This window comes from Mobula birostris, chromosome X (genome assembly GCF_030028105.1).
Source record: "Mobula birostris isolate sMobBir1 chromosome X, sMobBir1.hap1, whole genome shotgun sequence".
In the NCBI taxonomy this organism is placed as follows: Eukaryota; Metazoa; Chordata; class Chondrichthyes; order Myliobatiformes; family Myliobatidae; genus Mobula; species Mobula birostris.
This window is the reverse complement of record NC_092402.1, coordinates 72784319-72853137: the sequence shown is the minus strand read 5'-3', so window position 1 is coordinate 72853137 and position 68819 is coordinate 72784319. Positions and strand designations below refer to the sequence as shown.

Genomic DNA, 68819 nt, shown 5'->3' with positions numbered 1-68819 from the left:
ATCCTACCTTTACTATCATATCCACTTGTGTTGCCACTTTCAGGGACCTGGACCCCAAAATCCCTGTAAACATCAATGCTCCGAAGGCCCCTGCCAGTGTGTACCTTCCTCTTGCATTTGACCTCCCAAACTACAACACCTCACACTTGCCCAAACCATAAGACCATAAGTTATAGGAGCAGAAGTAGGCCATTTGGTCTGTCAAATCTGCTCCGCCATTCAATCATGGGCTGATCCAATTCTTCTGGTCATCCCCACTCCCCTGCCTTCTCCCCATACCCTTTGATGCCCTAGCTATTCAAGAACCTATTTTTCTCTACCCTAAATGTACCCAATGACTTGGCCTCCACAGCCGCTCTTAGCAGCAAATACCACAGATTTACCACCCTCTGACTAAAGTAATTTCTCCGCATCCCAGTTCTAAGTGGACGTCCTTCAATCCTGAAGTCGTGCCCTCTTGTTGTGGACTCCCCTACCATGGGAAATAACTGCCATATTTAATTTGTTCAGGCCTTTTAACATTCAGACTGTTGATTCATTCTCCTGAACTCCAGGGAATACAGCCCAAGGGCTGCCAGACATTCCTCATACGGTAACCCTTTCATTCCTTGGATCATTCTTGTGAATCTTCTCTGAACCCTCCAATGTCAGTATATGCTTTTAAAAATAAGGAGCCCAAAACTGCACACAATACTCTTAAATGTGGTCTCAGAAGTGCCTTATAGAGCCTCAACATCACATCCCTGCTCTTATATTCTATACTTCTCGAAATAAATGTCAACATTGTATTCGCCTTCTTCACCACCAACTCAATCTGAAGGTTAACCTTTAGGGCATCCTGCACAAGGACTCCCAAGTCCCTTTGCATCTTTGTATCATCGGCAAATTTAGCCACAAATCCATTAATTCCATAGTCCAAATCATTGACATACATTGTAAAAAGCAACGGTCCCAACACTGACCCCTGTGGAACTCCACTGGTAACCGGCAGCCAGCCAGATAGGATCCCTTTATCCCAACGTGTACCAAGACTTCTGGCTGTTCACCCTCTCCCTTCAGAATACTCTGCACCCCATCCAAGACATCCCATATCCTGGCAGCTGGGAGGCAACACACCATGTGGGCATCTCTATCAGACTGACAGAACCTCCTGTCCATTCCCCTCACTATGGAATCCCCTATGACTACTGCATTCCTCATCATCTTCTCTTCCTTCTGCACCATAGAACCAGGCTCAGTGCCAGAGACCTGATTGCCGTGGTCATCCTCTGTCAGGTCAACCCCATCAACAGCGTCCAAAATGAGATAACGATTACTGAGGGGGATGGCCACAGGGGTGCTCTCTACTATCTGAGCTCTTCCCATCCCTTCCCTGACAGTCACCCACTTGTCTAACTCCTGCAGCTTCAGGGTGATTAACTCCCTGTAGCTCCTATCTATCTTCTGCTCACTTTCCCTTATAAGCTATAGACGAAACTCCGTCTGCCATTTCTCTTCACAACTTTCCACCTGATCTATATCCTGCCTTATCCTTTGACAACCTTCCTCACTATCCACAACTTCACTAATTTTTATGTTATCTGCAAACTTAATCAGACCACCTACATTTTCATCCAGGTCATATCTACATTTTACAAAGATAATGGATCAGTTGTTTCTTTCAGAAATGCCAAATTGTTCATTGTTGGCTGTATCTGGGCATGAAGAGAAACACTTCTATCCTAGGTACAGTATCAGCAACCTGTGTGACTGTAAGAAAATAAAGAAGAATTAGAACACCAGCATTTGTAGTGCAGTGAACATTAGCATCAGCCTGCAGGCAGATAACCTCTTCCTCGAATGTCCAGGCAACTGTGATTGGAACCTCAGTGAAGGTTGCCCCCAATGGCTGTTTCCATTAGTGTTTCTGTGATGGTGTGTAAACTCTGAATTATATGGGTTATACAACATTCATATCTCATCATAATCACCACTGCGTTTCTTTTGCTGCTGTAGAGTAAATGGCTTATGAAATAAACAAAATGTTTACAATCTGAAAGGATGCTTGATTTTAAGACTCTACAGAATAGAACACAAGACAACAGGAGTCACGGATGTATAGAGCTGAGGGTGTAAGAATTTAACTTATTTCAAAAATTAATGGTGACCCAAAGGGTCCAGGGTTAGAGAGGTTTCCTCATCCTTTAACACCACATAGGAACATAGTATGACCAATAGTGTACGTGCCATGTCCATTCTCTCACGATGTTAGTTGCAACCATGGGCAGTTGTGGTCTTTTGCCTGGTCCTTCTAATCCAATCAGGTGTTTAATCGAGGCTGCTATCAAGCATCTATCTCAAGCTCTCTTGTTATCTGCCTGATTTTTACCTTTGTTCTCAAATACTGTTTCAAGGGGTTGGTAAATCGGCTCCGTCGGTCTCCTTCCCAATGGCCTCAGCTCATTATTGAGCCAATCACAATAAATAAATAACCAACTCCTTGATTAGGAAAAATAGTTATCTAGCTACAGTACTACAGCTATTTAAGAACAAATCTTTGGGTTAGGCTGCATTTGGCATATTGTGTGTGATTTTGCAAGGATGTGGAGAGTGCAGAAGAGGTTTCTCAGGATGCTGCTTGATTCGAGAGTATGGGCTGGAAAGACAAACTTGGATTGTTTTCTCTAGAGCATCACAGGCTGAGAGGAGACCGAATAGACATTTATGAGATTATGAGAGACATGGACAGGGTAGTCAGAATCTTTCTCCCCCCGAGATAGACACAATTTTTCCTAGTGTTGGGGAATCAAGAACTAGAGACCATAGGTTAAATGTAAGAGGGAAAAGATTAATAGCAATCTGAGGGACCACTTTTCCCACATAGATCATGGTACGTAAATGTAAAATCTGCCAGAGGAAGTAGTTGAGACTGATCCAATAACACCATTTAAAAGATGGTTGGACAGGTACATAGATAGGAAAGATTTAGAACAGTGGTTTAGAAAAGGGGTTCCCAACCTTTTTATCCCAATGAGCCTTCGGTTGGGAACTCCTGATTTAGAGGGATATAGGTCAAACACAGGCAAATGGGATGAGCTTAGATGGACATGTTGGGCTTAAGGCCCTGTTTCTATACTGTATTACTCCATGACTAGAAAACATGCACTTATCGTGAGAGGGGAAAGTTTGACACATGCATGAGGGAAGTTTCTTTGTTTATACACCAAATGGCAAGTGCCTGGAATGGGCTGCCAGGGGTAGTGGTGGAATAAAATACAATGGTAGCACTTAAGATGTTTTAGGTATGCACATGAATATGCAGGGAACAGAGAGATATGGACCATGTGCAGGCCAAAGAGATTTAGATAAGTTTGTGTTTGGCACAGACATGTGCTATACAGGTCAATGTTCTATGTAATGGACATCCTCATCTCTAGTTTTATTAATGTGGTCTTTGTCCTCTGGACAACCACTGCTGAGCCATGCTGATAATATCACATTAATTCACTTAACTTGCTTTATACCATCCCCTTATCTACCAGAGTGTTTATTTCTCCTGAAATGTATCTTTGGCATTAACTAATGTTTTTTTAAAAAAAAGCTTTATTGAAAAGCATCTGTTAAAGTTTTATTAATTTAAAAATGCTATCTCAACCTCTGGCTCTGCAATGTCATTACTTTTACATTGTATAGTTAAATATTTTTTCTCAATCTTCCTATCTCCTACTAGCTGTGCCTTGATTAATCACCACTGTACTCCATCTGCTCGACCCTTGCCCATTCACTTAACTTTATTAATGTTTCTCTGCAGACCCTCTGCATTATCTGCTCAGTTAGTGTCATCAGCACACTCGATCCCCTTTTTCAAATTGTTAATGTACAGTATATGGTAAATAGTTGTGGGCCAAGCACTCCGAGCTCACCAATCAGAGAAACTCCCATTTATCCCAACTCTCTGCCTTCCTTTGGTAAATCAATCGTCTATCCATGCTAATACATTTTCCCCAACTCCACGCTTCCTTATCTTATGGATAAAGTCTTGTATGCAGCATGTTATCAACTGCCATCTGGAAATCCAAGTATACAACATCTACCGATTCCCCTCTATCCACTGCATTCATTATATCATCAAGCACTCTAGTAAGTCTGTCAGACAGGACCTGCCCTTCCTGAACCCATCCTGTGTCTGCTTAATGGAACCACATCTATCCAGATGTCTCACTATTTCTACCTTAGTGAAGGCTTCAAGCATTTCCCCAAACTGATTGGCATATAATTACCTGCTCTTTTATTAAAAACAGTGGCATGACATTTGAATTATGACATTATTCAAGAGCAGCAGAAATAAATTTGGTAATTACAGGCAAGTGAATCGATAGAAGGGAAGTTGTTGGAAAAAGTTCTGAGTGACAGCATTAGTCTGCACTTGGAAAGACAGATTGATTGAGAACTGTCAGCATGGCTTTGTTGCTGAGAGATGCAGATTAACTAATCTGATTGTTTATTCTGCAAAATATATAGGGTTCAGGGCATAGCAGACTTGATGGACTGAGTGGCTTGAATATGAATGTAGGAGATCTGATTAATAACTGAATATGACTTGCAAATTGGTGGTGGTGTTGATAATGAGGAGGGTAGATTTAGGCTGCTTTATAGTAATGATCAGCTGGTAAGTCAGGCAGAGCGAGAGTCGATGGAATTTAATCCTGAGAGTATAAGGTGATGCATATTGGAAAGTCTAATAGAGCTAAGACATACACATGAAATCAATGTTTTGGGAGGATTGAGGGACACAGAGTGGTGAGCTTATGGACAAGCTACCGAAGGGAAGGAAGTTATAGAGGCAGATACAAGAGTATCACTGGATAGTTATATGCAGGGACAACACATATAAGAGGGATATGGTCTGAACACAGGAAATTGGGAGTGGATGGGTGGGCACCATGCTTGGCATGGACTTGATGGGCTAAAGGACCTAGATCTGTGTTGTATGACTCTATAACAGAGAGGCCTTGGTGTACAAATCCATATCCCTAAAGTTGACAATACAGGGATATAAAATGGTAAAGAAAGCCTTTGGGATCCTTGCCTTTATTAGTTGGGCACTGAATATAAGAAACAGGGAGGACAGCGTATTATTTTATATAACTTAGGTTAGTCCAGAACTAGAATATTGTTGACAGTTCTTGTCACCACACTATGGGAAGGATGTGCTTGTGGAGGAGATTCACCAGGATGTTGTCTGGGATAGAACGTTTCTGTTGTGAGGAGAGATTGGATAGCAACACGTACAACATGCTGGATGAACTCAGCAGGTCAGGCAGTATCTGTGGAAAGGAATGAATCATCAACGGTTTAGACTGAGACCCATTGTGAGTGCAGGAGGCTAGCAGGTGACCTGATAAAGGTATGAACAATTATGAGGGCTTCGGTGAGGTGGATGATAGGAAACATTTCCCATGCAGAAGTGTCTAAAACCAGAAAGCATAGGTTTAGGATAGAGAGGAATAATCTTTTCACCCAGAGGGTGGTTGGAAACTGGAACACCAAAGTGTCTGGACGCCTGCATATTTATTTATTTTTTAGACTGCATAACAGGCTTACCAACCCTTCGAGGCACACTGCCCAGCAACCCCCAAATTAACCCTAGCCTAGTCACGGAACAATTTACAATAGCCAATTAACCTACAAACCAGTATGTATTTGGAGTGTGGGAGGAAACCGGCACACCCAGAGGAAACCCACACATTCCACAAGGAGGACATACAGACTCCTTGCAGATGATTCAGAATTGAACCTGAACTCTGGAACACCCCCAGCTGTAATCGCATTGCACTAACTCCTATGCGACCGTGGCGCCCCGGAAGGGTGCAGACCAAGCGCTGGAAAAGGATTGACGTGGATGGGTACTCGATGGTCAGCAGGGAGATAGTGGGCTGAAGGGATTGCTTCTGTGCTCTCTCACTCTGACAAGGAGGCTTCCAGTGAACTTGAAATCAGCTTAGCCACTTCCTGACCTGCAAAATGACAAAATTTTAACCAAATCAGCCTTTAACTGTCCTTGTTTATAATCTGCACACTAATTTACTTTGAAATTTGATTTGCCTCAAAGACACCAAAAAATTTTAACCCTGTCTTGATTGTTCCAAAATTACTTTCTCGATGATTTAAAGGTCAGTATCTTGCTGATTTAAATAATTGTTTCTCTCTCTCCTGACCTATGTTAACCATTTTAATGTATGCTGTTGTCGGGTAATCATGTATGATTTAGACCGGTCCTTTGAGCAAATTCACCGCAGATTTCCACATGCTTATTCCATCACTAATAACAAATTATACTTGTATGCCGAGAGTACTATCCCAGTTTCATACCACCTTGTCATCCACCCAATAAAACATGACCAGTAATCTCAGGTGGTCCTCAAGAGCATAGTCTAGATTTCTAGGAAGATCTATGGGGGTACCATGCTCACAGGTATGTGCTCAGGTTATCAAAGAGAATTCCCTTTAAATGTTTATAGATAAGGACACAAACTTCCTAGAGGAAGTAATTATTTAACAATTCTTTATTGCAACATTTCTGACTTAATATCAGAATGTTTGTTGGTGAATTATGCTGACCAAAAGGTGACAAGTAATGCTGCTGCCACACAGATCCAGAGACCGGGCACGATTTTTACTTTGTGGAGTTTGCATGTTCTCCTTGTGGCCATATGGGTTTTCACCAGGTGCTCCGGTTTCCTCCCACGTCCCAGGGGATGCGTTTGAGATAACCGAGCTACTGTGTTGCCCCTAATGTCAGTAGGAGGATCGGGGTGGATGGGGGGAAGTTAATAGGAAAGTGAGAGAGGTCACAGAGGAACAAGTGGGGGTAAGCGGTAAAGTACCGTCCTTTTTACCTACCAAGGGAGTTCTCTGGGGTCATTTTGGTAGCAGTTTACATTCCACCTTAGGCCAATGTCAAGCAGGATTTAAATGATTTGAGCAATGGGATCGACATGCACTATAACGCCTTCACCATCATTTTGGGAGATTTTAACAAGGTCAGTCTGAAAAAATCACTAAGCAATTGCCATCAACAGATCACTTGTAATACCGGAGGAAACAACACACTGGACCATTGCTACACCACCATCAAGAATGCCTACCGTGCTATTCCACGCCCTCACTTCAGGAAGTCTGATCACCTGGCTGTACTTCTACTCCCTGCGTATAGGCAGAGACTGAAGACTGCAGCACCAGTAGTGAGGACCGAGAGGGTTTGGACAAGGGAAGCACAGGAGCACCTACAGGACTGCTTTGAATCGGTGGATTGGACTGTATTCAGGGTTTCATCGTTGAATCTGGATGAGTATGCTACAGTTGTTACCGACTTCATTAAAACCTGTGTGGATGAGTGTGTGCCCACAATAACTTACTGTACATTACCAAACCAAAAGCCATGGATGAACCAGGAGGTACGTCGTCTGCTGAAGGCTAGATCTTTGGCATTCAAGTCTGGCAACCCAGACCTGTACCAGAAAACCAGGTATGATTTGCGGAGGGCTATTTCAATTTTGAACGAGGTTGACATCATATGCACGGCAACTCTGGCAGGGTCTGCAAGACATTACTTCTCACAAAGCGAAACCCAATAACACGAATGGCAGCGATGCTTCACTACCAGATGAACTCAATGCCTTCTACGCACGCTTTGAAAAGGAGAACACAACTACATCTGTGAAGATCCCTGCTGCACCTGATGACCCTGTGATCTCTGTCTCAGAGGCCGATGTTAGGCTGTCTTTAAAGAGAGTGAACCCTCACAAGGCAGAAGGTCCCGATGGAGTACTTGGTAAGGCTCTGAAAACCTGTGCCAACCAACCAGCAGGAGTATTCAAGGACATTTTCAACCTCTCACTGCTACGGACGGAAGTTCCCACCTGCTTCAAAAAGGCAACAATTATACCAGTGCCTAAGAAGAATAATGTGGGTGTGATGGAATGCTTTGAGAGGTTGGTCATGACTAGACTGAACTCCTGCCTCAGCAAGGACCTGGACCCATTGCAATTTGTCTATCGCCACAATAGGTCAATGACAGATGCAATCTCAATGGCTGTCCACACGGCTTTAGACCATCTGGACAACACAAACACCTACTTCAGGATGCTGTTCATCGATCATAGCTCAGCATTTAATACCATCATTCCCACAATCCTGATTGAGAAATTGAAGAACCTGGGCCTCTGTATCTCCCTCTGCAATTGGATCCTCGACTTCCTAACCAGAAGACCACAATCTGTGCGGATTAGTGATAACATATCCTCCTCGCTGACAATCAACACTGGTGCACCTCAGGGGTGTGTGCTTAGCCCACTGCTCTACTCTCTATATACACGTGTGTGGCTAGGCATCGCTCAAATACCATCTATAAATTTGCTGACGATACAACCATTGTTGGTAGAATCTCAGGTGGTGACGAGAGGGCGTACAGGAGTGAGATATGTCAACTAGTGGAGTGGTGTCACAGCAACAACCTGGCACTCAACGTCAGTAAGACAAAAGAGCTGATTGTGGAGTTCAGGAAGGGTAAGATGAAGGAATACATACCAATCCTCATAGAGGGATCAGAAGTGGAGAGAGTGAACAGCTTTAAGTTCTTGGGTGTCAAGATCTCTGAGGATCTAACCTGGTCCCAACATATTGATGTAGTTATAAAGAAGGCAAGACAGCGGCTATACTTTATTAGGAGTTTGAAGAGATTTGGCATGTCAACAAATACACTCAAAAACTTCTATGGTTGTACCGTGGAGAGCATTCTGACAGGCTGCATCACTGTCTGGTGTGGAGGGGCTACTGCACAGGAGCAAAAGAAGCTGCAGAATGTCGTAAATCTAGTCAGCTCCATCTTGGGTACTAGCCTACAAATACCCAAGACATATTTAGGGAGCGGTGTCTCAGAAAGGCAGCGTCCATTATTAAGGACCTCCAGCACCCAGGACATGCCCTTTTCTCACTGTTACCATCAGGTAGGAGGTACAGAAGCCTGAAGGCACACACTCAGTGATTCAGGAACAGCTTCTTCTCCTCTGCCATCTGATTCCTAAATGGACATTGAACCCTTGGACACCACCTCACTTTTTTTTAATATACAGTATTTCTGGCTTTTGCACGTTTTTTTAATAATCTATTCAATATGTGTAATTGATTTACTCATTTATTTATTATTATTTTTAAAATTTTATTTATTTTATTTTTTCTCTTCTATATTATGTATTGCATTGAACTGCTGCTGCTAAGTTGACAAATTTCATGTCACATGCTGGTGATAATAAACCTGATTCTGATTCTAATGAGACTGATGTATTGCTTTGAGAGTGAGCATAATGTAAATATGGTGAGTGTAAGAAATTAAGAAGTAATCCAATTCAAAAACAATTTTGAAAAAAAAACTTATTTATGGTGATAGAGGGGAAAAAAACTGTTTCTATTTCAGTTTAATTGGGAGCTCTGGAGCATCAATGCAGACATACTGCCAAGTGGTTTCATGGTAGTCACACCCCCAGACCCAAATTGCCTTGGCACATCTTGTTTAGACAACCTTCTTCACCATCAACACCACCTCTCATTTTTATGTTCTTCACAAACTTACTAATGCCTTGTGTATTTGCATCCAAGTCATTTGGATATGAAACGAATGATAGAGTCCCAACACCGACCACTGCAGCACACCATTAGTCATCAGCCTCCATTAAGAAAAACAACTTTCAACCACTAACTTGGCTTGGTTTATTTTTCATCTGCTTATTTGCCTATCTATCAGGTTTTTTTTCGCACTTCACTTTAAACTTTATTTTCCGAAGAACTTCTATCCTAAAAACACATCTCATATTCATGGTAAATTAATTTAAAAAAACACGCATTCCCATCCCTTTCAGAAATCGATTAATACTTTCTTATGTAACCCTCTGTTTTCTCATCTCTAAGTTCTTCTGAAAAGCATGAATGCCCTCTGTCCAAACCAGGAGTTCGAGTGTGATTATTGAAAATTTCAACCCTTTTTTTAAAAAAAGTATACCCGATGACATCATTTCAAGCCTCAATTTATGATGTCATGACCGGTGATGAATCAGCATACCGGAGGGAGATTGAAAATCTGTGAGTGGTGCCACAACAACAACCTCTTACTCGATGTCGGCAAGACCAAGGAGCTGATTATTGACTTCAGGAGGAGGAAACCGGCAGTCCGTGAGACAGTACTTCGATTCCTCAGTGTTACTATTTCAGAGGACCTGTCCTGGGCCCAACACGTAAGTGCAATTACGAAGAAAGCACAGCAGCGTCTCGACTTCTTTAGGAGCTTGTGGATATTCAGCATGACATCTAAAACTTTGACAAATTTCTATAGATGTATAGTAGAATATTGACGGGCTGCATCATCGCTTGGTATGGAAACTCCAATGCCCTGGAATGGAAAATCCTACAAAAAGTAGTGGATACAGCCCAGTCCGTCTTTGGTAAAGCCCTCCCCACCATTGAGCACATCTACAGGGAGCACTGTCGCAGGAAAGCAGCATCCATCATCAGGGACCCCACCACCCAGGGGATGCTCCCTTCTCGCTGCTGCCATCGGGAAGAAGGACTCACACCATCAGGCTCTTGAACTAGTGGGGGATAACTTCACTCGCCCCATTACTGAACTGTTCCCAGAATCTATGGACTCCCTTTCATCTCATGTTCTCAATATTTATAGCTTATTTGTACACTATTTATTTTTTATTTTGTATGTGCACAGTTTGTTGGCTTTTGCACACTGGCTGCCCACCCCGTTGGGTGTGATCTTCCACTGATTCTATTATAGAAACATAGAAACCTACAGCACAATACAAACCCTTCGGCTCACAAAACTGTGCCAAACATGTACTTACTTTACAAATCACCTAGGGTTACCCATAGCCCTCTATTTTTCTAAGCTCCATGTACCTGTCCAGGAGTCTCTTAAAAGACCCTATCGTATCTGCCTCCACCACTGACACCGGCAGCCCATTCCACGCACTCACCGCTCTCTGCACAAAAAACTTACCCCTGACATCTCCTCTGTACCTACTTCCAAACACCTTAAAACTGCGCTCTCTCATGTTAGCCATTTCAGCCCTGGGGAAAAGCCTCTGACTATCCACACGGTCAATGCCTCTCATCATCTTATACACCTCTATCAGGTCACCTCTCATCCTCCACCGCTCCAAGGCAAAAAGATCGAGTTCACTCAACCTATTCTCATAAGGCATGCTCCCCAATCCAGGCAACATCCTTGTAAATCTCCTCTGCACCCTTTCTATAGTTTCCACATCCTTCCTGTAGTGAGGCGACCAGAACTGAGTGCAGTATTCTAAGTGGGGTCTGACCAGGATCCTATAAAACTGTAACATTACCTCTTGACTCCTAAATTCAATCCCATGATTGATGAAGGCCAATGCACCGTATGCTTTCTTAACCACAGAGTCAACCTGCACAGCAGCTTTGAGTGTCCTATGGACTCAGACCCCAAGATCCCTCTGATCCTCCACATTGCCAACAGTCTTACCATTAATACTATATTCTGCCATCCTATTTGACCTACCAAAATGAACCACCTCACACTTATCTGGGTTGAACTCCATCTGCCACTTCTCAGCCCAGTTTTGCATCCTATCGATGTCCCGCTGTAACCTCTGACAGCCCTCCACACTATCCACAACACCCCCAACCTTTGTGCCATCAGCAAATTTACTAACCCATCCCTCCACTTCCTCATCCAGGTCATTTATAAAAATCATGAAGAGTAGGGGTCCCAGAACAGATCCCTGAGGAACACCACTGGTCACCGACCTCCATGCAGAATATGACCCGTCCACAACCACCTTTGCCTCTGTGAGCAAGCCAGTTCTGGATCCACAAAGCAAGGTCCCCTTGGACCCCATGCCTCCTTACTTTCTCAATAAACCTGGCATGGGGTACCTTATCAAATGCCTTGCTGATATCCATATACACTACATCCACTGCACTACCTTCATCAATGTGTTTAGTCACATCCTCAAAAATATTCAATCAGGCTCATAAGGCATGACCTGCCTTTGAAAAGCCATGCTGACTATTCCCAATCATATTACACCTCTCAGGATCTTCTCTATTAACTTACCAATCATTGAAGTAGGACTCACTGGTCTATAATTTCCTGGGCTGTCTCTACTCCCTTTCTTGAATAAGGGAACAACATCTGCAACCCTCCAATCCTCTGGAACCTCTCCTGTCCCCATTGATGATGCAAAGATCATCGCCAGAGGCTCAGCAATCTCCTCCCTCACCTCCCACTGTAGCCTGGGGTACATCTCCTCCGGTCCCGGTGACTTACCCAACTTGATGCTTTCCAAGGGTTCCAGCACATCCTCCTCCTTAATGTCTACATGCTCAAGCTTTTCAGTCCGCTGTAAGTCATCCCTACAATCACCAAAATCCTTTTCCATCTATAAATTTGCTGACGATACAATTTGCTGGCGTACAGGAGTGAGATATGCCAACTATTGGAATGGTGCCACAGCAACAACCTGGCACTCAATGTCAGTAAGATGAAAGAGCTGATTGTGGACTTCAGGAAGGGTATGATGAAGGAATACATACCAATCCTCATAGAGGGATCAGAAGTGGAAAGAGTGAGCAGTTTCAAGTTCCTGGGTGCCAACATGTCTGAGGATCTAACCTGGTCCCAACATATCAATGTAGTTATAAAGAAGGCAAGACAGCGGCTATATTTTATTAGGAGTTTGAAGAGATTTGGCATGATAACAAATACACTCAAAAACTTCTATAGTTGTACAGTGGAGAGCATTCTGACAGGCTACATCACTGTCTGGTATGGAGGGGCAACTGCACAGGACCGAAAGAAGCTGCAGAAGGTTGTAAATCTAGTCAGCTCCATCTTGGGCACCAGCCTACAAAGTACCCAAGACATCTTCAGGGAGCGGTGTCTCAGAAAGGCAGCGTCCATTATTAAGGACCTCCAGCACCCAGGACATGCCCTTTTCTCACTGTTACCATCAGGAAGGAGGTACAGAAGCCTGAAGGCACACACTCAGCAATTCAGGAACAGCTTCTTCCCCTCTGCCATCCGATTCCTAAATGGACATTGAATCCTTGGACACTACCTCACTTTTTTTTAATATACTGTATTTCTGTCTTTGCATATTTTTAAAAATCTAACAATATAAGTAATTGATTTACTTGTTTATTTATTATTGTGTTTTATTTTATTTATTAGTATTATTTTTTGCCTCACTGCTAGATTATGTATTGCATTGAACTGCTGCTGCTAAGTTAACAAATTTCATGTCACATGCCGTTGATAATAAACCTGATTCTGATTCATTGAGTATGCTTGCAAGAAAACAAATCACAGGGTTGTATATGGTGCATTATATGTACTTAGATAATAAAGTCCCACGTCTCTCCCCACGGATCTCCCACCCGGCACTTATCCCTGTAAGCGTAAGTGCTACACCTGTCCCTACACCTCCTCTCTTGCCACCGTTCAGGGCCCCAAACAGTCCTTCCAGGTGAGGCAACACTTCACTTGTGAGTTTGTTGGGGTCACCTATTGCATCCGGTGCGGCCTCCTCTACATCGGTGAAACCCGACGCAGATCGGGGGACCGCCTCGTCGAGCACCTCCGCTCCATCCGCCACAACAGACAGGATCTCCCGGTAGCCACCCACTTCAACTCTGCTTCCCACTCCCATTCAGATATGTCCATACATGACCTCCTCTACTGCCATGATGAGGCTAAACTCAGGTTGGAGGAGCAACACCTCATAAACCGTCTAGGTAGTCTCCAGCCCCTTGGTATGAACATAGAATTCTCCAACTTCCGGTAATTCCCTCCCCCTCCCTTCCCTTATCCCTATTTCACTCTGCCCCCTCCCCCAACTGCCTATCACCTCCCTCATGGTTCTGCCTCCTTCTAGTACCCATTGTGTTTTCCCCAATTCCTTCTTCACCTTTCCTGCCTATCCCCTCCCTGCCTCCCCTCCCCCACCCCTTTATCTTTCCCCTTACTGGTTTTTCACCTGGAACATAGAAACATAGAAAATAGGTGCAGGAGCAGGCCATTCGGCCCTTCAAACCTGCACCGCCATTCAGTATGATCATGGCTGATCATCCAACTCAGAACTCTGTACCAGCCTTCCCTCCATACCCCCGATCCCTTTAGCCACAAGGGCCATATCTAACTCCCTCTTAAATATAGCCAATGAACTGGCCTCAACTGTTTCCTGTGGCAGAGAATTCCACAGATTCACCACTCTCTGTGTGAAGAAGTTTTTCCTAATCTAGGTCCTAAAAGGCTTCCCCTTTATCCTTAAACTGTGACCCCTCGTTCTGGACTTCCCCAACATCGGGAACAATCTTCCTGCATCTAGCCTGTCCAATCCCTTTAGGATTTTATACATTTCAATCAGATCTCCCCTCAATCTTCTAAATTCCAATGAGTATAAGCCTAGTTCATCCAGTCTTTCATCATATGAAAGTCCTGCCATCCCAGGAATCAATCTGGTGAACCTTCTTTGTACTCCCTCTATGGCAAGGCTGTCTTTCCTCAGATTAGGGGACTGAAACTGCACACAATACTCCAGGTGTGGTCTCACCAAGGCCTTGTACAACTGCAGTAGTACCTCCCTGCTCCTGTACTCAAATCCTCTTGCTATAAATGCCAGCATACCACTTGCCTTTTTCACCGCCTGCTGTACCTGCATGCCCACTTTCAATGACTGGTGTATAATGACATCCAGGACTCGTTGCACCTCCCCTTTTCCTAATCGGCCACCATTCAGATAATAATCTGTTTTCCTGTTTTTGCCACCAAAGTGGATAACTTCACATTTATCCACATTAAATTGCATCTGCCATGAATTTGCCCACTCACCTAACCTATCCAAGTCACCCTGCATCCTCTTAGCATCCTCCTCACAGCTAACACTGCCGCCCAGCTTCGTGTCATCTGCAAACTTGGAGATGCTGCATTTAATTCCCTCGTCTAAGTCATTAATATATATTGTAAACTGGGGTCCCAGCACTGAGCCTTGCAGTACCCCACTAGTCACTGCCTGCCATTCTGAAAAGGTCCCGTTTATTCCCACTCTTTGCTTCCTGTCTGCCAACCAATTCTCTATCCACATCAATACCTTACCCCCGATACCGTGTGCTTTAAGTTTGCACACTAATCTCCTGTGTGGGACCTTGTCAAAAGCCTTTTGAAAATCCAAATATACCACATCCACTGGTTCTCCCCTATCCACTCTACTAGTTACATCCTCAAAAAATTCTATGAGGTTCGTCAGACATGATTTTCCTTTCATAAATCCATGCTGACTTTGTCTGATGATTTCACCACTTTCCAAATGTGCTGTTATCACATCTTTGATAACTGACTCCAGCAGTTTCCCCACCACCGACGTTAGGCTAACCGGTCTATAATTCCCCGGTTTCTCTCTCCCTCCTTTTTTAAAAAGTGGGGTTATATCAGCCACCCTCCAATCCTCAGGAACTAGTCCAGAATCTAAAGAGTTTTGAAAAATTATCACTAATGCATCCACTATTTCTTGGGCTACTTCCTTAGGCACTCTGGGATGCAGATCATCTGGTCCTGGGGATTTATCTGCCTTTAATCCCTTCAATTTACCTAACACCACTTCCCTACTAACATGTATTTCCCTCAGTTCCTCCATCTCACTGGACTCTCTGTCCCATACTATTTCCGGAAGATTATTTATGTCCTCCTTAGTGAAGACAGAACCAAAGTAATTATTCAATTGGTCTGCCATGTCCTTGCTCCCCATAATCAATTCACCTGTTTCTGTCTGTAGGGGACCTACATTTGTCTTAACCAATCTTTTTCTTTTCACATATCTATAAAAGCTTTTACAGTCAGTTTTTATGTTCCCTGCCAGTTTTCTCTCATAATCTTTTTTCCCCTTCCTAATTAAGCCCTTTGTCCTCCTCTGCTGAACTCTGAATTTCTCCCAGTCCTCAGGTGAGCCACTTTTTCTGGCTAATTTGTATGCTTCTTCTTTGGAATTGATACTATCCCTAATTTCCCTTGTCAGCCATGGGTGCACTACCTTCCCTGATTTATTCTTTTGCCAAACCGGGATGAACAATTGTTGTAGTTCATCCATGCGATCTTTAAATGCTTGCCATTGCATATCCACCGTCAACCCTTTAAGTGTCATTTGCCAGTCTATCTTAGCTAATTCACGTCTCATACCTTCAACGTTACCCTTTTTTAAGTTCAGAACCTTGGTTTCTGAATTAATTATGTCACTCTCCATCTTAATGAAGAATTCCACCATATTATGGTCACCCTTACCCAAGGTGCCTCTCACGACAAGATTGCTAATTAACCCTTCCTCATTGCTCAATACCCAGTCTAGAATAGCCAGCTCTCTAGTTGGTTCCTCAACATGTTGGTTCAAAAAACCACCCTGCATACATTCCAAGAAATCCTCTTCCTCAGCATCTTTACCAATTTGGTTCACCCAATCTACATGTAGATTGAAGTCACCCATTATAACTGCTGTTCCTTTATTGCACACATTTCTAATTTCCTGTTTAATGCCATCCTCAACCTCAGTACTACTGTTAGGTGGCCTGTACACAACTCCCACCAGCATTTTCTGCCCCTTAGTGTTACACAGCTCTACCCATATCGATTCCACATCCTCCCGGCTTATGTCCTTCCTTTCTATTGCGTTAATCTCCTCTCTAACCAGCAACGCCACCCCACCTCCTTTTCTTTCATGTCTATCCCTCCTGAATATTGAATATCCCTGAATGTTGAGCTCCCATCCCTGGTCACCCTGGGGCCATGTCTCTGTGATCCCAACTATATCATATTCATTAATAACAATCTGCACTTTTAATTCATCCACCTTGTTACGAATGCTCCTTGCATTGACACACAAAGCCTTCAGGCGCGCTTTTACAACTCTCTTAGCCCTTATACAATGATGTTGAAAAGTGGCCCTTTTTGATGCTTGCCCTGGATTTGTCGGCCTGCCACTTTTACTTTTCGCCTTACTACTTTTTGCTTCTACCCTCATTTTACACCCCTCTGTCTCTCTGCACTGGTTCCCATCCCCCTGTTGTGAACTAACCTCCTCTCGCCTAGCCTCTTTAATTTGATTCCCACCCCCCAACCATTCTAGTTTAAAGTCACCTCAGTAGCCCTCGCTAATCTCCCTGCCAGGATATTGGTCCCCCTAGGATTCAAGTGTAACCCGTCCTTTTTGTACAGGTCACGCCTGCGCCAAAAGAGGTCCCAATGATCCAAAAACTTGAATCCCTGCCTCCTGCTCCAATCCCTCAGCCACGCATTTATCCTCCACCTCATCGCATTCCTACTCTCACTGTCGCGTGGTACAGGCAGTCATCCTGAGATTACTACCTTTGCGGTCCTTTTTCTCAACTCCCTTCCTAGCTCCCTATATTCTCCTTTCAGGACCTTTTCCCTTTTCCTACCTATGTCATTGGTACCTATATGTACCACGACCTCTGGCTCCTCACCCTCCCACTTCAGGATATCTTGGACACGATCAGAAATATCCCAGACCCTGGCACCGGGGAGGCAAACTACCATCCGGGTTTCAGGACTGTGTCCACAGAATCGCCTATCTGACCCCCTTACTATCGAGTCCCCTATCACAACTGCCCTCCTCTTCCTTGCCCTACCCTTCTGAGCTACAGGGCCAGACTCTGTGCCGGAGGCATGGCCACTGTCGCTTCCCCCGGGTAAGCTGTCCCCCCCAACAGTACTCAAACAGGAGTACCTATTGTTAAGGGGCACAGCCACCAGGGTACTCTCTATTACCTGACTCTTCCCCTTCCCCCTCCTAACCGTGACCCACTTGTCTGCCTCCCGTGGCCCCGGTGTGACCACCTGCCTGCAACTCCTCTCTATCAACTCCTCACTCTCCCTGACCAGACGAACCTACCAGCCTTCTCCTTCCCACCCTCCCCCCACCTTCTTTATAGGACCTCTGCCCCTTCCCTCCTCAGTCCTGACGAAGGGTTTCGGCCTGAAATGTTGACTGATCGTTTCCACGGATGCTGCTGAGTTCCTCCAGCATGTTGTGAGTGGTTCTAATCCTTGCCAAATAACAAGGATTAATCTGTCAGGTTATTACAAATGATTGGTGAACTCTCACCCGTTAATAAGCCGATCACCACCAATCAGCACTGTAGCACTAATCGGAGTCTCGCCCCTCCGACAGCAGGAAATATGCATTCAGACTAAGATCGCCTCCACACTCTTGACAGCTCATTGTCAGTCAACGTGTTCTCCTGATTGATGAATCGAACGTGAGATTTTGACAGGATACTTACCTTTCATTAAAACAGGAGCATCTGCAGATGCTGGAAATTCAAGGCAACACACACAAGATGCTGGAGGAACTCAGCAAGTCAGACAGCATCTATGGAGAGAAATAAACAATCAACTTTCGGGCCGAGACACTTCTGCATGACTCCATTTCGTTGCATTTCATTGGTCTAAATGGATATCAATCACTCAACGAGTAACCCCACCCCCCTCCCACCCCACCCCTCTCCTCTTAGCCCGCCCAAAAGTTTAATTTCGAATCTGAATGGCGAGTTTACCTGTCAGTCAGCGCGATCCTCGAACCAGACGTTTTTAATAACATACCACGTGCCAACGGCCATTCCTGCATCTCACTGGTTTGTTCCACTGTCTGTCTTGGGAAATCTATCTCCGCCCACCGATCTGTGGCAGCGATTGGCTGCCACGACTGTTAGTCACAGCGATTTTCGAGACAAATATTAATCTCGCGTAACGTGCCAACGGTAAATCCCGGCCACCAAATTCCTACATGCCATTGGTCCTCTCTGTTGTCAGTCTAGGGAAAAAAAAAAATTGGTCCGCCCACCAATGTGTTGCGGTGATTGGGTATTACGATTGTCAGTTAACATAGGGCTTCCTTTGTGAGTTTGAGCGGTTTATTGTGAGCGGCGGTGGCGGGTGTACCGTGACGAACAGCCCGTTGGAGGTGGGTTGAGGAGCAGAGGCGCAGAGTAGGCCTCTTCTCCCAAGATGAGCATGCACGGCAAGAGGAAGGAGATTTACAAGTACGAGGCACCATGGACCGTCTACGCCATGAACTGGAGCGTGCGGCCCGACAAGCGCTTCCGTCTGGCACTCGGCTCCTTCGTGGAGGAGTACAACAACAAGGTGCAGATCGTGGGGTTGGATGAGGAGAGCTCAGAGTTCATCTCCCGCAACACCTTCGACCACCCCTACCCCACTACCAAGATCATGTGGATCCCGGACACCAAAGGCGTCTACCCCGACCTGCTCGCCACCTCCGGGGACTATCTGCGCGTCTGGAGGGTAAGGCCGGCCTGAGGCCTGGCTGTGAGTGGGGGGGGGATAGACAGCGGGAGAAAGGCCGAAGGCCCCCTGTTAGTGGGAAGCGGAGAGGTTGTGGGGCTGGAGAGGAGAGTCGGGGGGGGGGAGGGAGTTATGGGGAAAAAGGGAGATGTCCCTCTGAGGGGTGGGTTTAAGTGGGAGGGAGAAATAAGGAGAGCCGGAGTGGGAGGGGGGTAGATTTATGAAGAAGTGGGAGAGCCGGTGTGAGGGGGTTAAGGATCTGTAGAAGAGAAAGCTTCTGCTGGTTCCTACATTTCCCCACTTTTCAATGAATGCTCAGGTTATAGCCTTAATCTACAGACGAGTAATTAAACTACCTACCCTAATGGCTTTGGGTTGTGGGGGGATGCCCGCCTGATCCATATAGTGTCCAAGGTCAGGATTGAACCTGGGTTACTGGAGCTTTACTAAGTGCCATTACAGCTGACCACCTACTTCAGTACCCTGTTCTCTAGATCACTCGATCTTTTTCTACCTCCTTTGACAGATTTAATGATTTGGCCTCTGTCTTCTGTAGTCAACTTCGCCATCCTCTAGGGTGTAGGCACTGAAACTTCTGATCTGTTTTCAACAGCATGCTTCATGTTCTGAGGCTGTGACTCGAGTTGTCATTATATCTAATCTGTTTAGTCCTATTTTAGAGGTATCTATGAGATCCATTCTCATTTTCCCAATAAATATAGGCCAAACCAACACAATTCCTCATACTGCTCATGAATGAGAGTACACTGTCCAAACATTCTTCTTTAAATCAGCAGACCAGAACTGCATACTAAACTCTTCTATATTCAGATCATCTAGTGATTGGTGGATGGGGAAGGATCGATATTTGGGGGGGGGGGAGGTTCTTCTCACACCCTCCTCCATCCACCAATGAAGGAGTGATTGGTAGCATTAGAGGGTACCTTGGGGAGGGGCAAGATCCCTGGGAGTGTAATTAGTTAGGTAGGAGAATGATGCTGAGAAGAGGGAGGAAAAGGTTTGTGACTGTTGGAACTGGTGGGGGGTGATGGTAAGATATCATGGTAAACTGAAGGGAGTGATGTAAATGAAGAACTTAACTGGAGGAGGACAAGCTCATGTGGCCCCATCTGGGTTAAAGGAAGCCCAATATGAAGCTCTCTGAATAATAGTTGACCTTTAAAGAATTGCTTGTGGAAGTTTGGTAAATTCCTGCCAAGAAGTATCATAGGAAAATGAGTACAAGAAAGAAACAATATCATGAAGCAAAGGTGGGCGTTTGACTAACGTTGGGTGAATAATTCACACGTGGGCCAGGCAGAGCGACAATAACTTGGAGAGAGTATGAGACGAGAGGTCTTTCATTTGAAAGAATATCTTAGCATGCACATAAAGAGAAATCTGAAAGTGAAAGGAAAAATTAGCCTAATAAGGTGAAGAATAAAAGCAAAAGATAATGCAAGAAATATTCTTACTAAGGAAAAATGACCAAATCTCATTAGAACTAGAAGTAATTGGGGTGATGGTTGATGTCCAAATGGATGGATAGGAAGCTGACTGTGCTTAAAGTAAATCAAGAGAGATGCATCCTAGGTTACAGAAGGGTGGAGCTTTTTTTTTGGTAAAGGTGTGTAAGGATGTGTCAGGCAACTACAGATTGGCCAATTTAACATTAGTGGTGTGTGAGAGATATTGGAAACTTAACCGCGGAAAAACAAGTTTAATAGGTGCTTTGAGAAGCTCGAGTCAGACCTACAGGGATTTGTTGAAGACCAATAAAATCTTGCTCACCTGATTTGAAATTTGTATGTGGGTTTTCAAAACTCGTCTAACACTCAAGGTGCTGATTAGTGAAACAGGCAACATGGGAAAAATAATGATGGGAATTGTATACAGTGTAATTAAATAACATTTCTAAATTTTCAGAAAAATATGAACTGGGGAGGTACAAGTACTCGAAGTCGTATATTGGTAAAAAATAATACTAGTAGATTGTCATTTAGCAGTCAAGTTTACTGGAGAGATGAAGTGAAGGAAAAGGTGGCGTAATAAGCCAAGTAATGATGTGTATTAAGGAAAAAGGACTTGCAGATAGATGAATGTGAGAGAGAATTCAGTAAAATAAGGGGGTCTAGAGCTTCACAAACGGGGATCGAGTGCATGAGTAGGGGAATTTTGGTGAGATAGCCAGAGTTCTTCTGGGGTCCTGTGTCCAATCCTGCTCCTTACACCACATCCTGGTGCCTCATTTACCTTTTTTTGTAATGTTAGGGTTATGGAGGGGGTGAGGAGAAGATTTGCAAAGTTGGTTTTGTCAATATCAGTGGCAAGGGTAAACTGGAGAAGCTGGTCAGGGTGTTTGGACCAGTATTTGGCTTACTGCTCTGCAAGGTTTACTTGTCTCTGCAGCTAACGGGCTCCTGAATCGGATGCTGTGATGACTGGCTCTGTGTCTGTGGAATCACTTTCGTGAACTTCAATTCTGAATGTTATTTGCTTACTTTTATTGTTTGCGTGATTTGGTTTTTCTGCACATTGTGTTTGGTCTTTTTTATGGGTTCTATTGGGATTTCTTTGTAATTGCCTGTGAGGAGACAAATCTCAAGGTTGTATAATATATACATAGTTTGAATCACTGGAGCTTGGAGGCCGTGGTTTATGAATGAATTACAGTGTTACAGTTAATGAAATGTTTGTAGGTGTAATGAATGGAGTAGCAATAACGAATGGGGCTTTAAAAGAAACAATATTGGATAATCAAATTCACCCTGTATAATAGTTTGAATCCAGGATTTTTGGTGGTGGGGGGGGGGGGGCGCAGATGTTGCTTTTGTTTCTGTTCAGTAACCTCCCAGACCAGCACACTTTATGACATGAAGGACCTGCAGATTACTCCTGTCCTGAACAACCACAATTGCAGAGTGTCTGCAGCTGGAGAAGCCTGAGGAAGAGCTGATGTTAGTTTAGTCTATATGTGAGGTTGAGTGTTTCTATACCATATTTCATACAGCAGTCCCCCAGAGATCGAGTGTGCAGGTAAAGAAACCAGGAGTTTGCCCAACAAGTTATTTAGGGAACTACTGGGGGCTCTCTAATCAGTCCTCAATTCTGAATCTTGATGGGGCTTAGTCAGAGTCATGACCCCATGGGTGGTTCAGCTGCACAGGAAGGAGAAAGCAGGAGGCATTCTAAAGGAGGGGGGTGCAAGCATGATTCTGGGATGGTTTGTTGCCTCATGGCGGGGTGATGGATAGTGCTGAGTTACTGCAGGACACGCTGGAGGTCATTGTTCACAGCAACACCACTAAAAGGGATGATACCCTGCATGCAGAGTTAAAGAGATTAAGCAGCAGCACCTGGAAGGTAGTGATCTCCGGATTACCCTGGTGCCACGTGTCAATGAGTGCAGGATGTTGTGTGGCTGGATTAATGATGATAGAGTTTTAGATTCCTGGGCCATTCAGAGTGGCTCCGGGGAAATTGGGAGAAGTACAGTCCTGGGCGTGGGGGTTGTAGCACCACAACTGAGCTGGGGCTAATGTCATTGCGGGCAGGTTTACTGCTGCTGGGAAGTGTGTAAACTATATTGCTTGAGGTGGGAAACACTGTTAGGATGAGAAAAGCATCCTTGGGGGACTTTGTGGCAGATTTTCCAGAGGACTGGATGTTACTCTTGTTGATATCTCAACAATCTTTAATTTCACATTATTTTAATGTTAGTTACATAGTAACGTTTTCCAGCAAACCTAACATGTTTAAAGCAAGTGTGGTAAATAGCCCAATAGGGTTTAAAAGTAGTGCAGGAAACAGGATTGCAGTAAGTTTAAATGAAGCATGGAAATGGGATCCTGTCTTGAAGCAAAGGCAGATATTTCCAGAAAGGGAAAAGGTGGGTAAGCATACTTCCATACAAAATGCCAAAGTGCACAGAGGGCAAACTGAAATACACTTAATGCAGCAAAGTCTGTAAAAATGTGTACAAAGTGCAGGAATCAAACAAAGGCAAAACAGGAAAGCGAAGAGGCTTTAAAATGTATTAACAAGTAAAATCAAAGAAAATTCAAAGATGCTTTATAATTACACAAAGAAAAACTTATTAGATGCCAAAAAGCAACCAGAATGTGGAGGCACAAGGTGTGTTACGCTTTTAATGAATAGCAGTCTTGAGTTTACAGAGAATGGTGCAAGAAGCAAAATGTGTCCAGTGAGTGGAAATGCCTTGTTAATAAGAGAGGTCAGTGGAGAATGGCCAGACTGGTTCAAACTGATAGGAACTCAAGTAACCACATGTTACAGCAGTGGTGTGCAGAAGAGCATCTCTGAATGCACAGCGCACCAAATCTTGTAGTCGATGGGGACAGCAGCAGACGACCACGCTGGGTTCCACTCCTGTATCTAATAAAGTGGCCATTGAGTGCATTGTACGGGGAAGTATGTGAAATTCTGAATGGAAAAAACATAATAAAAAGCATTTCCTATTGTTGTTTAAGGAGGAAGGGGGAAACCAAGTGATTACAAACCATTAAGTTTACTTTTATTGTGGGTAAATTGTTGAAATCCATTTTAAAGAGCACTATAACCCTTCATTGAAAAATGATGATGGTCAGCAAGGATTTGTTGAGAGATGTTTGTAAGTGACTAACTTAATTGAATTTGTGGGGATAAAAACGTCTGAGGGGATGGAGGCAATCTATATGCTATGTTGCAATCTGTTTGAGCCTTAGCTAGGCTTTTAGGGTCCTGCATGGCAAGCTGCTTGAGATCAGTAAATTGGGTCCTGAATTGAGTTAGTAGCAGGAAGGAAAAGTAATGCCTGACAGGTGGTTTTATGATCAGAGGCTTTTCATTATGGGGATCCATGGGGCTCAGTACTTGGTGCCTTGTTATTTGTAATATATTATTTGTGGTTTAAATCCAAATTTGGGATGGGGAAAATTGCAGATGATACACAATTGAGGTAAAGAGCTTTCAACTACAGAAAGAATATAGGTGGCATTGTCGATTGGGTCGAAGAATGGTAAATGGTATTTAATCCAAAGGGGGTGGATAGTGTGTAGGAACAAAGGGACCTGGGACTGTTTCCTAGAAAAAATGTGATTTCTTTTGACGCAGAGATCTCTGAAGATGGCCAGAAATAGAAGTTGTAGTTCTTATGAATAATCCAGGGTTTTCATTAGTACAGAGAATGGACCTGAGGAGTATAAAATAGGAAGGACCTAATTCCCAAGAAATACTCAAACCATGGGGCAGAGATTTTAAATCTATTGTTAGATTAGACAGCATGTGAGGAATTTTCTTTTCCAGGATGGAGTTTGGAGATCACTTCCTGAAAGGGTGGGGAGGCAGAATTGTCATCACATTCAGACAACACTTGGATGTGTGTTACAGGAGTCATGACCTGCAGAGCTAGAAAGCTGGGTGAGGCTGACTGGCCCTTTTTTTTTGACATAGATTTAATGGGCCAATTGGTCTTCAATATAGTAGCATTATTGTGATTTCATTTTATAAATGTATAAATAGAAATGTATAAATGGCCTTGATTCTTGTTTTTTTTTGTATCAATATTTACACATACCTGAGGGTATATCAATGTTAGGTATGGTGATTTCCCCAAAGAATGAATTGCCCACTGATGTCCAACATCCCTTGAAGTCTGGTCATTCTGTTTTGGATTCAGAAGGAACCTTAGGGTTTTGGGTGATTTAGGAGCTATACTGAGCAGGGGCTTTAGGGCTTTTCAAGATTGGGAAGAAGAGTGCAAGTGATGAAATGTGCACATATTTTCTTAATATTCCAGGTGAGCGATACTGAAACCAGGCTGGAATGTTTACTAAACAATAACAAGAACTCTGACTTCTGTGCTCCTCTGACTTCATTTGACTGGAATGAAGTGGATCCAAATCTCTTGGGTAAGGCTGTGCGCTGCCTCTCGGCTAATTGCATACCTTCTGGAAACTCTGGCGTTGGGTGGCTAATAATTCTGTGCAATTAGAACCATAAATGTTACTCTCCCTCCATAGATTTTGGGTAAAACCTTTGTAATGATGCCAGGCAGTTACAGAGCAGACAGATTGATTACCCAGGGGAAGTCTGTGGCTCTGAGTGAACAGAACCCCCTTGATGTGTTTGCTGGTTTATTGCATTACTCCATTGCAATATTAAACAGATGCTAGGAGCTGTATTTGAGACAGCATACAACTGGAAAGGATTTGGGTTTATTGCATCTCTTCCTGTTTTTAAATAGTGAACTTTACGCTCATCAGTGTGAGAGGAGTTAAACCCCGGCCAAGTTCAAATATTGCAAACAGGAAAGAGATAAGGGGAGGAGGGTGTGCTAAGAAACTATGATTGGGAACAATTTATTTCCTGTATTTTTCAATCTGATGTTTCTCAGATTGAACTGAAGGTCCATTTTTCTCTTTGTTTTGGTTAAGTTAGCAAGTATTTATTTAATGGTGTTTTTTTTAAAATCCAAAGGCTAATGAAAAATTGAATTAAAGTTGTTTCAAGAATTAAAACTTTCAAAAGATAGTACATTAGACAAAACTAATTTGCCAAATTATTTGGGTCTGTAGTTGGACACTACAAAAGTTTTACTCACTAGTATGGGGGCTTCTGATGATATTTGTGTGAAGAGGCTGTGCTTCCCAACTGCAGGATGGTAATTGCCACTTTTCCATTTGTAGATTGATTGATAGTTGTCCTGTTATTTGCTGAATGGGAAGGAGTTGCTCAGATTCATTTACGTAATTGCGTGCTGCCATGGATGTAAGCTGCAGTGAGAGAGGCCTTATAATGATTAGGGGGGTTGCAGCAACAGCTAAATATTCATTTCATTTAGAATTATTTTCAAATCTCAATGTTTGAAAGCACTCTTTTGATAGATGTGTGTGTGACCCAGTATCTGGCATTATCAGTTATCCGTGTGCACTAGTCAGGAGTGAACTTTGATGTTTTCATCTATTACTATTAGTGGAAAAATCTGCCAGGAATTGGATTTCTGACGGTGTATCTGTTTTGTTGATTTTATGTCCTGAAATGGAATACCTCATCATGAAAATATGCAGGAGAGATGGAGGTACTGAGAAAAGAAAACTGATTCCTTGTAAGTGACAGTGTGGGAAGAGATACAGTGGAGGTAACTGGGAATCAGTGCGTTTGTAGAAGATGGTGGTGGATAATCTGTTGAGATGGAAACGGATCAAGAAAGTCCTCCCCTCCACTGAGCACATCTATTGTACATGGAGTGTTGTCGCTGGAAAGCAGCATCCATCATCCGGGCCGCCCACCATCCAGGGCATGGGCTTTTCTCGCTGCTGCCATCAGGATAAAGGGAGCCTCAGGACTTGCACCATCAGGTTCAGGAACAGTTAGTACCTTCTCATCCATCAGGCTCTTGAACTAGTGGAGGTAACTTCACCCGCCTGATCATTGAACTGTTTCCACAACCTATGGACCCACTTTCAAAAACTCTAGATCCCATGTTCTTGATATTTATTGCTTATTTAAAGTACTATGCAAAAGTCTTGGGCACATGTAAAAAAAAAATTCAGTAAAGTGAAGATGCTTTCAAAAATAATAGTTTCTAAATATCAAAGTTCACTATAAAAAGCAGTAAACAGCAAAAAAACATAAATCAATATTTGGTGTGACCACCCTTTGCCTTTAAAACTGCGTCAATTCTCTTCGTACGCTGTCATGCAGTTCTTTAAGAAAATCGGCTGGTAGGTTGTTCCCGACACCTCGGAGGACTTGCACAGTTCTTCAGACTTTGGCTGTATTGCTTGCTTCTGTCTCCATGCGGTGGAGGCCAAGTCCATACGTAATATTAAGACGGAATTTGATTGATGCCCTGACTGATCAGGAAACTAAGGATATGGCGAGATGGGAGGTGGATGGGGTTGAATGGGATCTGGGATCAGTCATGATGGAATGGTGGAGCAGAATTGATGGGCCAAATGGCCTAGTTCTGCTTCTATGTCTTATGTTCTCTGCAGGTAATTCCAGACAGCCTCAATGTTGAGATTGGGGCTGTATGGAGCCCATACCATCTGTTGGTAAACTCCTTGTTCTTTTCACAGAAACTCCTGTCTGCTGCAAAATTTCTGCTTGGGAGAGACCTTGCTGTTGCTGGATGACTCCCTTGTGTCTTGTAGCTCTGCTCACTCTTGCTGTGGTGTAAGAATTGATGATTTGAAGGTTAAACTGTTTCATCTGCCACACCCTCACCTTTTAGTTATGTTGTCCTTCACTCAGTTTGATTCCTTCTACCTCTGTTTCAGTTAATCAGTTTAGTTCATTCAACTCATTATGTCATTGATCATTAGCATCCTGTTTGTTAGCTTTGTTTAATATTGCACTCGGCTCAATACCTACGAAGTAATAAAGGTTTTATTTGAAAAGTGGTCTAAAACATAATGTTACTTTAACGAAATACAAAAACTCCTCTAACATTATTTTTGGAAAAAGAATGTTTGGAAGTTTGCTGTTTTCTACTGGCATAATGCAGAAGACAAAAAAATAAACTTCTAAAACAAAATTTACATAAAATCTAGAATGCTTAAGACTTTTGCACAGTGCTACATTTATTAGAAACACAAGACTGTTTACTTTTTTCCATAGATGCTGCCTGGCCTGCTGAGTTCCTCCAGCATTTTGTGTGGGTTGCTTTGTGTTTATTATTATTTTCCTCTTTTGTATCAGCATACTTTGTTGTCTTTCACACTGGTTCTTTGTCGACCCCTTTTGGTGCTGTATTTCATTATGTTATGTTTCTTGGATTTACTGGGAACAATGAGATTGAAGGTGATAGTAGGGAGATCTCCAGAAGTGATGAGGTCAGTCATGGGGCGGGAAACTGTGGCCCGTTGTTTCTCTGTGCAATCCTGATTCAGGCGGAAGTACGAAGAGGTGTCTTGAGAACTGCTGTCTGGCCTCTGCAGGATAGCGTTCAGTCTGCCAGCCTGCAACAGCATTGCCCTTATTTGTAGGTTTGATGGTAAGGGATGAGGTTGGAGTGGGTGTGCAAGTGGCAGTTGATGTCCTATTGGCAGCTAGATGAAAATATCCAGAGCAGGTTGTCCAAGAGGATGGTGGTGGGGGGGGGAATCCTTGCCAAAGAAGTAGGCATGGAGCTAATGGAAAAAGAATGGTGTTGTGGCAGGTGTGGAACTCATTAAAGTGAGTGAGTGTAGAGGGATGAAGGTAAGGCCCCTGCTGAGGACAGGGCGTTCTGCTTCAGAAGGTTGGTGGAGATAGTGTAGACACAGCAGAGCTGGGGTCAGAGGAACGTGGGGGATTGGAGAGGTCGGGGAAAGTGGATTATAAAGAGAGCTCAGGTGTGAAAAGGGGATATGAAGATGAGTAGAGGGAAGCATGAGAGATCTGGGGTGGGTGCAGAATAGTGGTGGAAGAGGAACAGTATTACCCAGTTCCAGTCTGAGAGGTCTTGGCCTGGAGATGGCTGAGCACCTGATCCTTCCTGGACAAGGAAAGAGGCGAAGGTGTTGATTTGACAGAGTTTGAAGTGTTGTAGAGGTCCATGGAAGGTCATGAAGTGATAGGCCTAGAGGTATATGAGAGAGAGAGAGAGTGCCAGCAGAACCCTGCACATAGAGGTTTCAAAGGTACATTTAATATCAGAGAAATGTATACAATATACATCCTGAAATGCTTTTTCAGGAAGTTGGAGAATATCCTTGCTGGGGCCATATTGGGTGGCTTAGAAACAGGCTGGGCCCAATTTTGCTGTGTTCTGGATGCTACTCATTCGTAGACTAGAATTCTCAAGTTGGTGAAAATGTTGCATGTTTTTGTGGGAACATGTTTGAATTGTTGCCTATTTCCATGTCTCATGCTGTGATGGAGCTCAGAGTAGAATGCTTGCTTCAGGAATCTGGGTGTGGGCAATGTTAGGTCTCCCGCAAGTAAAAGGCACATGTATTGAAGTGGGCTTAGTTTGATTAGAACCTTTGTTCGGAGAGTTGGCCTATGAAAGGATGCTGATTTAGGCAAAGGATTTGAAAAATTTTTGAGATGCCGCTGCTGGCACATATCTCGTACACTGAGGTGCTTGCTGTGAGTGGTCAGTGTTTTCAAAGTGTTAAAGAAGCTGGGCTATTTGATCTTTGAATGCTGTATCCCTTAGTTGACTAATGTTTGCCTGGCACGCTGGAAGAATAGAAAGTTACATAATCAATGTCTGCCTTTGCTAAGAGGTGGTATTTAAGCCTGATTTATACTTGTGCGTACGGGCTACGCCGTAGCGAGCATGTGTTGTGTCTGCGTCACTCTGCAATTCACCGCCAAAACGCTAGTTGGCGATGGGGTTTCTATGCCACTGTGTTGAGTTTCTTTGTGAGAGACATGGACAAGGAAATGCATTTCAAATATTTTCGGATGTCGGCAGGTAGATTTGACGGTTTGGTTCATTGTCTCCAGCCATTTATTTCGCATCAGTGTATGGACATGGCGGAGAAAAGCAACCGGAAATGCGTAGGAGGAAATGCGATGCTACCAAGCGGACCAATCACAGTTGTTGCCGTCTGCGTCGCCGCGATGCATGAGTTACATTTTTGGGGAGCTGCACGTCACCCGGTGTACCTTTGACGCAGAAGTATAAATTGAACTTTATGGTGTGGAAAGTGACCCTTGTTTTCCCAGTCTCCTAGTGAGCACTTATTTTTAAGGAGGCAGCATTGTGCAGTAAGGGCAGATTGGTAAGTGGCATTTGTTTTGTGGAGGGCCCTTTCTTGCATGCTTCAGTGAATGATCTGGAGTTCAGCTTCTGAAATTGAGTGTATGTAAGCATTGTCTCTCTCCTGAGGTTGGAGTGACCTTGATTCTACGATGGAGGTGAAAATGTACATTATTAGTTCGCCCTGTAGGAAGTTTGTTGGTGTGAGGTGCAACATTACATTGAGAAGAATTGTAACGATGGTTTGAATGGAGGAGGCAGGGAATTGCTCCATCTGCACTGGGATTAGGTTAAAGGCGGCCTATTAGTTAAAAATCATGGTTTGCATGTCCACAAATATCAGACTTGGAATGGAGATGAATCAGAATTAGAATGGAGCCCAATTTGAGGAGGATTCTCTACACAGACCTCAATTGACATTCAAAAGGCTATTGGTAGGTCAAAAAAGGCCACGTGCAGTGGCTCTGCTGTCTCTACATTTTTCTTGGAATTGTTACACAGTGAAGGCCACATCCATTGCACTGTATCTGTGAAAGATGAAGTCCACTGCTTCCTTGGCCACTGAGAGAAAGTCATCAGTGCCCTTTGCAATGACTTTTTGTGTGGAGAGGGTTATTCAGCTGAGAACAATTGGCCATTACTGTGTATTTCTTACTTCCATCTTAACTTGATGCACAGTTCAAAAGCATATTCATTCAGACAGGTTAACATGATGAGGTATCCACGTGATTATTTCATTTGGCAGGCACTTGAGGGTATGTCTGACTATGTGATCGTGATGTAACAGTGATGAAAGTTGGTTGTGTTGCAGACATCATGTAAACTTGTCTTTTTATATGTAACCTTCCTCAAATCAAAGGAACTTTCTCAAAAATGTGAGTTCTATAGCTAATTCCTGCATGACAGACTAAGGATAAAAGCTATTTTTCCAAGGCAATCATATCTTAATTTTTATGATTTTGTATTATGCTTGGTACTCCTGATTATGTTGCTTAATCTATTTTCCAATTCCATTTTATTTTATTACAACATGGTAACAGGTCCTTCTGGTCCAACGAGCCTGTGCCCGCTAATTACACCCCATATGATCAATTAACGTACTATCTGTACATTAGAGGAAGCCCACGTGGTCACAGAGAGAGCGTACAGACTCCCTACAGACAGCAGCAGGAATTGAACCCAGGTCGCTCTCACTGTAGTAGCATTATGCTGACCGCTACACTATGGTGTCATCCCATAAGCAGCACCCAATGCGGTGCTCGGACTTATGATTCTGGGATTAAAAGTCCCATGCTCTACTGACTGAGCTAGCCGGGCTATGCAGTATCCAGTTATTGCATGTAGTGTTTCTGTTGCTGCCACTTGAGGTATTAGCTTTGTTTTGACTTCCTCTGAAACTGGTCCACTGTTAAAGGTTGCAGCATTCTTTGGAGAACTCATTCTTCAGTCTGTGCTATGATAACTGCAGTGCTCCAGAATCCCAGCCTACAACTTGTGGGATCAACATTCTAATTAGCAAGGGGACAATCTGCTAACCTGTACCAGTAGACCACCATTTTCTCTGCATACCCTTAAAATCCAGATAATCCTAATGTGTTTGATTCATCAGTCCAGGCATGTAAGCTCTTTATATTTGCACCACTCGGGGTTTAGTCTGTAATTGTCAGCAGCTTCCTTCACTTGTCCACTCTTTACCCATAAAGCATGGATTGTGGAGTGTTGAGGGGGCTTGAAGCAGTAAACCACTATACTGTCCATATAAATTAAATCTGCATTCATCTGATCATGGTGAATGTTGAGTAGGAATGAGGACCTGGATCAATTTTTAGACCATAAGTTATAGTTGCAGAATTGGGTCATTTGGCCCATCAAGTCTGCTTTGCCATTTCATCATGCCTGATCCAATTTTCCTCTCAGTCCCAATCTCCTGCCCTCTGCCCCCACCCCCATATCCCTTCTTGCCCTGACCATTCAAGAATCTATCAACCTCTGCCTTAAATTCCACAGATTCACCACTCTCTGTCTAAAGAAATTCCTCCTCATCTCGGTTCTAAATTCTGAGGCTGTGTCCTCTGGTCTTGCTCTCTCACCACAGGAAATATCCTCTCCACATCCACTCTATCAAAGCCTTTCACTATTTGATAGGTTTCAATTAGGTCACCTCTCATTCTTCTGAATTCTAGTGAATACAGGCCCAGAGCCATAGACTGTCTACATATGATAAGCTGTTCAATCCTGGAATCATTTTGGTGAACCTCCTTTAAGCCCTCTCTTTTTTTCAGCACATCCTTTCTAAGATTAGGGACCCAAACCTGCTCACAATACTCCAAGTGAGGCCTCACCAATGCTTTATAAAGCCTCAACATTACATCCTTTTATATTCTTGTACTATTGCAATGAATGCTAACATTACATTTGCCTTCCTCACCACAGACTCAACCTGCAAATTAACCTTTAGGGAATCCTGCACAAGGACTCCTAAGTCCCTTTGTGCCTCAGAATTTTGTACTTTCCATCCATTTAGAAAATAGTCAACCCTTTCATTTCTTCTACCAAAGTGCATGACCACACACTTCCCGACACTGTATTCCATTCTCCTAATCGAAGTCCTTCTGCAGCCTCTCTACTTCCTCAAAACTATCTGCCCCTCCACCTATCTTCATATCATCTGCAAACTTTGCAAAAAAAAAAGTCAATCCTATCATCCAAATCATTGACATATAACATAAAAAGAATTGGTCCCAACACAGACCCCTGTGGAATGCCACTAGTCTCCAGCAGCCAACCAGAAAAGGCACCCTTCATTCCCACTCTTTGCTTCCTGTCAATCAGCCACTGCTTTATCCATGCTATAAATCTTTCCTTTAATACCATGGGCTCGTAGCTTGTTAAGCAGCCTTATATGTGGCACCTTGTCAAAGACCTTCTGAAAATCCAAGTATGCATCATCAACTGATTCTCTTCATCTATCCTGCTTGTTATTTCTTCAAAGAATTCCAACAGATTTGTCAGACAATATTTTCCCTTGAGGAAACCATGCTGTCTACAGCCTATTATATCATGTGCCTCCAAGTACCCTGAGACCTCATCCTTAACAATTGACTCCGATGTCTTCCACTGTCAGACTAACTGGCGTATAATTTTCTTTCCTCTGCCTCTCTCCCTTCTTGAAGAGTGGAGTGACATTTGTAATTTTCCAGGTTTCTCCACAATCTCTTCAGCCACCCCTTTCAGAATTCTGGGGTGTACACCATCTGGTCCAGGTGACTTATCTACCTTCAGACATTTGTTTCCCAAGAACTTTCTCCCTAGTAATGTTAACTTCACACACTTCATGACTCCTGGTACCTGGAACTTCTACCATGCTGCTAGTGTCTTCTACAGTCTGATGTAAAATACTTATTCAGTTAGTCCACCATGTCCTTGACCCCTGCCCTCTCCAGCATCATATTTCCATCGGTCAAATATCCACTCTCGCCTCTCTTTTACACTTTATATATCTGAAGAAACTTTTGGTATTCTCTTTAATATTATTGGTTAGCTCGCTTTCATATTCAATTTTTACTTTAATGACTTTTTTACTTGCCTTCTGTTGGTTTTTAAAAGCCTCTCAATTCTCTAACTTCCCATTAATTTTTGCTCTATTTTATGCTTTTATGTTGGCTTCTCTTGTTAGCCACAGTTGTCATTTTGCTTTTAGAATACTACTTCCTCTTTGGGATTTACGTATCCAGTGCCTTCCAAATTGCTTTCAGAAATTCCAGCCATTGCTGTTCTGCCATCATTCTTTTCCAATCAGTTTTGGCCAACTCCTCTCTCAAGCCTCTGTCATTCCCTTTACTCCACTGTAATACTGATACATCTGACTAGCTTCTCCTTCTCAAATTTCAGGGTGAATTCTATCATATTGTGATCACTTGGCCCTAAGGGTCTTTTACCTTAAGCTCTCTAATCAATTCCTGTCCATTGCACTTTGAGTGGCTCAGGACAGTGGTGCATGTTGACTGTTTGCAGCAACAGAATTGAGTCAATTTTGTTTGCGTCAATGGGACTCCAGATTTGTGCATAGTCCTTGTGTGGTCGGAAAACTGGGAGCCATCATAACCTGTGTCCTTCCTTTGTGGAGGGTGACAACTTTAATTGGAAACAACATCGTGGTGCAGGTAATTTGGGAAGGTCTTTGGATGAACTGCATTGTTCAGAGCACCGGACAGATACAGTGTAAAGTGTAAGACTCCCTCTTGGCGAGTCTAAAAATAATTATTAATTTGGTTGCCTTAGCTAATTTGATCTGGTGATGTGGCTGTGATATATTTGGCCACGGCCATTTTAATTTTCGCTGTCATTCTGGTTTTCCTATATATTGCTTTATTCACCAATTAATTCATCACTTTTCGTGTTTTACACTAAAGCCTGAAGAACAGTCACAAGGCCAAAGCACTTCAGGAGAAAAAGACAGGAAAATTACTTAACCCTCAAATCTCTGGTCTGTTGAAATCTGGCATAAGATGCTGCTCCAAATTTTGCTGCTTTATTGTGGAATTCTTCCAAGTTTTCAACCTGAATTCTCTTAAAGCTGCTTTTGTTAACAAAAAGCACTGGAGTAAGAACTTCTGCCTCAAAGTTATAAGGTTGTGGTGTTTTCTGCTTAAGTCTAATTCCAGAGAAAGGTAGAAAAATCCAAACTGATGCTTCAAAGGTGTGTGGTGATTTAATGGTTAAATTACCACATCAGTAATGTGGAAGTCTGAATTAATAATGTAGAGGTAGGAGTCCAAATACAATTGTAACATCTGCAAATTTAAAATTCAGTTAATAATCTCAATAGAAATTCTTGCATCAAAAAGGGAGTGAAAGCATAGCTCATTTCATTGCTATTCTTAAGAGTAAAATCTATCAAGTTTATGCAGTCTGCCATACATTTGAATACAAACCCACCAGAATATAATTGATTTTTTTCTGACCTCAAGTGGACGAGGTAGCCTATCAGTACAGTAGTAATCAAAGATAGAAAGTAAATAATATCTTTCTGAACTGGCTGTTTTTTGTGAATGTCTGAGGAGGTAGTACATTGGAGGTTCTGCTCTTTGCTTAAGGCATTAAACTGAGTTTCTGTGTCCTATTGTGAAGATGGTTTGAGAATAACATGGTTAACCCCAGTGCCTTGTCAATAATTATTCTTCAGACAAGGTAACCTAAAAGCAGACTTATCAATTAGTTGCTGTGGTTTCTATAAGACTTCAAGGTACTTTTGTGGTCGAGAAAGTCATTTGTGATATTGTGATTAAGTATTTGCAAGTTTTCTTAACAGACCAGCACCGTATCCATTAAACTCTGCTATGATCTTGTTGTGATATAAAGCTAAATTTAGTCTTGCTGCTGATGCAATAATTTGTGCTATTGTAGACTCTGATCCAAATCCATTTGGGCATCCAGTTAGAGATCGATGGGGTTGCCAATCACATCTCATAGATTCCTTTTAAAACAAAAAGGGTGATTTATTGTAAGTGTCTGTAGCCAGTTATGTACTTGATTTATAATTTTCTGAGATCACGCCCTCAATGTCATGTGCTCCAGGGAATAAACATCTTGTGTGGCCAAGTCTCCCTGTAACTCAGGCCTCTAGTCCATGCAGCATCCAAATACCATGTGCGCTCTCACCAGCTTGAAGAACTGTGTGCAATTTTCATCACCGTTATAGGAAAGGCATTGTCAAGTGTGGCCTCACTAATGACTTGTACAACTACCACATAATGTCCTTACTCCTGAATGAAGACCAGCATGCTAAAAGTCGTCTTCACCACCTTGTCTACTTATGCAGATGCTTTCAGTGTACTGTGCACCTACCTGTATTCCCAGGTCTTTGTTCCACAGTGCTCCACCCCACCATTCTATGTACAAGTTCTACGCTGCTTTGAATGTCCAAAATGCATTATCCCACACTTATCTTGGCCCATCTCCCTAACTGATCACACTCTTTGTAATTCATTGTAATCTGCTTGCTATCAACAAGACTCCCTAATTTAGCTTCAGCAAACTTGCTAATCGTGCCATGTATATTATTTCCAAATCATGGAATCACTTTCAACTCGTGTATTGTAGCTCTTGGATTCACTCTCGCGTTCCCAGTCTGCTTCAGTAATCAAAACACACGTCTTGCTTGAAAGCATCCTTGGAAATCATTACAAAAGCTAATTCCTCCCTGCTTGTTGTTCAGTTGATGCTTGCTGATTTTGATTTTTCAGTCTATCCCGTCATAGCCAGATTGGCTTTCTATTTCATTGGTTACTGTTGCTATTACGACTGTCTTTGCCTTTTTTTTCTTTTAAGGCTCACCTTCAGCAGACACATCCAGGGATATGGCTATTGAACCAGTCGAAATTTCTCAATGAGATATTTAGAAAATAAAAGTTATTGTTTCTGCTCCTGTCAAATTCAGTTCTTCACTGATTCCCTGCTCTCCCTGCTAAGGGTCTGGAATGTACTGTTCAACCATCATCCTTCTGCTTTGACTTAAAATACTTTGGCTCGTGGTGAGGCATAGAAACAGAACACAAATATTCCCATGGTAATTCGCCTCTTCCTCAATACTTGCAATCTCCTCCAGTTGTACAACTGAGAGTTCTCTGTGCCTACACTTCTGGTCTCTGAATTGCAAAGCTACAAATGTCTTTAAATGTTTGTACCCAGTCCTGCTTTTATTAAACCATACCTAAAAATGTCAGCAACACCCATCAAAGTTGCTGGTGAACGCAGCAGGCCAGGCAGCATCTGTAGGAAGAGGTGAGTCGACGTTTCAGGCCGAGACCCTTCGTCAGGACTAACTGAAGGAAGAGTGAGGAAGGGATTTGAAAGTTGGAGGGGGAGGGGGAGATCCAAAATGATAGGAGAAGACAGGAGGGGGAGGGATGGAGCCAAGAACTGGACAGGTGATTGGCAAAAGAGGATACGAGAGGATCATGGGACAGGAGGTCCGGGGAGAAAGACAAGGGGGGGGGGGAGAGAACCCAGAGGATGGGCAAGAGGTATATTCAGAGGGACAGAGGGAGAAAAAGGAGAGTGAGAGAAAGAATGTGTGCATAAAAATAAGTAACAGATGGGGTACGAGGGGGAGGTGGGGCCTTAGCGGAAGTTAGAGAAGTCGATGTTCATGCCATCAGGTTGGAGGCTACCCAGACGGAATATAAGGTGTTGTTCCTCCAACCTGAGTGTGGCTTCATCTTTACAGTAGAGGAAGCTGTGGATAGACATGTCAGAATGGGAACAGGATGTGGACTATCCTTGGGTACAGGGATCAAAATTATTTGGTTTTCCTGACTTGATCTCATTCTAAGTCTTGTAAAATGACAGTAACCCTTGCTATTGTAACTGTGTCATGTGCATTAAAAACCCATAGACAACCCTTGGTGATACTTTGAAGTTAAAGATAAGACAAAGATACAAAATGGGTATTAAAATTCATTTTGAATAGAAGAATAAAATTAAACTGATTTTTAAATGTTAATGTAACATGAGAACTTAGTTTTCTGGTTAATGAAATACATTCAATATGCATGTGAAGCAAGTATTGGATTTGCTAGCAAGGACAAGAGTGTGTTGCTATCATTTTACAGGGCTTGGGTGAGATTGCACTTGCTGTGCCTTAATGTAGCTTTGGCCTCTGTATTTAAGGACATGATACAACTTAGATTCACTGGATTGAGTCCAGGGGTCAGTGTTCGTCTGCAAGAAGGGAGTGAATAAAAATTAACATGCATATTCTGAAGGTCAGAAGAATAAGGTATATTCAATAAAACAAAAATGGAGAAAGGAATTGGAGTGGTTGACAACTGTTTCCTCTGTAACTGGGCATGTGTCCTCCAAAGGAGAAATCAATTAGGATATGAAATTAATTTTTTCTATCCCAGTGGACTTTCAGAGATAATTTTTTGAGTACATTCAAGATTGAGATAGGTTTTTGCATACTAAGGGAAATGACAGATATGGAAATCAGACAGGAAAAAGCAAAAGCTGACTGAGGCAAATTGCTTATAGTGAAGGGGAAAATAGTTTAAAAATTATGACATCAGTTCTTCAGAATTGAGTATTGGGATATTTTTGAGGATTAAAACTTGAAACTATATTTTAAAAGTTAGATTTTTCTCATTTCCAATTGGAGGTTCTAGAGCAATCTAATTAAAGTTTCTAAGATTGTAAAGGGAATTGACAAAGTAATCCAGCAAAATAATTCATTATCAAATCATAGGGGAGTATGAAAAAACTAATTCTGTTGAATGAAATGCAGAGACTGTTTTGTGTTGAATTATTTGATGCAAAAAGTTGTAAGTTTTCTGAGAAAATTTAATGTTTCTTGAGCTAAAGGGATTAAACAATTTTCCAAAAATGTAAGCATCTCTCAAAAACCATATTCAGAGCTTGTTAAGAGATTAAAGATTAGTTTTATTTGTCACATATACATCAAAGCATACAGTGAAATGCATCTTTACATCAGCAACCAACACCAGTCTGAAGATTGTGCTGGGGGCAGCCTGCAAGTGTTGCCACACTTCCAACGCCAACATAGCATGCCTACAGCTCGCTAACCCTAGCCATACGTCTTTGGAATGTGGACCCCGGAGGAAACCCACGTGGTCATGGGGAGAACGTGCAAACTCCTTACAGACAGTAGCAGGAATTGAACCCAGTATGGTGATTGCTGGTGCTGTAAAGTGTTGCGCTAGCTGCTACGCTACTGTGGCTGCCCTAAATAATGTTCCAACTAATGGCTTATTTTCTCCGCAGGTACTTCCAGCATTGACACCACTTGTACAATTTGGGGCCTGGAGACTGGTCAGGTGCTTGGCCGAGTCAATCTAGTTTCTGGTCATGTGAAAACACAGCTCATTGCTCATGATAAGGAGGTAATGAGGTCTCAATGTCCATCCATGCTTAGTTCAACAGATAAGTGTTGAGCACAGGGCCTATTGTAATTCCACATTTCTGCTAAGTTAGATGATCATAATGAGGACCTAGCAATTAAATGTTTACATTGATTTTCTTTTACCACATGGGAGGCTTGAGAATAATGAGGCTGCTTGCACAAAACAAAGTAGGTGCACTTGTAGGCTGAAAGTTATTATTGCTGGTAGCACTGTTTTGTGCTCCTGTAATACTGAGTGCTGTGATATTGGGGGTTGAGTCACTCATAACAATTACTGTTCTACCGATTATATAATTTTACAGTGGTTATTACAGTTTGCTTATAGTAACCATTTTCAGTGATAGTTCTACAATCGCCAAACATCCTACAAGTTTTAATCTACATGACTTAACATTAACAGTAATATTACAAATGAGCACTACAATAATTGGGTTTAATTTTTATACTTTATTTTCCCCGTACCTCTGGAGTTCAAAAATTCATCAGTGCAAATATGGCTAATGTCTAAAACCAATAAGTTAGTGTTCTTTGCAGCATGAAATTCCACTATTTATGTAGACGGGGGAAGATTAGTATAGAATAATGCAAAATCCTGCAGTATAGCATGAGAGGTGGCTGCTCTATCTCTTGAATGTGAGCCAGTTAATTTTAGTTATTTTTCAATGCCTCTAAAATGCTTCTGAAATAGCTTTTGGTGTTGGCATGTATGAGAAAAGAGATTTGAAATAAGTAATGAGAAAGTAATATCTACATTGACTGGCAAACAAGTGAACAATATTTTCTCCCACTTTTGGTTTTCTGTGGTTTGTGCCTATAAAGACTAATGATGCAAGCCAACAGAACACTTTATGCCAGCCTGCATCTACCATTTCTCGGTTAGCTATAGCCTTATTAATATGGAGTTCTTTCTGCTCTGCCTAAACTTGATCACTTGGGGCCCTTCAGTTTAACAGGCATTTAAACCCAATTTCTAGAGGTGAATAGACAAGTGCTCATTCTTGCACTGCAGGAAGGTCACTTTTCATTCCTATTTGGGGAGGAATAGAGAGTGGGAGATTTGGTCACGTCATAGTTATAGGCCATTTGGCCCAACTCTTCCACGTTAGTCCCATTTACCTGAGTTTACCATATCTGTGAACTGTCCAAATTTCTTAAACATTGTAATTGTGCCTGAATCTGCCAGTTCCCTCCCTCAGCTCATTCCACGTACCTACTTTCAGACTCCCCTACTCAGTGCCCCTCATGATTTTATATACCTCTATAAGGTCACCTTACTTCCTCCCATGCTTCAGAGAGGGAAACGCCAGCCAAATGTAGAAGACTCCTTTACCGATGTAATATCTGAATGGATATTAATTGTGTGACTTTACTAGCATATTTGAAAACATTGATTCATAATGTTCTGCCATGGTTTTGCAATAATCAATAGAAGCTGTCAGCCAAGGAAGCTGGAGTTTCATAATCCCAGCCAAAACCCCCAGTTCTATTCAAAAATCCAGATTTCTTTTGTGTAGGCAGATTTAGTTTAATACATTACTGTAGTTTGGTCAGTCTTTTGTATCATCATCCTTTACTAATTATTTTGACCTATTAATGTGGACAGGCTAATTTGTCATGTCAAATGTCCAGTGGTGTCCCACAAGTCTTACCATTGGGGTTTGCTTGAGAATAATAAGTGCACCTTTGCTTTCTTTCGTCCACCCTAAATTATCTTAAGGTTAACTAGCGTTTTAATGCAGCTGAGTGAGATCACTGGGCTTGAGAATTGAAGCAAGGCTTTTCTTGACTTTGTTTTAAACCAATTTTTCTTAATTTACAAAGCTGCATTGCCTCTTCCACAAATGAAACTGGTGATTAGGCTACTAAACTGCATTTTGTTTTTCCCCCGACTTGCAGGTGTACGATATTGCATTCAGTAGGGCAGGAGGTGGTAGGGACATGTTTGCTTCCGTGGGTGCAGATGGTTCAGTGCGTATGTTTGACCTTAGACACCTGGAACACAGCACCATCATCTACGAAGATCCCCAGCACCATCCATTACTTCGACTGTGCTGGAACAAGCAAGATCCCAATTATCTGGCCACTATGGCAATGGATGGCATGGAGGTAAGCATTAAAGAAAGCCTCCATGCATAAGTGGTGTAGTAGTATGTACAAGGTCTCCTTGATGAGCAAGAAAATTTCACCACTGCAGGACTGCATTCTACAGACCAGGACAGTCCCTAAGTGTCAGTGAGCAGTGAGTTGATGGGTATGGGTGAGCAGGTGAAAAGTCAGACAGAAGTATTACTGCAATAGCTATCCAATGAACTCAGTTAGAAATTGTACAGAATACTAGGCTGAGCTTGTATGTTATGTCATAATTAGTTGAATGGGTGAAATTTTAAAAACTGGACGTTGGAAATGTACAACAAGTAATGTTTCAGGTTGGAAGAACAAGAAGTTTGTAGAGGGTGGATTGGGGTTCCCTGATAGGATAACATGTGAAAAAGCTGCAAACAAAGTTATCTGGTCCAACAAACGATTTACTAGAGAAAGTCTAGATTGAGTAGCATGTAGATTGGGGGAGACGTGTGGAGGAGTGTTTGTTAATATTTGGGCTGCACTGGGACAGGATTAGTAAGGTTATCCGGTTGCTAAGTGAACGCGAGCAGTTAGAGCAAGGATTCCCAACCTTTTTTATACCATAGACTAACACCATTAAGGGGCCTGTGGACTCCAGGTTGGGAACCCCTGAGTTAGAGATGGAAATTAAAATGGCAGACAGCAAGAAGTTTGGTGTCATTCCTGCTTCAACTGGAAAGACTGGTCCCCTGGTTGGTGGAAATGGAATAGGTGAAAGGACAAGTGTTGTATCATCTGCAGTTGCAATGGAAAGTGCCCTTGGAAGGAATATGGTTGGTGCAAACAAAAGTGTGGATCAGGGAGTCATGAAGGGAACAGTCCCTACACGAAGGGTAGGGGAGGGGAAGATGTGTGTGATGGTGGGATTTCTTTGAAGGTGGCAAAAATTACAGATCCTATCAATGTCGAGGCTGTTGGGGTAGAGCTTGAGGACCAGTGGAAACTATCCTTTTTCTGTGTGTGAGAGCAGGTGGCAACCCTGAGCTTCCTGTTGCCTGTCATTTTAATTCCTTATCCAGTCCCATTCTGGCCCATTGGTCTGTTGACTCTTATTACCATCACAGTGAGTCCTAAAAGTAGCTTGATGAACAGTGCCTCATTTTCTGTTTAGACACTTTGCAGCTTCCTGTCAATCATCTGTCTGTTAGCTCAGTTGTTTTTCCTCTCTGGGGGACATGCTTGATATGCTGGGCTAAACTTTCTCTTCATTTTGCAACTCATGAGCGCTGCTTATCTGATGATATGTGAAACTGCTGCAAGTAAGTTTTTCTTTGCACCTTCCAACATGTACTTGTGCACATGACAATAAATTTGATTTTGACTTTGTCTCACTCTCTAATTCAGGAGTTCCCAACCTTGCTTAATAGCATTGTTCCAAGGCATAAAGAAGTTTGGCAACCCCTGCTTTAACTGCTCCTATTCAATCATCGGTCAGATAAACTTTACAGCAGTCATCTCAGTTTTACTCTGAGATATCTTCCCCACAACCCCCCAGCACTGGCTAATTGGCAGGAGTCAGAGTGGGAATAAAGGAACCTTTTCTGATTGGTGACTGGTGGTGTTCCGGGGACTGCTTTTTATGTTGTATGGACAAATTTGCAGACGATACGAAAGGTAGGTGGCGGGGCATGTAGTGGTGAGAAAGCAGGGAGGCTGCAGTTGGACTATGGTCATGCACTCTGATAGGAAGAATAAAGGTGTAGACTACTTTCTAAATGGGGAGAAAATTCATAAATCTGAGGTGTAAAAGGGCTTGGGAGTCCTCATGCAGGACTCCCTAACATTAATTTGCAGGTGAGGAAGCCAAATGCAATGTTAGCATTTGTTTCGAGAGGACTAGAATATAAAAACAAGGATGTGATGCTGAAGATTTATAAGGTAGTGGTGAGGCCTTACTTGGTGTATAGTGAGCAGTTTTGGGCCCCTTATCTAAAAGGATGTACTGACATTGGAGAGAGTTCAAAGGAGCTTCACGAAATAGTTCTGAGAATGAAAGGCTTATTATATGAGGAGTGTTTGATTGCTGTGGGCCGGTATTTGCTGGAATTGAGAAGAATGAGGAAGGATCTCATTCAAACCTACTGACTGGTGAAAGACCTAGATAGAGTGGATGTGGAGAGGATGTTTTCTACAGTGGGGAGTCTAGGACCAGAGGGCACACCTCAGAATAGAGGGATGTCCATTTAGAACTGAAATGAGGAATTTCTTTCGCCAGAGGGGGTGAATCTGGAATTCAAAGCATACTTATTAAAACATGCATGCAGTATGCAACTGGGATTCATCTTTTCCAGACAACCTCAAAACAAAGAAAACTATGAAAGTCGTTCAAACCAAAACATCAAAGCCCCCCCGTGTGCAAAAAACAAGTGGCACAAAGGGCAACAAGAACATCGCTCCATGCGCAAAAAAATTGCACAAACGGCAGCAAGAACATCAACCCCCGTGCGCAAAAAAAACCAAATTGCACAAACGGCAACAAAAACATCGACCCAGCATGCGCAAAAAAACAAATTGCGCAAACAGCAACAAGAATATCAGTGCCCCCACGCGCAAAAACAAATCGTGTAAACAACAAGAAAGAACGAGTGAAAACAATATAGAAAACATAAAATTCATTGCAATAGACAGCTGTGGAGGCCAGATGATTGGGTGTATTTAAGGGAGAGGTTGATAAGATTCTTGATAAGTCAGGGCATGAAGGCAGAAGAATGGGGTTGAGAGGGAATTGGATCAGCCATGATGAAATGATGGAGCAGATTCTATGTGCCAAATGGCCTAATTCTGCTCCTGTGTCTTTATGGTGTTACGGATAACTGGTTATTTTTACAGAATTACTTGTGTTTGCATGGTTTATTTTAGTTCTTTGAAAATGGTTATTGGGAGCTCATTGTAGACTTCACCAAACCTATTTAGTTTTTTTAAAATTCAACCTGAATTCTATTCATTGTGTGAAAGTTGTTTGCAGAATGATCCAGTCTTTTTTCTCTGCTTCTCCAACAAATCAGAGGTGTATTTGGAAGGTGGACATGCTCAGTTGCCCAGAAATTGTGGATACATCTGCAATAACTGAATGTGCTGTGCATAGGTAACAGGTGCACAGCTGTAATGCAACTTTTCCCCTCTGGCTATGCCCTATCAACTTGGCTGTAGCCAAATACAGAAAGACAAACCCTATGATGTGACTGGCAGTTTAGCTTCTGACATTTTCCATCTGAAGATTTGTTCTTTTTATCATGGTTAAAGATGGGAATGAAATAAGGGATCACTTCTGCATTCAAATTACTCTGGCAGTCCAGTGAAATGTAAATTGTTAGGTAACACTGCTTTACTCTTGTTTTGCTGTAGCAGATTTTCATCTGAGTCTGTTAATCCAAAAGCTTCTACTCATTTTCAGGTGGTGATTCTTGATGTCCGTGTGCCCTGTACACCCGTGGCCCGGCTAAACAATCACCGAGCATGCGTGAATGGCATTGCCTGGGCTCCACACTCATCATGTCACATCTGCACTGCAGGTAAGTACTGCCTTTGTGCTTTTGGTGCTAGATGTCCTGTAATACCTTTCCTTGGAAACGAATTATTCCTATCCTGGTCATTTAAAATCTTATTTTTATTTTGAGGGCATGCATAGATTTCCATATTCACCTTTACTGTTCCACTGTTTAAAATTTTGGTTGTCACTTCAACTATTTTTTTAATTTCTCTGGAAAAGTGTTAATTTATCCTCCCAACTCCATTCTTGTCTTAACATTGGTTCTAAAATAGTCTGTCCTGAACTGGGTACTGGCTTAGCCAATGATCCGCAGGCTTGTTATAAGAATGTTATAAAGTAAGCTGCAGATTCTGGATTTTAACAATAACTTAGTTTTTGCATCCATTCCATAAAATCTAGATTCTATCTTATTTTACTTGCTTTCTTAACTTTGTATCTGAGCCTTTATTCTCTGTTTTTCTATTGCTTTGAGGTTTTTCATATTTTTCCTTTTCCTAACATTTTACCTGTCCTAATGTACTGACCAACTGACCAGTCTGCTTTGAGTTAATTAATCCTTCTCTCAATTAAATATGCTTCTGGTGCCATCTACATCCATTGATGTTGCACTTTGCACTTCCAAGATATTTATTGAAGACCTGCGTTCTTTGGAAGACACCAAGCCTCATGTCTGTGAAATGTCTGCTGTTTTCATGTTTTCAACTGACCTTAATGTATATATCTGTCCAATTTGCTGTGTTTTAATTTTGTTTCTAACCCTTGGCCATAAAGTTATCATAATATATTTCTAAATATTTCAAGTTAAATTTCACAACTGATCTTTTTTTTTCTTCAGTCTCTTGCAAGGTGTCTATTCATAACCCTGAATTATCTATGGTTTAAGATTTCTTATCATTTCTCCTCCTCTGCCAGTTTTTACAATATTAACTCAGCAAAATTGACCACTGAATAGAAATACTATATGCACACAAATCGAGTGATCCTTGGCGGATCAGATAGATTGTCATGGCTTGAATTTGAACCTCTGGAGTTTATTGTTTCCTTATCTCTGGAATGGGGTGGGGGTTGCCCTGTCTCACCTTCACTGACTGGAAGATCCTCATTTTGTGAAGACTCGTGCCTGCTATGAGACATAGCTCACTGTCATGGCCTGCAATGCTAGATCTCCCTGCAGGGATTTCCCCAGATTCTGCTTGGCTACAGTTCATTCCTGTGTCATAATAATTGTTTGGGTGCGAGGAGAGAGTTCTCTTTTATGTTTAATTTTGCCTTTGAGTTCTTGTGTTGGAAACAGTAAATGTTCTACACTATGTAGGATTTAGCCAGGCGCCATAGGAAAGCTGCAAAATTTTGAAGGGTATTCATAAGTATTTTAATAGAGGATTGTTTTTGCTTTCAATATTAACATTGTTGAAGATTGATGCTGTTTTTTTTTTAACTAAATCAATACTTTTGTTTCAAGCGGATGACCACCAGGCACTTATTTGGGACATCCAGCAGATGCCACGTGCCATTGAAGACCCCATCTTGGCATACACAGCAGAAGGAGAAATCAACAATGTCCAGTGGGCATCCACCCAGCCTGACTGGATAGCCATTTGCTATAATAACTGTCTTGAGATCCTGCGGGTTTAGTTTTAACAACTGACACTAGCCAAGGGATGGGAAATGGGGGCTGTTGTGTGTGATTGATATTGATGGTGAATGAGTTCAAGTTGAGAATGATTTTGCAAATTTTCAGTGTTGTTATTATATTCTGAGTGCAATTGGCCCTTTCTGGATTTAAATTAACAATTCGGATCCCTGATCTATCCTCCCCTTAAAGTAAATACCTAAGCCAGTTAAGAAAGGACACTTTTAATCAGCTAACCCTCTGGTAGTGTACAACAGTAGGAATCTTTTTTTAAAATGTCACTGTAAATAACACTTTACCATATTTTTATGATTGGAGTAGCTGAATCTGGGGTAACTAGTTTCAGAAGAAGTCCTGTTCCCTAATCCTCTGTCAGGTGACTTAAATTCCATGTTGGGCTTGTACGAATGGTTTTCTCTTGATTTGAAAGACTATAGTATCTGAAAGGATAGATTCTAATAGGGAAATAATTTGGCAGCTTGAAGGCTGTGATATTTGTCCATAGTGAAGTTTTCAGATTGGAGTGAAGCACCTCCTGGAGTATCTAGGTGAGGATTTTGCCGAAAGATGGTTTTGAGAACACCCTTTCATTTAGCCCTCATTTGTAGAAATAGAACAAATGTCTGCAGAATACCATTATTCTTTCAGTGGGTTTGTTTTCTCCAAGGCAGGCCCCGATGATAACATAGGGTTTGCAATGCAAATGAGATATTGTTCTTGCCCTTGAAGTGGGCAGCACGACATTGTGAAAGTATGGTGCAGTAAAGTAGATACGTTACAATGACTGGCACTAGCCCCGCTTGTATATTGGGTTATCATTTTAATTTGGTTGCAGTGAGGCAAATGTTTTCAACTGTTTAGTCAAACATGAAATTGTTTTTTTTTGTCTCATTCACTAGGCCCCTGCCAATTCTATGGCAAGATTAATAAACCATGAATAGATTTTGAGAGACACCCTGTGTACAAACTTTTGGAATTTGTTGTGATTGTTGACTTTTTGTTTGCCTTCTAATATAAACAGGCTGAATTTGAAGTGTGTAATTCCAGTCTAACTGGATAGTTAAGTGAAGTTTTATCAGTGCAGCACAACTAAGAGTCTTGCTGAAGTCATGCTTTCTGAATGCATCGCATTTCCCTTTCTTGCCCATCATCAAGATGCCAGTGGTTTTACTTGACCTTCATATTTGGGGAATAGAAGGGGCGTGGTGGTTAAAAGGGCATCTTGGTTAGTCACTCCTTAATGTTGTGCCTTTGGTGAGAGGTAATCATTCAGGGGTGTATTCAACAGCCCCTTGAACCTGCCCATTGCTCAGTAAGTCCAAATGTTATTCCTTGAACAAATGCTGTCTTTTCTCTTTCCACCTCACACCAATGAAAATGTTGATGGAAAAGATAAACTAACGAGATGCACTGCGATGAAGTACAATTGAATAGCAATAAGTCTTCTCAGCTGCACTGAGATTTGTTGCTATGTGGCTATGATTGTGCATTTTAACAGTATGGCACCCAATCCAGGTGATGCTTTTTCTATTGTCAAATCTAATATATATTTGGCCTGATGTTATCACTTGGAATGTGACTTGTATTTGTGGGGTTTTTAGTCTTCCAGCAGCAGCAAGTTGCGGATTTTAAATTTTTGTTTGCAGTGTGCTATATGCAGTATCCCAGCCTGTTCTGCAGATGAATCTGCATGAGTAAGGGGGGGGGGGCGCGGGTTAGGAGTGATTTTGCTTGTACTGTGTGGCAGAGTTAAACAGCTTCAGTTGTTGACCAAGACAAGACGCCCTACATTCACAGAACAGTAGAACAGTTTGTAAGGGGTGGCAAGAAACAGCTCATTCTCAAGCATTTTTTATTCAGTGCATGTTTAGCCCCAGCTCTATCTATTTAATGTATTAGGGGAATGTAGGTTTTTTTTTTAAGCAGAGAAGGGCATACTGCATTCTGTTTGTATTGTAATAGGATTTGGTCCTAAGTGCTAGGTACCTCTACAAAGTGTAATAGGTTTCTTTTATCAGAACGAGAGATGGTGTTCAGAGCATTAGTACACTGCTGCCTTGTGCTTTTTTTTCAGGATCAAGAATACTAAAAAAATACATCGCTAAAAGGGATTATTATAGAATCATGTATATAGAAATGTTAGAGGGCAAATCCCTGCTCTCCTGACTTTGTTCTGTTCTGCAAGTTATGTTGAGAGCTCAGCCCTTTTATCGTTCCCACAGCAATGTGGGACTCATCACTACACAGCTTCATGTGCAGTGAGTCACTGAGGCTGTCTGTGAGGGATACTGTTGGGCAGGTGGCGCAAACAGTGTTGTTGCTCAGACCTGAGATGTGTGGTTTGGGTGTACTCAGGCCAGAGTAATGTCTGGCCGGCCATCACTGTGGACTGGACACTGCTATATTTCTAAACCTGGGGAAGGCCGTGCAGCCAAGCAAAAGTGGGGAGTAGCTGGCAGCTTCCACCGCATACAGAGGGGTGTGACAAAAAATACCATCAGATTCAAGTGATCTGTCAACATTTATATCTATTCCCCTGCCATGACTGCACTGTGTGGGTCTGTGCAGCTCTGAGCCTTGCATCTCAGCGCTCCCCCAGCCAGCTGCATGTTGCCTGAATCAAACTGAGCCACATGAATCAAAAGCATCAGATAATTAGTATAGCATTGTGCAGGAATGTGTAGCTGTGAATATTTAGACTCCAGGACCAATTATGCTGGATCAAATCAGTGCTCTGCAGGGTAACACTAAGCAGGCTATCACTGAGGTAGAGTAATTTGAAAACAAAATTTGAAACTCTAACTTCTACATTGGGGTATAGTAAATGTTGAAGGTCTGGCACTCCAAAACTTAGGTGGGTGCAAATAAGTTGCTTTAAAGCACTGCATTAAACTAGGTGCTGTTCTATCACTGGTGGAGTAAATCAATTGATAAATTGAAATTTTGTAGAGTATTTTACTTCATACTAACGTCTTGAGTAAAATTTTCTATTGTGCATTGGCACTGCAGATAGCTTGCATTAAATGTATTTATTGTCTTAAGTGTTTTTGCTGAAGCTATCTTAGTTTTCCCTACTCAGTACAGCTAACAGAATTGTATCTTTTCTAACTGAATTGAACTACCCTGCCTGCATCTTTTGGATATTTCAGGTTCTCCTATCCTTTAGCTGTTTCTCATTGTTCGTTGCATTCCAGACCCTCATTCACTAATTTGCATTTGTTATGGCTGTAGGAAAATTAGAGTTGGGGGGAGAGTTAGGATGCCATTTTAATAGTTGATGTTCTGTGGTCTGTATGCTTAGTAGGTGCTGAACAGTGAAATCCAAACTAAACTTCAGATATGACCTTCTCCCAGATTATATTATATTTTAATAACTGCAGTTTACGTGAGCTGGGTAAAACCACTACTTGTGCTCTGCCAATCCAGACCTTTTCCATTTTTCAGTTTCTGTTTCCTGACTGCTGAAAAACTGACAGATTTTTCTGTAAAATGTGTGTAAGAAGCCAGCTGGATCCTGCTTAAATATAGTCAGGTTTCCAACTCATGAGTTGGATGGATTTGTTGCCATCTAAAGGTGAAGGTGCTAAAGTACAAATCCATTCCTCGCGAAGGTACTTCGCAATCAATGAAACTGCAGAAACAGAAGATCAGAAATAAAACCAGAAAATATCAGAAACCTCAGCATCCCTGGAAAGACCTGAAATACTAACTTTGTTCTCATTCCACAGATGCTGCCGGACTTATTGAATATTTCCAGAATTTCCAGTTTTTATTTTTGGCAGTAATACACAGATTAACATGATAAACACAAGATGTTTTAGCAGTGAATGGTCCAGTTCCTGCAGTTAAATTTGTATAACTAAAGTTTTGAATCTTCAGTGTGAGCAGTATTCCCCCTTCAAACTTTGGTTGACTATCTATTGAAAATTTTTGGCCCACTTTCTTTGGTTTGTTATATCATTCTGTCTCTCTGGTTTCTCTGGCCTCTCACCTACAGTAAAAGCACACACCTGTGAGATTTTGTCAACCTTCTCAGTCTTGAGACCTTTTAAAATTGCCTGGTGATGACAAAAGATGCCCTTCCTGGTAAAGGTGTACATAATTTTATATTTTTATTGTGTGCATGAGGCCATACAGACACTTGATCCTATGCTGGCTCAGAGGAAAATTAGTGGAGTAATGAAATTCTCTGATTTGTATTCTTCTCTTCTCTCCTCTGCCCTCCCCATCTCTAACTTACACACCAGAGTTTGACAATAGTGGCCATTTAAACTACCAACCTGCACACTTTGCAATATGGGAGGAAGCCAGAGCAGTTGGGGGGAGGAGGAGTGTGAACTCCATGCAGACAGCACCTGAGTCCCTGCAGTTATAAGGTAGTATGTGGCATCCCTTTACAGGCTCTTTGACTTCAAGGCTATTTTCCTCTAACTTGCAAATATACACATCTTTCCCTGGTAGCACATGAGAATAAATCAGTTCATGTCTGCTTATGACAAAAAGCTAACTACTTTGAATAAAATTTGGCTTTTTGAAACGAAAGAACCCTTTTCCTTAGACTCAATTGGGTAAAATCTTTGCTTATGAAGACTTAGTAGTCAGGTGAGATCTTCAGTTTGTGCTGCTTTCATTTGGATAGATGACAGCTGAAGAGCGTATCACTGACTTGAATAAGGAGGGAAATTGGTTAGGAAGGAGTTGGGGCAATTTACAGTGGGCAGCTCTAGCTTTGAGGGATGTGGGATGAAATCCAGATGGCTACTGGCAAAACATGCAAACTTCATACAAACAGCATCAAAGTTTAGGATCAAACCTGGATCCGAAATGTAGCAGTTCCCTTAGCTGTGCTGCCAAGATGCTAATAGCTTTGAATGGGGTTCTGGCAGTTTAGATATTGTTTCAGACCAGTAGTTGTTGACAATGTTAACCATTGCTGCATGAAGCCCTATGACTTGTGGTTTCCATGCTTGGCCATCATTTGTGTTAGCACAATGCTAGGTAATTGCAAAGAAATCTAATTATGTGAAAGATTGTGTTCCTACCTGCATGGGTATACTCATTTTAAATCTTCAGTGACTTTCAAAGCATAATAGAAGGATTTTCCATAAATCCTTTAAGCTACTTTCAGTCGAACCCATGCTATTGATTTGCTGGGTTTATTTAATGAAAACTGTTCTATGTTGCTGTAATATTTTTCATTCTCCGCCTTCACACATTTACTGATGTGTTTGTGCATCAGTTTGAGTCTAAACCCCATTGATAGAAAGCCTTATGTCTATTCCTTTTGGTTTTGTTACGTTCCTGTTTGTGTCTGTATACCAGGAGCTACAATAGTACTCAATCCACTTTTACTTCCTAGTTTGTCATTGTGAGCCATGTTTGTATAACTTTACAGAGCAGTTGCAATTTTGGATGAGCATCACAAGCAGAATTGCATAAGTGTAGCTTGTTCATTGTTTTACTAGTGGGCTTATTCTTTTCTGAAGTCTTTCTTACAGACCCAGGCTGCGTCTGCCGAATGTGAGTACTTGTTTTGCCCCAAGTTTCTGACCTGAGGTATGAAAGGCAATGATTGGTTACTATGAGATTTCTCCTGTAGGCTGCTCATTTTAATATAGCAGGGGTGCTCTTTAAATGCAGGGAAGTGAAAGGTTTGGTTTCTGAGTGGAACATTTAGTTCTGGATGCAGTTACTCAATTGTGGAATACCTCAAGCCATCTGGTTCTTCATCTAAGACCAGTTAAAGAACAACAGGTGGCTGGGCTCATCTCTTGTATGTGATTTCAGAAGCTGGGGTTACTCAGTGTAAAGCGATCTGAGCAAATTCTGTTTTTATCACCTCCCTGGCTATTATCACCTCCCTGGGGTCGAGCAATGGCGTTGGCTAAATATTTATTTTAGTTGTTTACTTTTAATTCCTGAAAAGTTAGCTAAGTAGGGAACAAGGCCAACTCAAAAGAATGTTCCTGATGGGAGGTAAAGAGAAGGTTGCTGTGTTGGCAAGATTGATTTAAGTTTGGCACCTTTTGCACTCAGCTTGCTAGTTCTCTCTTTGGGGCTCAAGTGCAGCTAATGGATGTGTGCTAGGTAAATTCTTGTGCTGTATGAAGCTCTCCTGACATGAGTCTTAACAGGTACAAGGATGCTGTGAACCAATAGTGGAGCTAAGAAGACCTTTATTGTCCAGCAATTAACTCTGGATCTAGATAGTTGTTCTATGTAAAATGTGCTCAGTTCTGACACTCTAAAGACACCAGTTAATGAACCCTTTCACTGGCAGGACCCACCTTTACGCTATTGTGCTATTAATGTGTATTGTTGGCAGTCTGCTCAGATAGATTTAACAATGGCATTATCTGTATTTTAACCTGAATTGAGTCCTCCATATGAAGCTATTTTATTTATCAGTTGTATCTATTCATTTGTGCCATTTAGATTTCAGACTTGTATAGCACACCTGGGTTTTCCTATATTGACAGTATTTCTAGTGTGCATTGAGATATTTGAAGTATTAATGCATGTTGTGTATGTGAGGGGCAAAGCAGGTATTTGTTGGAGAGGATGGTTAGTGAAGGCTGCCACCATTTCCTCATCCAGTGGTTGGTGGGGGCATTTGTTTGCAGGAGGTTGTATGTGTACTTGGCTTCAGGCAGGTGATCTGCTTGTGCTGTCTCACCTTGAGAGTTGGGGATCTGCAGTCTTATTGACAGCACTCAATCAGGCAGCCTTCTGCAAGCCTGGGCTCTCCCACTTACCTATACTATTTCTAAATTAAAGCCTTTCTCGTGTCACTGTTACTGCACTGTTACAACCTGTCCATCGCCTCTAGTCCACACCTTTCCTCCTCTTTCACTTGGCAGAAAGTTAGGTGTTATGTAACTCAAGGTCCCTCCATTTTAATGTGTTGCGGCTGGTTGAGCTTAGCTGCTGCCTGTTTTTTTAGTTGATTCAGATGTATACATCAGACAGGCAGGAATCCTTGTGTGTGGGTGTGTTTTATTTTAAATTCTTCGTGTTTTAATCTCATTAAACAGTATGCCCTTGATGCAAGCTGGACATGTTTGTATGGAATTGCTTTCTGCCATTTGAGGATGTGAATTTTGATCCAACACTTGCAGCTGATTCCCTAGATGGAATTTTAAGGCCATTGTGTTTATAGCTGGATATATAATCCATCTTGCAATGAAGATTCATCTTTAATTTAAAATATCTTCAAATTTCCGTATGTCCACTTCTGTATGCTGTAAATGGCACTTCTAGTATTTATTGTTTTTTTGTGCAGTTTCCATTAATTATTGAATGCATAGCTGAGTGCTTTCTTAGAACTGTAGAATGTTTGTTTATAATGGAATATATATAAGATGTTAACTTTTTCTTAATAAAAATATTGAAGTGTGTCAGTGTTGCTTGGTTCTTCTATCTCTTTCTGTCATTCTTGTACCTTTCCATTTTTAGCTATGCAACATGACCTAGATCAAGGCAAAGATTACTGGTTATGACCACACTGAGTACTTAATCAGCTACAGTCAGTAAAAGCTTTCTTACATGTAGTAAAACACTATAGATGCTATAAATCTGAAATAAAATTAAATGTTTGAATTGGTTAGACAATGAGAAACAGATGATTGCTGATGAGAAGTCACAGGTGAATTATTCTGAAGGGAGTAGGCAATAACATTGGGAGGATTGTTTACTCTGTCACTAGGAGAACTTCAAGAAGGAGTTGGGGCAGCGCTGTAGTGTAACACTATTACGGCACCAGTGACCCAAGTTCATTTCCCGTTGCTGCCTGTAAGAAGTTTTGTAAGTTCTCCCTGTGACTGAGTGGGTTTTCTCCAAGTGTTCCGGTTTCCTCCCACATTCCAAAGAAGTAATGGTTAGTGGGTTAATTGGTCAAATGGGTGAATTTGGAGCAGCACGTGCTTGTTGGGCAGAAAAGCCTGCTACCATGCTGTACCTTTAAATAAGACCATAAGATATAGGAGCAGAATTAGGCCATTTGGCCCATTGAGTCAGTTCAGCCATTTCATCATGGCTGATTCAATTTTTCTTTCAGCCCCAATATCTTACCTTCTCACTGTATCCCTTTGTGCTCTGACCAATCAAGAATCTATCAAACTCTGCCTTAAATATACATAAAGATTTGGCAAAGAATTCCATAGATTCACCACACTCTGGCTCAAGAAATTCCTTCTCATCTCTGTTCTAAAAGGAAATAAAATAAAACAAAGTGTTATGGTTAATGCTACCTTTTTGGGCCAGAAATGCTGATCAAATTTCTCATAAATTTTGGAAATTTCCTCCTCTTTCCCCTTATACCAATGAAGTCCCCACCATCAACTCCTATGAGTTTTGCACATCTCTGTAATTTCCCTGCAAGTTTAGTGCAGCTACAACAAAAGAGAGTAAAGAATTAGTAATATTATCACATATTTCTATTTTAAACAGATTCCGCTCTTGAATGTTCCAGAATTTGCTCTCTAGAACTGCAGTTTCAGAACCAGAATCAGGTTTAATATCACCAACATATGTTGCGAAATTTGTTAGCTTAGTGACAGCAGTACAATGCAATACATGATATAGAAAAAAATAATTGCAGTAAGTATGTTAAAGTTATATTAAAAACAGAAATAATAGAAGTGAGGTAGTGTTCAAGGGTTCAATGTCCATTTAGGAATCGGATGGCAGAGGGGAAGAATCAGTTCCTGAATCGCTGAGTGTGTGTCTTCAGGCTTCTGTACCTCCTACCTGATGGTAACAATGAGAAGAGGGCATGACCTGGGTGCTGGGGTTCTTAATAATGGACGTCATCTTTCTGCGACACCACTCCTTGAAGATGTCTTGGATACTACAGAGGCTGCTACCCAAGACAGAGCTGGCTAATTTTACAATTTTCTGAAGCTTTCGATCCTGTGCAGTGTGCCCCTCCCCCTATGCAGCCTGTCAGAATGCTCACCAGGGTTTTCAAGTGTCTTGGGTGACAAACCAAATCTCTTCAAACTCCAAATGAAAAATAGCTGCTGTCTTGCCTTCTTTATATCTGCATCAATATGTTGATCAAGTTAGATCCTCAGAGATCTTGATACCCAAAAACTTGCTCACTCCACTTCTGACCCCTCTGAAGGTTGGTTCATGCTCCCTCTTCTTGCCCTTCCTGAAGTCCACAATCAGCTCTTTTGTCTTACTAATGTTGAGTACAAGGTTGTTGCTGCAACACCACTCAACTAGCTGGTATATCTTGCTCCTGTACTCCCTCATCTGAGATTCTGCCAACAATTGTATCATCAGCAAATTTATAGATGGTACTTGAGCTATGCCTAGCCACACAGTCATGGGTATATAGAGAGTAGAGCAGTGGGCTGAACACATATCCCTGAGGTGCGCCGGTTATGGTGTTAATACCAATCCATACAGATTGTGGTCTTCTGGTTAGGAAGTTGAGGATCCAATTGCAGAGAGAGGTTCAGAGGCCCAGGTTCTGTAGCTTATCATCAGGACTGGGAATGATGGTGTTTATACACTGAGCTGTAGTCATAAACAGCATCCTGACATGGGTGTTTGTATTGTCCTGGTAATCTAAGGCTGTGTGAAGAGCCATTGAAGTTTGTGTCTGCCATAGACCTATTGTGGCAATAGGCAAATTGCACTGGGTCCAGGTCCTTGCTGAGGCAGGAGTTGATTCTGATCATGACCAACCTCTCAAAGCATTTCATCACCATAGATGTGAGTGCTACCGGGTGATGGTCATTAAGGCAGCTCACACTGCTCTTCTTAGGTAGGTGGGAACTTCTGACCATAGCAGTGAGAGGTTGAAAATGTCCTTGAATACTCCCGCCAGTTGGTTGGCACAAGATTTCAGAGCCTTACCATGTACCCCATAGTCGCCTGCTGCCTCGTGAGGGTTCACCCTCCTGAAAGATGGTCTGACAGTAGCCTTCAAGACAGTGATCACGGTCACCAGGTCAGTGCAGCAGGGATCTTAACAGCTGTAGTTATATTCTCCCTTACAAAGCGGGCATAGAAGGCGTTAATTTCATCTGGTAATGAATCATCGCTGCCATTCATGCTATTGGGTTTTGCTTTGTAGGAAGTAATGTCCTGTAAATCCTGCCAGAGTTGTCGTACATCTGATGTCACCCCCCCCCCCCAACACCTCACTGGGAATTGTACTTTCGCTCTTGAAATAGCTCTCCTTGTCGTACCTGGTTTTCTTGTACAGGCCTGGGTCACCAGACTTGAGACTTAGTTTTTGCCACACCCTTTTCTTTCTTCACAACCTTTCTCTTTCCAAAACTGTTTCCAGGAATATTTTGAAATCACTCCTTTCCTTGGCCAGCAACCTTACTAGCACAATGTAGCGGCCCCAGATTGCACTGGCATCTCACCAACCTTGCTTCTGAGGTTTGCAGTGCGTGTGTGTAAAAGCAGCTTGTACTCTTTAGTCTGGTTCTGTCTAAGAACTTTCCATTACATGTTCTGGCTCAATTTACACTCCCTGTTGTTTTTGTTTTTTCTCCTTGGAGACTGTCTACGGTGTGTGTAGTGGGTGGATGGAACCAAGAGAGGGAGGAGGAAAGGGAAATGGGGCAAGGAGGGGAAGGTTATGTAACACAGCAGTACTTAGGGTTCATTTCACTGGATTGCAGACTGTCTATGCAGAATGAGTCCTGTTCCTCTAGTTAACAGGCTTCACCCTGGCAGTGGAGAAGGTAGATGATGATCACCACCTGCCATTCACCTCTTCCCTAATGGTTCCTATTTTCAACTACTTGTCAGCTTCTAGACTAGTAGTCATTTGTGTTCCTGCTTGCCACTCTCCAGCAACAATTTTCTAACAGCCACTCTCCCTCTTTTCCCCCCTAACAAAACAATGCTATCTCCTAGCTCCATTCCACTCGCCTACGTGGTGCTACCTTCCTGTCATCATTCACCCCTCCTTGTTCCACCAATCATCTTGGGCTCCTGTCTCTCCACTCCCCTTCTCTCTCTACTGGCCCACCTTACCTCTCCACCACAGTTCTGATGCAGGGTTTTGACCAGAAACATTGTTCCTTTCCTTCCACGGAAGCTGCTTAACCTGCTGAGTTCTTCCAGCAGCTTGTTTGTTGCTCCTTTCCAGTGCTGTTAGGCAATCCAAGAATGGGAAGTTGAGGGAACACAGGCCAGTCCTCATTGAGGGGTCAGCAGTGGAAAGGATGAGCAGCTTCAAGTTCCTGGGCATCAATATCTCAGTGGATCTATCCTGGGCCTGACACATTGATGTAATCATGAAGAAAGTGTACCAACAGCTGTGCTTCATTGGGAATTTCAGGAGATTTGGTTTATCACCAAAGACTAGCAAATTTCTACAGATACAGTGGAGAATATTTTGACTGGTTACATCACTGCCTGGTATGGAACCTCCAATGCACAGGACTAGAAAGAACTGCAGAGGTTGGTAGACTCAGCTACATTGTTGGCCCTCTTCTCATCACTGCCACCAGAGAGCCTGAAGACCCACATTGTTTTTGGAACAGCTTCTTCCCCTCTACCATCAGATTTCTGAATGGTTCATGAGCTCTACCTCACTATTCCTCTTTTGCAGTTTTTTCATTTGTCTATTTGAAATGTGTGTTTTTTTTTAAATGCCTTGCACTTTACTGTTGCCACAAAGTAACAAATTTCAGGACATTGCAGTGATAATAAAACTGAATCTGATTCTCAAAATACTGGCCTGAATAAATAAAAGAAAATCATTTGAGTTCTCCTCTAGTACGAGGATATACTGCGTATTCTGCAGCTCTGAGGACCGTACTGGGCTCTGAACACTTAGAGCCAACACCTTTTAATGCAATGACATTGGTTAAACTAAACAGCTATTTCAACTTACCAGCAACACACATAAAAGTTGCTGGTGAACGCAGCAGGCCAGGCAGCATCTATAGGAAGAAGTACAATCGACGTTTCGGGCCGAGACCCTCTGTCAGGACTCGGCCCGAAACGTCGACTGTACCTCTTCCTATAGATGCTGCCTGGCCTGCTGCGTTCACCAGCAACTTTGATGTGTGTTTGCTTGAAATTCCAGCATCTGCAGATTTCCTCGTGTTTGCAATTTCAACTTACCATTTGTTCTTGTTAGTTGAAGCTCTCTGGGGAATGTTTTATGTGTTCTGAATGCGCGAGGTCCTTAATCACTGTTTATAAGTGAGAAACTGCAGATGCTAGAGTCCTGATTAAGACACAATCCCATTAATCCTATCAATACACTTAAGAGCAAACTTGTTGGGATCAAAAGAGATTAGGAAGAAGATTGAAGTAATGACAACTTTGCCTGACAATCATCTACACTAGGTTATGATTAATGGTACATCATGAGTTAACAGAATTGCCATCTGGGCCATGCCATCTTCTCACAGCTACCATTAGGCAGGAGATACAGAGGCCTGAAGTTCCAGCACCAGGTTCCAGAATGTCTATTGCCTTCAATCATTTGTTTTTGAACCAGCTGGCACAACCCTAATCACTATGGTTTAGCAGCACACTGACCACTTTCATCACTTTGCACTAACAAGAACTTTTTTATTCTAATTGTGTTCTTGTAAAAAATTGTTTAACTTGTGTTTAATTTTTTTTGTGAACGATCCTTAATGATGCTATATGCAAGTAGGTTCTTCCCACTACTACTTGATTAACAGTTGTAGGCTTGTACATGGTCATTCAAACCACACAATTGTTGGTGCTGCCCTCCACTGGCCAGGAGTTGCATATTGAAGATCATGTGCATATTGCTTTTTAGCAGGCATAATCCTCACAAAATCTTTGGGAGGAAATCTTTTGCCACTAGGATGGTAGCTGAATTTTAGGAAAGACTTCCTCTGTAACAAATAGCAGGGAGCCCTGTCTACAGTTAGAGCAATCAGATCTGAACTCTTTCTTGGAAATGGCCAAGATTAAGGTGCTTCAGAAAAATCCTGGTATGCTCTCTGCTTCCCAGATGAGGGAGACAATGAGTTGCCTTCATGCTAGAAATTCCTCTGCACTGTGCTTTGAAGCTTCAGAGGCCATTCTTTGATCAGTTACTAATAACAATAACTTATTTATCAGCCACTTTTCATACAGACAATATAGTTCAAAGTGCTTTACAATGGGATAAAGTACAAAAATGAAAATAAAGGACAAAACCATGTAAGTTAAAAGCAAGTTTAAGTAAATAAGTGTTGAACTGTCATTTAGAAGTGTCAACTGAGTTTGCATCCCTTACTATTTTAGGTATTGAGTGTCACGGTTTAGGAGCATAGTTTAAAAAAGCTGCCCTGCTGAATATCTTTTGAGGGAGATTGTTTAAATTTAAGAGACCAGCAGAAGAAAACCTGAGAGTTTGGCTTTTATCACTGTTAACTGGGGAGCAATGAGGATGGACTGAATTGAGTACTATGGGATGGGGATGGAGTTAGAGTTGCTGGCTCGAGATCAGAGCCTTGAGTAGTTTAATTGGTCTTCCTTGGAGTTCATTTTTGGCTTCCAGTGTAGTGAGTTTTTGTGTATCTGGGCTGTAAATGCTTTGACAGCAGTACTTGATAAAACTACATTTACTGTACAATAAAAATGTGCTTATCTTTCCTCTGCCTACCTCACGCTCCTCAAAAAAAAAAAGTTTGGTGATATGTAATTGAAAATAACTAAGCCACAGCACCATGGTAGTGTAGCAGTTAGCTTAATCCCGTCCTCCTCGTAGGACGTGTGGGTTTTCTGTGGGTGCTCTGGTTTCCTCTCACAGTCCAAAGATGTTCTGGTTAGTAGGTTAATTGGTCATTGTAATTTATCCCGTGATTAAGCTAGGTTAAATCAGGGGTTGCTGGCAGTGCCTAATCTGGAAGGGCCTAATCCAGGCCGTATCTCCAAATAGATAAAGTTAAAATAAATAAATTGTCCAAGTCTTTTTGTGTTTTTTTTTCCACATCCAGTGACAGTGATTTGCAGTTTTGGTTGGGGATCTTTGTCTTATCAATGTTTGATGCAAGACCTTTTGTGTTTTTTTCCTGAGGGCTGTGGGCATTGCCAGCATTTATTCCTCATCCCTAATTTACAAGAATGACTTCTTCCCTTCTGCCATTGAATTTCTGAATGGACAATGAACCCATGAGCACTACCTCAACTTTTTCTCTTTTTTTTTTTGCACCACTTATATCTTGTTTGTTTGTTATGTACTGTGTCACTTGACATGGCTGATCACGGTCTTTCCATGACTGTGATTATTCTTGGCAAATTTTTCTACAGAAGTGGTTTACCATTGCTGCCTTCTGGGCAGCGTCCTTACAAGACGGGTGACCCCAGCCATTATCAATACTCTTCAGAGATTGTCTGCCTGGTGTCAGTGGTCACATAACCAGGACTTGTGATCTTCACCAGCTGCTCATACGACCATCCACCACCTGCTCCCATGACTTCATGTGACCCTGATTGGAGGCTAAATAGGTGCTGCACCGTGCCCAAGGGTGACCTGCAGGCTAGCAGAGGGAAGAAGCGCCTTTACACCTCCTTTGGTAGAGACGTATCCACACCCCACCACCTGTTAATTTAAAATATATATACATAATTACTGTCATTTGTAGTTTTTATTATGATGTATTGCAATGTACTGCTGCAAAACGACAGATTTCATGACGTATGTCAGTGATATTAAACCTGATTCTGATTCTCTCTCAGCAAAAAACCCCGCAGGATATGATCACTATGCTCAGTCTGCAGGAGTGTCTCCAAGTTTCTGGTTACCTGCTGCTTTAATCCCTCAACCCACAGCCACACTGCCCCTTTCTGTCTACGGCCTCATTTGCTTTTACAAAGCCCAGCTCAAGCTGGAGAAAAAATCATCTCATCTGTCTGGATTCAGTATCAAAGTCACCAATTTTGGGAAACTTGGTCTTTCTGTTTGAAACAGAACTGACAGTTTCTGCCTACCAACATATTGACTCCGTTTTCTTTTTCTATTCGGATAGTCTAGTCCGCTGGGTATGTCGCATATTTGTAACACGTTGCAGACAAGGAAACAATGTGCTGGTACTGCCATCATGAATGTATTTGTTAGCACCTTCTGAGAGATGCTCTCCTTGTTCTACAAATCCCTTCTCCACTTTGAATGAAAACTAACTTGTATTTCTCTCTTTACCTCTTGTGCAGAGGGCATGAAACTTTAACTCGGGGCAGAACACAGAGGGGAGACAGCCGGTTTAAAGAGGAGAGAGGGAGGGTTGAGGCAGAGGCCTGGTGAGTGATAGCTGGAACTAGGTGGGGAGAGAGATGATGGGCAGATTGGGCAGGGGTGGCGTTGAGAGACTGTGGCGGGGAAGTGACAGATATAGACAGATGAGGTCAGGACCAATCGAATACCTGAGGCAATTCCCCTGTTCTCTTATCTTTGGGAGCAGTGGTTGCCCTGCAGGTATCGGCCTCCTGGGAGGGCTTCACTCGCCTCAGCCCTGAACACACTCTACAACAGTGGACTTGTTTTTGGGGACTCTGCAGTTAGTGTTCCACATGTTTACTTTCATTTTTACTATTTTCATGATTTGATCGAGACGCTCTCAAGACTCTGCAGCTCTGGCCTGAAGCCATCGATTCCTGGAGCAGCCTCACTCACCTCACTGGCCCCATGGCTGTGGACTCACATTCAGGGACTCTGCGGTTTGATGTTTAATGCTCTGTGTGTTATTTGTTTACTTTCTATTGTTTACACAATTAGATTTTTTCACATGTTGGGTGTTTGATTGTCTTGTTGTGTGGGGGTTTTCTTTAAACAGGTTCTATTGTGTTTCTTTGTTGTGTGGCTGCCTGCAAGAAGAGAAATCTCCAGGTTGTATACAGTATACATACTCTGATAATAAATGTACTTTGAACTTTGAACTTGTGTCCTCTCTCAGGCAACTGCCTCATCCAATGATACCCTGTACAAGGCAGGTTTAAAAACCCATACAATCCCCCAGCTTATTCCAGTTCCAAATCCGTTTTCAGGGCCTTCTACTTGGAGCCATAGGGATTTTACAATGTAGAAGAAGGCCACTTGGCCCATTCTTGTACTAGTCGAGAACAAGCTCTCAATCTCATCCCACTTTCCAGCAAGGGGTCTGTAGCCCTGCATGTCACGGCTCAGCAACTATATACCCAGATACAGTTTAAATGTTTGGAAGATTCCTACATGTCCAACCTTTCAGAGCCCCACCACCATCTGGGTGATAAAAACACATCTCCATCTTCTCTCTAATCCTTTTACTAATTAGTTTAAACCTATGATTTCTAGTTTTTGATTGCTCTGCTAAGAGGAAACTGCCAGGGCTCCATGTAATTCTGTATATGTCCTAGTGTCCCTCTTTGTACTCAGGAAGGTAACCCCAGTCTATCCAATTTTTCATTAGTAACAGAATCCTATAAATCTCTTCTGCACGCTCTACATGTCCCCTGTAATGTGGTGGCCAGAACTGTACACAGTGCCCCAGCTGTGGGTCAACTATTGCTTTAGATAGGTTTCAGATAAGCTCTGTTAGCCATGGAGAAATTAAAATATGGAAGAAAATGTCGAACTCAAATGGGTCAAGGGCAGTGGAAGCAGACAGATCAATTGTCTTTGTCGTTATCATGTGCTTGGAGATGGAGGCTGCCATTTTGTGGAACTGTTCTATGTTCTCCATTTTGTGAACTGAAGTTGCTTGGCTTTCAGTGTTTTAAAGTAGACACAATAATGCTGCAGGTAATCTGCTGGACTCGAGATGATTTCCAAATGAGCTATTTGTGAGAAGTTCTTCTTTGGTTAGATATAATATGCAGGTTTGTGACTGTTGGGGTCTGTGTCTGCCCTAAGTGATTCAAGCTGGTTACTGGTTTGGCAACTGATTTTAAACAAAGAGCCATAAAGAGGGCAATAAATGGATGCTGGCTTGGACCAGAGGCAATAAAAAGGTGTTAAAGGTCGGTCAGGTGACCTATAGCCCAGTACACTGGAATGCAACATTTGAATTGGTAAGGAATGAAGATAAAAGCAGATGCAATAACTCTGGAGATTCACCATTGCAAGGAAGAGCTCCCGTGCCAGGGGCTAGGTGAAGAAAGGATTGATCATCTGCCCAAAAGAGATTTCCTATTTTGGTGTTATAAATAGGAAAAGTGATCTGAGTGGGTATTGGGTCAGAGGGAACAGTAGAATTCATGTTTAAGTTGTTGGCCTGAGGTCAACATAGTTACAGTATGTTGTTGCTTGTGTAAAGACAATAAAGTGCAAGCTTCAATGAATTAAGAGTTGTGTAATGAGTTGTCTTAGTTGTAATCAGTTGATGATTGGTCAACACAGGATGCCAGCTCTTTCACCCTTCAAGAATCATCCAGGGAACTTTCATATTTGCCTGAGTGGGAATAGACACTCCATCATAATAGTCCGTCTGAAAGACAGCTCCTCCAACGATGCAGCACTCCCTCACTGCCAAACAGAAAAGCTGCTTCAAAGTCTTCAACTGGACTGAGTGGTTCGCTGACATGGAGGCTAAATAGCTTTCTGCTCATCATAAACTCGTAGAGTTGCAGAGAGATGCACCATGCAACAGGCCCTCTGCACCAACTTGTTCTTGCCGAGTTAAAAGCTTCAATAAGCTTTATTTCTAGGTTTTATATTTCAAATCTCAAACGGGAGATCTTTGTACTCATACTCTCCTGGTTATTAGCTGTGGAATACTAACCAAGCAACAAGTAACTCAGGGCAAGCTCAAGTGTACAAGGCTAGGAAGCAACTGAACAGTGAAAATTGGCATTTTGATATAGAGAGGTTTTCAATGCTTGTTTGATTTTAGACAAATTATTTTCAATGTAGGAACAGTTGTGCAAATCATTCCTTATATGAACACTTGTCTGAGATACAAGTCTGTGACAAAAGTGAAAAAGAAGGTTTTCCTCTCAATGGAAAATAGTAATGATACAGAGTAATGACAAGCTACAGAAAGAGGCGTGGCCCATTCATTAACCCGATGGAGCCACCGAGTTGTGGAGATCCAAGGGTTTTTGTAGTAATTGGCCAAAGAAGCAGACAGGAAATGCACAGATGAGAATAGTTTCAGTCTGTGAATTGTCATCTTCTGAAAGGGCTGTCTTCCAGTTTAAAATTTGGGAAAGAAACGTAAGTTATCCTTCAGTTACAGGTGTCTTATAAAGAAAAATGCCAATGTTCAAAGATCCAGTGGTGTATATATACACAGATGTTGAGTATTGTTGTCACTTTAAGACTTATAGGGTTGCTGTTACTTGAAGGAACTATGTGAAGTGGTTAATCATTGGAACGGTATATACCGTACACCTGCCCCCAGACCGAGTTGAAAACCAACTACAAGAGTGCACAAAATAAGATCAGAAAATGCCAGAAACCCAGGGCAGGTGGGACCTGTGGGGACAGAGCAGTTCATGTTTCAGTTCTGGGACCCTTTGTCAGAATGTCATGGTAAACAGATGTGTTTGCACAATTCTGTGTATGAGTGAGTAACAGTCATCCTTGGCTCTAGGCATCAGTTCAGAGAAGCACGTGGCACTGGTGAAAGAGACAAAGAGTGTAGAAACCCCGACTGCAGGATGTAAATCAGAGTGAGGTTACTAAGTTGTGAAAGTGTGGGGAAACAAAGTACTATCAAAACTAAAATAAAATAATCATGGCCAGAAATAGAATTCAAGATGAGATGGCAGGAACTGCACTGCTGGGATACATTGGAAAGGAGTTTGGAATTTATTAGAAACGTTTGGATGTGATCACTGGGGTAACAAAATTGTAGAGGCTATGGGAGGTGACGTTAAACAAGAAAATGTGGTGAACTTTGAATCAGATTTATTGTCATTAATGTATGTTGCTCAGTACCGAAACTTACTATAAATTACAAATGCAAATAGTACAGAACAAAAGGAATAATCAGGTGGTGTTCCTGGTTCAGGTGAAGAACCTGTTCCTGAATCACTGAGTGTGGGATTTCAGGCTTCTGTACCTCCTGTCACAACCACGGATTCGGCAGCACAGTAGATATGGCAATTGCGCTCGTGAATTTGCACGTGTCAGCTAATTATTATTTAGTTGTGATAGTATTTAACTGCATACTTGTTGTTGTAGTTCTTGTCGAGACTTGGACAGAGCACAGCAACTCTTCGCTGCCTGTTTGCTTTCGGCCTTCCCTAAGAAATTGGACTTTTGAGTCAACTGACTCTGAAGACTAGCGGTATTCGTTTAATGTTCAGATTTCCTTTTCAGCCACAGTGTAGGCTTCATTTCCATTTGAGAGTTTTAGTTAACAGCCCTGTTTGGCCTAGTGTTTATTGTTTTATTTTCCCTTTAACACTGTTCGTATTAAAGTTTTGTGAACTATTGACTCGCTTCAGAGTCTCTCACTCCACACTTGGGCCATATCCAAACCGGGTGACAGCAAGTCTCGACCACACAAGGATGGACCCAGCAGAGAGAGGGCAGCTGACCTTGGCCGTGAGATTCATTGGTCAGGTAGGAGACAAGCAAGCAGGCAGCGAAGAGTTGCTGTGCTCCGTCCAAGTCTCCACAAGCACTACAACAACAAGTATGGAGTTAAATACTATCAGGATTAAAAATAATAATTAGCTGACATGTGCAAATTCATGAGTGCAATTGCCGTATCTACTGCACAGCCGAATCCGTGGTTGTAACACCTCCCACCTTATAGTAATGAGGTGAGGGCATGGCCCAGATGGTGAGCATTCTCACTGCCTTCTTAAGGCACTGTCTTTTGAAGACGTCCTCAGTGGTGGGGAGGGTTATGCCTGTGCTGGATTTGACTGAGTCAACAGCCCTCCGCAGCCTCTTGTGATCCCATGCATTGGAGCCACCATGCCAGGCGGTGATGCAAGCACTCAGAATGCTCTCCACATTACATTTGTAGAAGTTTGTAAGAGTCTCTGGAGACAAGTGGAATCTCCTCAAACCCTTAATGAAGTCAAGCCGCTGGTGTGTTTTCCTCACGATTGCTTCGATGTGTCGGGCCCAGGACAGATCCTGAGATGTTGACACCCAGGGACTTGAAGCTGCTCACCCTTTTCCACCGCTGAGCCTTCAATAACTGGTGTGTGTTCTCATGATCTCCCCTTCCTGAGGTCCAAAATCAATTCCTTGGTCTCGCTGACACTCAGTGCAAGGTTTTTACTGTAACACCACCCAGCCAGGTGTACCTCACTATTGTACACCTCCTTGTTGCCATCTGCGGTTCCAGCAACAACAGTGCATTGGTGGCATTTGAGCTGTGCCTAGCCACACGGTCATTAATGTAGAGAGAGTAGAGCAGTGGGCTAAGCAACCGTCCCTGAGGCGCGCCAAAGTTGACTGTCATCAAGAAGGAGATGTTATTACCCATTCACGCTGACTGTGGTTTCCTGATGAGGAAGTCAAGTGTCTAGTCGCAGAGGGAGGCACAGAGGCCCAGGCTTTGAGGCATGCTGAGTAATACTGAGGGGCTGATGGTGTTGAACACGGAGCTAAAATCGATAAACAACAGCCTGACGAATGTTTTGCCATTGTCTAGGTGCTCCAGATGGAGACGGAGAGCCAGTGAGACCGCGTTTGCTATAGACCTGTTGTGGTAGGTGAAGTGCACCAGGTCCAGGTCCAGGTCCTTGCTCAGGCAGGAGTTAATTCTAGCCGTGACCAACCTCTCTAAGTCTGGATGAATGTGACCAAGATGTATCCTTGCTACAGCATCACTAACTCTGTCAAAAACCTGCAACTGCTTGAATGAGTTGACCTTGGGTTGTTAGAGTTGAGCCATCATTGTTTTTATCTGCTTCCTTGAAGATAATAAAAGAAGGGTTTTGCTGTTAATAGTCAATGTGCTTGAGTTCACTTGGAGGTCCCACCATGGTCTCAGTACCTGAGCGAGACCATACTGTAGTGCCCTGACAGCAGAGGGCTCTGCTGGCATATAAATGGAGGTAGAGATTTGCCTTCCGCAGTCCTTCTGCCGTCAGTACACTCACAGGTGCTTGCTGGACTCGACTGAATGGGTCGATTTGTCTTAGGCACTTGAGGATCCACCTAAAACATGTTAAGTGCAGGAGTTGAGTCCCAGTTAAGGAAACATAAAAAGTGAGTCCCAAGCACTCTGGGGTTTGGGGGTTTGAGGCCTTGAGGCCAAAGTTGTTCATGTATGTCTTTAGAGTCACTACCAACCAGTAGAAGGGGTTCAGGACCCACCCACAGTAAATGATGGAAGGATTGGAGCCCAAAGACAGTGGAGCCACTAAATCAACAGCGATAGGCTATATGTATTGACGTTATGGTTCGGAAAGTACGTGGTATATCAGAAAATGTGTTAAGTAGATGAAAGATAATGGAAAGCCCTTTCCTCTGTATCAGGAATTCCCAATCTTTTTTATGCCATGGACCCTTACCATTAACCGAGGTGTCCGTGGATCTCCCGGTTGGGAACCCCTGGGCTAGAGAGAATTTATAATTGAGATAAGATTAGCAGAACAATGGATAGAGAGAAAACAGAGTAGAACTGCAGGGTGGTCGGCATGGCACAGAAGGAAGCGGAAATGGAAAGAGGAGTCACAGAGAATGAGGAATGTGGAAGCAGTGAGAGAAGAAAGAGAAACAAAGGATAAATTGAATTGACTTTATTTCTTGCATCTTTCACATACATGAGGAGTAAAAGTTTTTGTTACGTCTCTGTCTAAATGTGCAATGTGCAATTTATATCAATTTATAATAAATAGAACAGTCAATGTAACATAGAATACACTCAAATCAGCGTGAGTTCATCAGTCTGATGGCCTGGTGGAAGAAGCTGTCCCGGAGCCTGTTGGTCCTGGCTTTTGTGCTGTGGTACCGTTTCCCGGATGGTAGCAGCTGGAACAGTTTGTGGTTGGGGTGACTTGGGTCCCCAATGATCCTTCGGGCCCTTTTTACACACTTGTCTTTGTAAATGTCCTGAATCATGGGAAGTTCACACCTACAGACACGCTGGGCTGTCCGCACCACTCTCTGCAGAGTCCTGCGATTAAGGGAGGTACAATTCCCATACCAGGCAGTGATGCAGCCAGTCAGGATGCTCTCAATTGTGTCCCCATACAAAGTTCTTAGGTGAAAGAGGTACTATTCTGCCTTTTTCACCGCACAGCTGGTGTGTACAGACCATGTGAGGTCCTCGGTGATGAGTATGCCGAGGAACTTAAAGCTGTTTACCCTCTCATCCCCAGATCCATTGATGTCAATAGGGGTTAGCCCGTCTCCATTCCTCCTGTAGCCCACAACCAGCTCCTTTGTTATTGCGACTTTGAGGGAAAGGTTGTTTTCTTGACACCACTGTGTCAGGGTGATGATCTCTTCCCTGTAGGCCACCTCGTTATTGTTTAAGATAAGGCCAATCAATAAAGAAAGTAAGAACTAGAATTACGTTTGCAACAGAGGCCGCTGGGAGGATGATGTTGTCCACGCGTTGACCAGACAATGACCAGGACCAGGACCAGATTAACAATGATGGGGACAGGGAGACAAGTGGGACAGACGGTACCCTCCTTGTCCACCTTCCCCTAGCTGAATAACAAAATCAA

The 68819-nt window shown here is 42.4% G+C and overlaps 1 protein-coding gene across 1 annotated transcript; it reads left to right on the top strand.

Moving 5' to 3' along the window:
• Positions 1–18912: 18912 nt before the first annotated feature.
• dcaf7 (ddb1 and cul4 associated factor 7) lies at positions 18913–53644 on the top strand. Its single transcript, XM_072248615.1, has 6 exons — positions 18913–19390; positions 25188–25299; positions 38868–38986; positions 40903–41112; positions 44525–44642; positions 46083–53644. Exons 1-6 carry the CDS (start codon positions 19094–19096, stop codon positions 46253–46255), a joined length of 1029 nt encoding a protein of 342 aa, XP_072104716.1. The 5' UTR covers positions 18913–19093; the 3' UTR covers positions 46256–53644.
• Positions 53645–68819: the final 15175 nt, after the last annotated feature.

Coding starts and splice junctions, on each gene's coding strand:
- dcaf7 (XM_072248615.1), top strand. CDS start 19,094: ATGAGCATGCACGGCAAGAGGAAGGAGATTTACAAGTACGAGGCACCA. Junction 25,300..38,867: donor AGTGGATCCAAATCTCTTGG/GTAAGGCTGTGC, acceptor TTTTCTCCGCAG/GTACTTCCAGCATTGACACC. Junction 38,987..40,902: donor TCATTGCTCATGATAAGGAG/GTAATGAGGTCT, acceptor CCCGACTTGCAG/GTGTACGATATTGCATTCAG.